General features: G+C 36.6%; 3 protein-coding genes across 3 annotated transcripts; all 3 read right to left on the reverse strand.

Annotated features, from left to right (window-relative positions):
- Positions 1–1,224: 1,224 nt before the first annotated feature.
- On the reverse strand, positions 1,225–5,051 carry slc35d3 (solute carrier family 35 member D3). The gene is made up of 2 exons (XM_073817164.1): positions 4,584–5,051; positions 1,225–2,210 (listed from the first exon to the last, which is right to left on the reverse strand). Exons 1-2 carry the CDS (start codon positions 5,017–5,019, stop codon positions 1,390–1,392), a joined length of 1,257 nt encoding a protein of 418 aa, XP_073673265.1. The 5' UTR covers positions 5,020–5,051; the 3' UTR covers positions 1,225–1,389.
- A 1,158-nt stretch (positions 5,052–6,209) lies between these two features.
- pex7 (peroxisomal biogenesis factor 7) lies at positions 6,210–33,647 on the reverse strand. Its single transcript, XM_073816968.1, has 10 exons — positions 33,323–33,647; positions 33,188–33,245; positions 31,663–31,813; positions 31,500–31,577; positions 31,190–31,298; positions 22,924–23,030; positions 21,405–21,518; positions 19,919–19,974; positions 13,449–13,548; positions 6,210–6,657 (listed from the first exon to the last, which is right to left on the reverse strand). The coding sequence occupies exons 1-10, from the start codon at positions 33,426–33,428 to the stop codon at positions 6,592–6,594; spliced, it is 945 nt and encodes a 314-aa protein (XP_073673069.1). The 5' UTR covers positions 33,429–33,647; the 3' UTR covers positions 6,210–6,591.
- Positions 33,648–35,611: 1,964 nt separating this feature from the next.
- hey2 (hes-related family bHLH transcription factor with YRPW motif 2) lies at positions 35,612–40,522 on the reverse strand. Its single transcript, XM_073816871.1, has 5 exons — positions 40,360–40,522; positions 39,367–39,445; positions 39,173–39,256; positions 38,946–39,027; positions 35,612–37,010 (listed from the first exon to the last, which is right to left on the reverse strand). Exons 1-5 carry the CDS (start codon positions 40,440–40,442, stop codon positions 36,346–36,348), a joined length of 993 nt encoding a protein of 330 aa, XP_073672972.1. The 5' UTR covers positions 40,443–40,522; the 3' UTR covers positions 35,612–36,345.
- Positions 40,523–72,089: the final 31,567 nt, after the last annotated feature.

The following is a 72,089-nucleotide window of genomic DNA, read 5'->3' on the forward strand; positions in this document are numbered from 1 at the left end:
TCGTGTCTCTCGATTTCATGCTCTCAACAGACAATATTCCACAACACAAATACATTATGGATGGCTCAAACCACATTTATCCTTGTTGCAAGTGATTCTGTTTTTAATATAGTCTAGGTTTTGTTTTCTCTACCTTGCAAAAGTTGGCTTATGAGAACAAGTGCATGTCACATAACCTGTCAATTCTGGCAAAATTGTAAGTTGGCAAAATACAAGAAAACCACCTTTTTTCCTGTAAGAGTGGGCCATTTGTAAATTTTATGGTGTTGGCTTCCCCATATGTCCAGCTATTCCTAGCTGTACAAAACAGCTTGTTATGCTGCTTGATATTGCAAATTGTGTCTTAACATATTATTTTAATGCATTATCTTAATTATGTACACACTGGTTTGTAGTGCAAACAGTTTTACAGTTTACTGCACGTTGCATTTTTTTCTTCCCTTTTAAGAGTTGCTTTAAACGTTTTCCACTCTTACCTATACATAATTATATGGTTAGTTGCATTTTGTCATTTGGATAAAATATTTTTCTTGCAACTTATTTCTTGGTCGTGATGCTCTAATTGTAAATCACTGATTGCTCACTTTCATCAAGCTAAAGCAGTTGGTGGGCATTATTAAAGATGATACACAAAGATCAGAATTTTGATGCAAAATAAATTTAAATTAATTCTGCATACTACATGCAAACGGGAAAATTCAATGGCTCCTATTCAAGATTTGCATTCGTAGACAAAACACAGAAAATATACAGGCACAGACACTGCGTGCATAGAAACATAATTAATCATTCAAAATAAAAACAATCCAGTTAGTTTAATGAAATAGTCCACCTAAAAATGAATATTCTGTCATCATTTACTCACCCTCATGTTGTTTCAAACTTCTTTTATTCTGTGAAACACACACACAAAATGATTTTTTGAAGAATGCTGGTAACCAAACAATTTTGGTTCACATTGACTTCCATTTTATGTCTTCATAATGGAAGTCAGTGGGAACTGAAACTGTTTGGTTCCTAACATTCTTCAAAATGTCATCTTTTATGCTCCACAGAACAGAGAAAGTCATACCGGTTTAGAAAGAATGATGACAGAATTGTCCTTTTTTAATGGACTCTCTAGTAAGATATTAGATTTTTTTCCTCAAAGTCATTTCAAACTGATCCTAAAATAAAAGAATTTTTATTTTAAGTCAATGAATTGGCACATCTGTTATGGGGGGTTCCTTAATATCATATATTCCCTCTAATGTACAAACAGACTAGACTTTTTTATAAAAAATAAATGTTTCTCATAAAACCATGTTCAGGCGAAAAAAGGCAAACATTGTTCACACCATCAGTTCAACAATACGTAACATGCACTTCTGTCAAGCAGAAAACCAATCATCAAGGACTTTGAACCTCCATGTTGTCAAGTAAAGTGTCTTTCTTAAAGAACTTTAAGGTGCGAATGGATCTCCAGACCCCTACGTAACTGTCGCTCAGAGATTGTCTCGTAGGATCATCTGATGGGATCCCCGGTCTTTCTAATTCTATGGACTCTGCCACTTTATTATCACGAATTGGATCCTGGTCAACCGACGCCGTCAGGCTGCCATTGGGAACGCTCTCCAGATCATTCGGAAGAGTTTCCGTATCTCCATTAGGCTTGGCTGGTTCCACATAAGGCTCTCCTGGAAGTTCTTCATCCTTAGCAGACTCGTCCATATCCTGGTAGGTTACCTTCTTTTTCATTTCGAAATACTTCACCACACAGTAGGTGATGGAGCCGACGGTGTTGACTACCACGCCTGCCACGAACAGTTTGGTTGGCATCACATCACTGAAGGCCAGCATGCCCACAGTGATGGTAGCTATACTCTTGACCACCCCCACGAAGCTGGTGGTGACGGCCGAGTTGATGTAGGTACAGTGCAGTGTGGTGAAATTCATCGCACAGCCGATGAGGATGCAGGTACAGAAGATGCCTGTGATATACGGGTTCTTCCAACCTTCATATGTCCACATGTCAATGGCGTCCATGCTTACAATGGAACAGATGAAGAGAACGGGAGAGGCCACCACTGCAATGGTGTACTGGGCCGTGAGCGGCCCATAATCACTGTCTGCACTCACTTTTTGGATGAGCACCAAGTAGGAGGCGTGGACGATCACAGCTAAAATGCCAGTCACGTAGCCAAAAGGGTCACCAGTTAGATCTCCAGCACCTGCATGAAAGCAGACAGACGCAGTGCAAAGTTAAACAGAGCCTGCACTAGGGCTGGACGATAAATCGAACGATATTGTGAGGCGCGTTTAGTCAATGAAGCCGTTACTTTGATTAGTAGTAAATCTCCATCACGTGCGTTCCGCTCAGGTTCCGCTGGAGCGGCAATTAATACACAGAGACGTAAATCTCTGACAAGCTACGCCAAATCTCGCTCAAAATCGCATTCGATTCGCATTCGATTTTGAGCGTGATTTGGCGTAGCTTGTCAGAGATTTACGTCTCTGTGTATTAATTGCCGCTCCAGCTGAACGCACGTGATGGAGATTTACTACTAATCAAAGTACCGGCTTCATTGACTAAACGCGCCTCACAATATCGTTCGATTTATCGTCCAGCCCTAGCCTGCGCCATACTTGATTTATGGTCATTATTAAATGAAACCCTGTATGAGAGGTGTGTTTTACAGTATGTAGACGTCACATAGTCCAGAATACCAGAAACAGCACAAGATTAAATATCATATCCACCTTTTTCTTCCCGTAAGAGTGGGCGCGGCCATTTGTAGACCTACATTTTATGGGTGTGGCTTCCGGTCTCATTGCGTCCAGCTATTTTTAGCTATACAAAACAAAGCAAATTGGTGTGTCTTAGCCTATTATTTTAATGTATTATCTTAATTATAAACACACTGGTTTGTAGTGAAAACTGTTTTACCGTTTACTGTACGTTGTTCTTCTTCTCCCTATTCTTTTCCCTATAGCGGATTATGAACCGGAAGTGTAACCCATAGGCCTACTTTCATGTTAAAGAAAAAGGTGGATATGGAGAAAAGTTTTTTTATTAGCTTAATTTGCTTTCATTTTCAGAAATAGTTCAAAACACATAATTAAAATACTGTTGCTGTTCTAATCATAGGAACATTAGTATAATATGTGACCATGGACCACAAAACATAAGGGTCAATTTTTTGAAATTGAGATTTATACATCATCTGAAAGCGGAATAAATAAGCTTTCCACCGATGTATGGTTTGTTAAGATAATATTTGTTTGAGATACAACTATTTGAAACTCTTGAATCTGAGGGTGCAAAAAAATCTAAATACTGAGAAAATTGCCTTAAAAGTTGTCCAAATGACGTTCTTAGCAATGCATATTACTAATCAAAAATTAAGTTTTGATATATTTACAGTATGAAATTTACAAAATATCATGGAACATGATCTTTACTTAATTTCTTAATGATTTTTGGCAAAAAGAAAAATGGACAATTCTGACCCATACATTGTATTTTTGGCTATTGCTACAAATATACTTGTGCTACTTAAGCTACTTGAGGTTTTGTGGTCCAGGGTCATATATATTTACCTGGACACTACTTGGAAAAATGAACGACAATTAGATATAGGAAAAAGAGGAAATTCTACAGCGTTATCAAACCGGGGCAAGTTGTCACAATGGCTGTATACTCGGTTTGGTCTAGCAGATTTTCTATGTTGGGTTTATCTAAGTTCAAAACCGTCCTAAATTAAAATGCTCTTTATGATTGTATCATCAAAACTACGTTTGAAAAACAAAAAAAATCGAAAATATTTGTGTAGCTGTTGGTTAAAATGACGAGTCAACAGTATAATGAAGTTTGTGAAATTTATGTCGTCATGTGGGTTTTACTTTACAAATGTATTATTTACAGTATTTGTTTTTAATGTCTGCTGTTTCATTAATTGTTTTATTTTTCGTGATTGTTTTACTGTTTACATTTGGCTGAAAACCTTTTCAATGACAGATTCCGGTGTGACAACATGCCCCATTGGTGGTAAACCGATCTTTTTTCCCCATGGGAATAGCATTGAAAATGTTCAAAGGTTTTTGAACAAGACTTTAACTTATAGAAATGTGACCCTCAAGCAGCACGGGTATAGCCAAAAATACATTGTAGGCCTATGGGTCAAAATGATCGATTTTATGCCAAAATTCATTAGGATAAGTAAAGATCATGTTCCATGAAGATATTTTGTTAATGTCCTACCGTAAATATATCAAAACTTAATTTTGATTGATAATAGCATTGCTAAGTACTTCATACGGACAACTTTAAAGGCTATTTTCTCAGTATTATGATTTTTTTGCACCCTCAGATTCCTGATTTTCAAATATTGTCCTATCCTAACAAACCATGCATCAATAGAAAGCTTAATTAATTTCAAATAATTGACCCTTATTACTGGTTTTGTGGTCCAGGGTCACAAATGTACTTTCAAAAAATAACCTACATTGAGAAATATTCACTGGAGTGAAAAGTGTGATTGCTAACTCAATATAAAGTAAAACTATTCAAAATATTATTTATAAATGACCCAAAATATTCTTACCAGCCAGTGCTGCTCCTCCAGTGGTGATGAGAACTGCTGTTATTACCCCAGCTGATGGGATCCCATTCTTCAGCACACACACTCCAATCCCCAACGTTACCAAGGGCAAGCATCGCTTGAACACAACATACATGGGTAAACTCAGTCCCCTGAGAGACCAGAGGGTTAATGTGGACTGCAAAGTTGACAAAATACAGACACTCGCAAAAACTTTGACTAACTGGAGGCTGAAGGGAGGTATATCTATTTTGCCCAGTCTCCTCAGCACCTCTAATGTGATAGCCGCAGTGCCGCTGGTCAGACACTGAATTAAAGTCAGATACGTGAAGCTATAGGTCGTGATGAGGAATTTTAACAAAATATTCAGCGATCCCGAAAAAAATCCATGCGCAACGGCCACCGAAATGCCCAGCATACGTCCTTTGCAAACTTCCATGTCTTTCCTCGTAGACTGTGGGGGTTCCCGGCGTCTCCGTATTACGCACTGAGCTCGGAGTCCACTGCTGAATATTCACGTCCACTCTCCTCTTGTGCGTGATTCACGCAACACAAGCGCTGGCGCTGAACGCTGCTGAATGAATGCGACACACGCCGCAGCTCGGACGGTCTCTTCCGTTGTACAGCGATTGAAATGAAGTCAACTGCAGCCAATCCATTTACTTTGATGTACTTCTATTTCTCCTCAGAGGTAGTTCAGTTAGCTATAAACAGTAAAAGATGTGCGTTTAGTCTGTAAACCAATAGTGCACATTTAAACCTCCAAATATAACTATCGATTATGCTTGTCATTTGTATCTCTATAGTCACAGTTCGCGTTGCAAAAGTTTGTGTTTACAATTTCAAAGGCTTTCTATCAGTTCTGGTGATTCAAGGTCTTTTGGCTCACGAAAACAAGCCACTGGGAAATCCTCGACAGCCACTAAATAATTTAGGCTATTTGAAAACATAATATATAGAACTCACCTTTTTGTATGCTAAAATTAAAAAAATAAAATAAATTAAAAATAAAATCCATTTATTTGATCCAAAGTGCAGCTAAAATTGTAAAATGTTTTTACTATTTAAAATAACGGTTTTCTATTTGAATATATTTTAAAAAGTTATTTATTATTAATTTTAGCATTATTACTCCAGTCTTCAGTGCCACATGATCCTTCAGAAATCATTCCAATATGCTGATTTGCTGTTCAAGAAACATTTTTTAAATTATTATTACCAATATTTAAAACAGTAAGCTTTTGTAACCATTCAAGTGTCAGTATTATGAAATAAATGATAGAAATGAATATTTTTATTTAACAAGAATGCTATAAATTGAAAAGTGATGATAAAAGACATTTATAACGTTACAAAAGATTTCTATTTCAGGTAAATGTTGTTCTTCTGAACCTTCTATTCATCAAATAAACCTGAAAATTCTACTCAGCTGTTTTCAACATAATAATAAATGTTTTTTGAGCAGCAAATCAGAATATTAGAATGATTTCTAATAGATTATGTGACTGGAGTAACGATGCTAAAAATTCTAAAAATTGAATTAAAGTATATTCTTTAAAAACATTAAAATCTTACTATTCACAAACTTTTGACTCAGGATTTGACTTAGAAAATAAGATTTAACACCAATTGAGAATGACAGATTGCATTAATTTATTAATATCAGTTCAACAAAACCAGTAAGGAACAACAACTTATACATACTACATAATCTTCCAGTGAACTTCAGACAATGATAAGGCACTCGCTGCTTAAGGTAAACTTACTTTTAGTTTGATTCTACACTATAATAACATCACACTCAGTTTTTACACTCAGTGACACCATGAGATTCCCCGTCTTCTGTACCACACTCCCGATGCAATGCTCCGGATGCGTCCCACGGGTTCCCCTTTAATAGCGTCATTAGGAATCCGCAGTGAAATCTTGGCAAACTCTGCACCTGTGATTGAAATGGAGCCGTGGCTCCCCTGTGCCTTGCGGCAACATCTTCTCACAGCGCACCATCCTCCTATAGGGCGGCCAGGCATGAAGGGGTGAAGACTTTTACAGTCTCATCCCAAGAGCAGTCCACAACCTGTGAAGAAGGCCACAGTCAGATGATAAATCTTTAGTTTTAAAGTCATTAATACATTTGTGTCAAGCAAGCTTAAAGAGATTTTATGAAGCTACGAGAATGCTTTTTGTGCACAAAAAAAAAAAAAGACTTTATTCAACAGTTCTTCTCATCCGAGTTAATGGACAATTTTGTTGATGTTCTTGGTACCTCTCTGGGCCTTGAAGGACTCTTGCTGTCTAGTGAGGGTCAGAAAACTCTAATTTTTTTCTCAAAAATATTAATTTGTGTTCCGAAGATGAACAAAGGTCTTACGGGTTTGGAAAATGACGTGAGGGTGAGTAATTAATGATAGAATTTAAATATTTGGATGAACTATCCCTTTAAACACTTTCTTTTTTAGCTCAGCTGGTTACAAGCACATCGATTTAAAAGGGTGATATTCACCACAAGTGTCAAGTCACAGAAAAAAAAGAATGAAAAAAGAATGAAAGAAATCCCCACTGGTTTTATTCCAGCACTGCTGAGAGAGCATCCTCGATATCGGAAAACAAAGAGATTTTTATGCATGTGCTGCTTTACTGAAATGCACAATAATGATGTTCAGCCAATGAATTGTTTATTTCTTTTGATGCTGCTTCAAAGACTTTTTAAGCATCCTTTTTGCCTATGCAAGGAATACAAGCGCACATTAAATTGCTAGCGTAAAATTTACATTTAACAAAGAACTTTTGTTGTTTTCATTATTTTACATTGTAAAAGCAATATCAAGACAACCCACATTCCGTTCCACACCTGTAAGACCTATGTTTATATCCAGAACACGATATTTTGATGAAATCTGAGACACAACTGACACATTCAAGGCCCAGGAAAATAAGGACATTGTTAAAATAGTCATTGTGACATCAGTGGTTCAACCTTAATTTTATGAAGATACAAAAATACTTTTTGTGCATAAAGAAAACAAAAATAACGACTCTATTCAACAATTTCTTCTCTGCGTCCTCTGCTTGTAACAAATTGTAAAACTGTTGAATAAAGTGGTTATTATTGTTTTCTTTACGCACAAAAGGTATTGTAGCTTCATAACATTACAGTTGAACCACTGATGTCACATGAACTATTTTAAAGGTAGTATATGTCCTTCCTACCTTTCAGTGCATTGCTGACTATGCAGGGTCAGAAAGCTCTTGGATTTCATAAAAAATATATGTTAATTTGTGTTTTGAAGATGAACAAATGTCTTATGGGTCTGGAATGACGTAAGGGTGAGTAATTAATTTTTATTTTGGGGTAAACTATCCCTTTAAACAATACAATTCTTTCATAATCACTTTCATAATTGACCCTGTTCAAAAGTTTACATACACTTGATTCTTAATACTGTGTTGCTACCTGAATGATCCACAGCTGTATTTTTAATTTTTTTTGGTTTAGTGATAGTTGTTCTTGAGTCCCTTGTTTGTCCATAACAGTTAAACTGCCCACTGTTCTTCAGAAAAATCCTGCAGGTCCCACAAATTCTTTGGTTTTCCAAAATTTTAGTTTTTCAACCCTTTCCAACAATGACTGTATGATGTTGCGATCAATCTTTTCACACTGAGGACAACTGAGGGACTCATGTACAACTATTACAGAAGGTTGAAACACTCACTGATGCTCCAGAAGTAAAAAGCAATGCATTAAGAGCCGGGGGTGAAAACTTTTGAACATTTTTCTTATTTTGCCTAAATATCATATTTTTCCATTAATTACTCCCCTTCAGAGGCTACAGAAGATACTTACATGTTTCCCAGAAGACAAAATAAGTCAAATTTACCCTGATCTTCAAATTCTAAATTTTCCACCCCCAGTCTCTTGATGCATAGTGTTTCCTTCTGGAGCATCAGTGAGCGTTTGAACCTTCTGTAATAGTGCCTTATGAGTCCCTCAGTTGTCCTCAGTGTGAAAAGATGGATCTCAAAATCATACAGCCATTGCTGAAAAGGGTTCAAATACACAAAAAGGCTGGAAAACCAAAGAATTTGTGGGACCTGAAGGACTTTTCTGAAGAACAGTGGGCAGTTTAGCTTATGAAGACAAACAAGGGACTCATGAAAAAATGTTAATTATTTTGGTAAAATAATTAACATTTTGCAGATTCTGAAAGGGGGATGTAAACTTTTGACCTCAACTGTATGTATGTATGTATATATATATATATATATATATATATATATATATATATATATATATACGTCTGTTCATGTCCATATTCCTAGTAACAGAACTTCAAAGGCAGTTTGTCCTAACGGACGAAACTCAACTCAATGTGAAAGTGATATAGTGATGGTCCCCTCCTCTTTATTGCAGTCCTTTTCTCCGTATCTCATTACTCCAAAGCGCTCCAGCAGAAAGCCTGTGACTCACCCATTGAGGGAGAAAAAGTCCTTCATTAATTACTTGACTGCAAAACGCACAACAGAAACTGAGTGCCAGAGAGCGGGCGACAGCGCAGAAAAAAAAACTGAAGCAGAGAGCAGGAGCGAGGAGTGAACGGGTGGTCAGCTGATAACACAAAAGGTTCAATATAACTGGAGGCAAGAGAGCAAGAATGTGATTTGGATCTCCTCTCTGCTCATCCGAGGAACAATATCTGTTAAGAAAACAGAACACATGTCCTCTTTTGAAGCGTCTAGTCAAAAAGTATAAAGGTATGATGTATCACCTGCTGTGGGTGTAGATGAAGTCGGAGCTGGGCTTTTTCCTCAACAACCGGTTACAGTATAATTACCACACTTGAAGGCTTCACTTTGTTCAAAGGCATAATGACTGTACAGATGTTCAGTATGTGTGCAAACCTGAGCGGAGGTGATCTATCAAAACCAAAAGTGAAGAAGAGCATTTTCATTGGGAATATGTGTTTTGAAACACTGACCTATAATCATACCCACTTAGACAATAAATGACACTGGTCGTGTTTGATTTCCCCTTTACTCTAAAAAGTGTATTTAACAATGGCTCGGGGTGAGTTGTGGGCTTGAATATTGGCCTTGACAGCTAGTACGAACAGCACAAGGTGTGTATGTGTGTTTGTGTGTACGGTTGGCAGCGAACAGAAAGACTGCGGTAGAAAAAGCACTTCACAGTTCTTGCCCTCGCCTTGCAGGAACAACCCACACCACCTGCAGCCTGCCAACAGCTGCACTTATGCCTCATGCGGAACTAACAATACGAGCGAATCCATAATTTTTCCAATCCTGCAATTTGGCTCTGACACACTGCAGTCCATTTTTGTGATTTTTTCTGGTTGCGCACTGTTAGTGTAAGAGACGCATCACGTCTTGTAAGAGACTTACAAGATAGTCTGAAATGGGCAAGACATCTAAGTGAGCTTAAAAGCTTCGCACATTTGCATTGAGATTGACAGGAGACTCTACATTATCAAAATGAAATGTGGAGGTAATGGCAAAGCCTTGAAAAAGTTGAATGGAGTTATTATACCCTGCAAACTATATAAATAACTTGAGCCATAAAAAAACAGGATGCTTTGACAATGCAAGAAGGAATCTAATGGGTTTGAAACTGAAGCTCAAACCAGTGAATAGTGATTAAACACTATTTTAAACTTTTGAACAGACTGAAGATGTGTACATTTTTCTTATTTTGCCTAAATATCATTTTTTTTTATCATTCAGTACTGCACTTTAGAAGCTACAGAACATACTTACATGTTTCCCAGAAGACAAAATAAGTTAAATTTACTCTGATCTTCAAATTCCAAAAGTTTTTACACCCCTTGCTTAATGCATTGTGTTTCCTTCCGAAGGATCAGTGAGCGTTTTAACCTTCTGTAATAGTTGCATATGTGTCCCTCAGTTGTCCTCAGTGAGAAAAGATGGATCGCAAAATCATACAGTCATTGTAGGAAAGGGTACAAATACACAAAAATGCTAAAAAAAACAAAGACTTTTTGGGACCTGAAGGATTTTTATAAAGAACAGCGGGCAGTTTAACGGTTTAGGAACAAGGGACTCATGAACAACTATCACTAAACAAAAAAACACAGCTTTGGATCATTCAGGTCACAACAGAGTATTAAAAATCAAGTGTATGTACACTTTTGAACAGGGTCATTTTATAAATTCAACTATTATTTTCTCTTTTGGACTATATGTAAACATCTTTTATGTGAAATATCTTATTCAGGTCAGTACTAAATAAAAAAACATGCATTTTGTACGCTCCCTTCTATTTTGGTAAAATAATTACCATTTTGCAGATTCTGCAAGGTGTATGTAAACTTTTGACTTTTAAACTGTATGGCTTGTAAGGTATTCAGAGTTAAATTTTGGAAAAATGGGACAGTGACGCAATAGAGCTGAGGAGGGTTTGCTGCAGACATTTCCTGTCAGCTCAGTGATTGTTCATTGACTGTTCTGACTTTTCTTCATCAGTGTGAGTGCTGGCGTCAGACAGGACCGGCTCCCCTGAGGACCGCGACCCACATCTCAATGAGCTGAGTGCTCTGGTACTGTACGTGACCGATTCCTTGTACATGCTCTACGAACAGGGCATGCCACCTCTCTGCAGATGACTGCTTTGTGCAACAGAGACATCAGAGGTAAAGCGAGGTCAACAGACCAGGCTGTACAGTGAGGGTTAACTGAAATTAATAGCTCCAGATGGAGTCATGGTGATATTGATTTAAGTTTTTTAATTATGAGCCACTGGTTCATCAGAGCAGATGGCATTAAATTGTAGCTATTACAAAAAAAAAAATAATAATCACAGAAGACTGTATGATGTACACTACCAGTAAAAAGTTTTTGAACAGTAAGATTTTTAATGTTTTTTTCTCTTCTTCTCACCAAGCCTGCATTTATTTGATCCAAAACTTAGCAAAAACAGTAAAATTTTGAAATATTTGAAATTACTGTTTTCTACTTGAACGTATTTTAAAATGTAATTTATTCCAAAGCTGAAATTTTTGCATCATTACTCCAGTCTCATGATCATCAGAAATCATTTTAATATTCTGATTTGCTGCTCAAAAAACATTTATTATTATTATTATTATTATTATGTTGAAAGCAGCTGAGTAGATTTCAGTTTCTTTAGTGAATAGGAAGTTCTAGTTTTAAATATGGATAATAATAACAGTAATTAAAATGTTTCTTGAACAGCAAATCAGCATATTAGAATGATTTCTGAAGCATCATGTGACACTGAAGACTGGAGTAATAATGCTGAAAAATTAGCTTTGATCACAGGAATAAATTAAATTTTTAAATATATTCAAACAGAAAGCAGTTATTTTAAATAGTAAAAATATTGCTGCTTTTGTTGTATTTTGGATCAAATAAATGTAGGCTTGTTGAGCAGAAGAGAATTTTTAAAAAACATTAAAAAACTTTTGGTAGTGTAGCATAGCACAATTATATCTCAGTGTTTTTTTTTTAGCATTTTGACAATATTTGATATGTAACTTTTATTTATGTGTTTACTTTGAAATTGATATTTTTTTAACTTAATTTTAAACAAACACATTGGATATCCAAGTACTAAAACTAAAAAAAACTTCAAAACAAAACAAAAAGAAAACAATAATAAATAAAAAAGCTAAACTTAACTCTAAATAAAATAATAAATGTATATTATCAGCAATATTTACCTTTATTTACCACATTTTTTTAATAAATCACTACAGGGTTATTATAGTTAACAAACACAAAAAACATAAAAATGATACTTAAAATAAAATAACAACTAACAGAAATAAAACAAAACATTAAAACATATTTCAGCTAATTACTAAGAAAACATTTCTTGATTTCATTTCTTAATTTCTTGAAATATAACTTGATGTAGGCCTACTGTATCAACCAAAACAAAACAAACAAAAAAACACTATATAGACATATTAAAAAACTAATAAAATAAGAATGACAAAGACACACAAAAAATGACTAAAACTGTAATTCAAATTAAAAATATAAAAATAAAAATATTAGTAATTTTAATTAATTTCATTAAATAATCAAATTAAAATAAATAAAAACTATTAGTACCTTGATGATGCTGACTGAAATTGTACAGTTTGAACTGATTTATTAGTCCAATTAAAAAATTTCTGTGAATCAGTTTAAACTGTCAGTTTCATTGAATCACTTGAAAACGCAAAGGAAACTTTTTATTTGTGTCATCGATTTTTATTTATTACAAAGTGCTATTTTTACTACTGAAGTTTACAGTCATCAGCTATTAAAACCTAAATACTCATACTTTGTGGAACCATTTGAATAACATCAGCTTTACTTAAAGTCTCCCTGAAATCAAAATTGAAGTTTTTTGGCTTTAAGTATGAATATGTTAGCCTTAAGGTCCTCTATAAGCTAGTGTGTTTCAAAACAATGACAAAATTCGCATTTAGAGACATGATAGCACTTTACTGAGCTCAACGGCTCTGGCCCAAGCTGCGATATAAATGAAACACTATTGGTTATTTTAAAATGGACGGGACTGCTTGATATGTCCCGTCTTGTCTTCCTTTTTCAGTTGAAATTACGTCAACACACAATACAGTATAACGCAGCTTGTTTCAAAGCACTTCAGTGGACCTTTAAATAAATTGCTGTGCTTTTCAAAGCTACTACATTGTTTTCTGCATCTCATTGAAAGGACAGCATGAAAGGAAGTGGGAGGATTTGGCGGAATGGTTCTGGAAGCTAAACTGCACAAGCTCTGACCACTAGGCCACTTTTTCAGATCTTTACATTCAGCTATAGTCAATAGATGTGACCCACATCAGTGTGTTTAGCTGAGATTACCTGGTTAGGGATGTGCAGGTTGAAATCCAGGCCGCACACGAACTCTGAGTGGTGCTCCAGCGTCTCCAGCAGCGGCTGGTTCTTGGAGTAATCCCAGAATCTGTGGACGCAGAGCAGCAGAAGGCAATCATGCTAATTGAATGGCCGTTTGTCTTCTCTGACGGGGCAGAGGCTCAAAGCCCTGACGCAGCCCTGGCTCACCAGGCCTCGGCTGATTCATTCAGCAAATGTAATTAAATCACCTCTACGAAAAAAAAAAAAAACTCCCTGTCTATAGAAAAAAAAACCATTAGGCAGGCATTAATACTAACATTGCCATAGAGCAGAAGTGAAGGATATTATTTAGAAGCACAGTGGGACGACAGCTGCTCAGGCTGTGGACGTCTTTAGAAAGAGATGCCGAAATAAATCTCCAACATGGCATTGATATGGTGGGTGCGTGTTAAAGGTTCAGAGAGCAGTAAAACAGGGTACCAAACATCACTCATCTAGTAAAAATTGCGCAAACCACAGTGTTTTAAGACATGTTTGTGCCAACTTACAAGATTCACACGACTTCACAACTATCAGTGCAGAAAATGAGAAAAACAGGCACAAAAACCAACCACGTAACTAATTTAAAATCAATATTGTGTCATGTTTTTTAAAATTGCAGATACTGAGAGAAAGTTTTAAAAGTTTTTGAACAGTAAGATTTTTTTTTGTTTTTAAAGAAGTCTCTTCTGCTCACCAAGCCTGCATTTATTTGATCCAAAATACAGCAAAAACAGTACAATTGTGAAATATTTTTACTGTTTAAAGTAACTGCTTTCTATTTCAATGTATGTTAAAATGTAATTTATTCCTGTGATCAAAGCTACATTTGTCAGCATCATTACTCCAGTCTTCAGTGTCACATGATCATTCAGAAATTATTCAAATATGCTGATTTGCTGTTCAAGAAACATTTTTATTATTATTACCAATATTTAAAACAGATCCAAAGATCAGCATTTATCTGAAATAAAAGCTTTTGTAACATTAAACACTATGCCATTCAAATGTTTGGAGTCAGTATAATTTTTATTTATTTTTTGTTGGTAAGGAAATTATAGAAATCAATCTTTTTATTTATCAAAGATGCTGTAAATTGATGATAAAGACATTTATAATATTACAAAAGATTTCAGATAAATGCTGTTCTTCTGAAATTTCTATTCATCAAAGAAACCTGAAAAAATACTTAGCTGATACTTAGCTAAGTATTTGCTAAATACTTAGCAAATCAGAATGTTAGAATGATTTCTGAAGGATCATGTGACTGGAGTAATGATGCTAAAAATTCTGCATTGAAATCACTGGAATAAATTACATTTAAAATATATTTAAATAGAAAATAGTTATTTTAAATTTTAAATTTTTGCTGTACTTTGGATCAAATAAATGCAGGTTTGGTGAGCAAAAGAGACTTCTTTAAAAACATTAAAAAACTTTTGACTGGTAGTGTAGTTATGTGAAATGTGTTTTATGAGATTACATACACACCCAGTAGCATTACTGATATCTGTCATACTTTATTTAAAGCAATTCAATCACCTAAACAAGCTGTCATCGTTGAAATAAAGAATAGAAAGATTAAAAAAAAAAAAAATCAATATCCCTGCCTAATTAGTTGTTAAGTAACACAAAGGACGACTTAAATTTCCTTCTGTACCGCACTCAGTACTATGTATGTGCCATCATAGCAAGAAAAGCCAGCTGTTATGTATGAAAGAGGAAACTTTATCTGCTGTAAACGAGACCTGACAGATCTGAAAGAGCGACTGCATACAGTGGGTTAAGTAAACAGCTAAGTGTGTGTGTGTGTGTGTGTGTGTGTTTGTGGTAGCAGGTGGTTCACATGTTCTTTTGAACTTAAATCCTTTTGTATTTAAATAAACAATTTTCTCTTTACCGCAGAGGGAACAAAAAAGATTCACGTTGATCCGTTCTTCCTGCAGAGATCATTTCTGGTAATTACCTGTCGGTCGGCATTATCGCAGTTTACTCTGAAGGTAAAACTCATTAGATAGTTCCTTAGTCTGTTCTGTCCTGTTCAAACAGCAAATTTCCTGTAATCAATAGAACTGATTTCAATAAAAGTAAAACCCGAACATACTAGTTCTAAAGCTAATTGGCTATAATTCATGCTAAATGAACTGACAGAATGACAACAAACAGAAATAAATATAAAATAGAGCTGAGAGAAGTGATTACAGCGGTTCAAGCTCTTTAAGGAATTTAAGCACATATGAAAAAAAAAATGTAGCAAGCCTATTTTTTTTGCAAATACAGGTACCATAGAAATATTATGTTTTGTAGGGTTTATGACTGTTATAGCGCCAGCTGTGGTCCGATCACTTTAAAACTTTGCATGCTTGTTTAGAACCACCTGTTGCTCACCAGGTTTCGTGAAGTTTTGAGCTTTCCTTTAGGCTTTATAGGATTTGGACCCCTTTTTCTAAAAAAACCCCCTGTTGTAGCTTCCTAAAGGATACATGGTAACACTTTACAATAAGGTTCATTAGTTAACATTAGTTAAAAACATTAGTTAACATGAATTAATAATGAACTGCACTTATACAGCATTTATTAATCTTTGTTAATGTTAATTTCAACATTTACTAATACATTATTAAAATCTTGTTAACATTAGTTAATGCAGTGTGAACTAACATGAACAAACAATGAACAACTGTATTTTTGTTAACTAACGTTAATGAAGATTAGTAAATACAGTAACAAATATATTGCTCATGGTTAGTTCATGTTAGTTAGTACATTAACTATTGTTTAATTAATGAACCTTATTATTTCAGCTTTTTTGATAATTAAAGACCTACAAAGTCCAGAGAATCAAATTGCAGTGTTTTTTTCCAGATTAAGCGAAAAACCTAGGACTAGTTTGCAAATGTAGGTTTTTTACATCTTAATCATTTAACAAACAATTTGATTGACAGCAGTGGTTCTAATGGCAGTAGGCAGAGGCAGTTTTTGTAGGCAGTGGTTCTAGTTATCTGGAATGAGCAGTTCTGTCATATGATATCAATATTGTGTGTATGTGCGAAAAACTGTGCAATACACAATCTTTTACACCCTTGTAAAACGTGATATTACCCCCCCCAGTAGCTGATTTCTCACAGACCTTTGGGGCATTGAGTCAAACGGGCCCACCGAGTTTCGTTCCAATTGGTCTAATAGGTGATCAAACTTCATCAGTTAATGGCGGCCATGTTTTTTTGAGATATGCAAATGTATTTATAGACACTTGTGGCACTTTGGACCAAGACCGTGCACATCGATTTTCAAGTTGACAGGACAAATGGTTGCATTTTTATGTTTTCTCTTATAATGCCATCAAGTGCCAAGCTCCTGAGTTTGGTGAAGATATCTCATTCCGTTCAGTTATAGGCATTTTACTAAAAATGGACCTGCCCCTTTTGAATGTTTTGGCATCCCTTTGCAAAGGTGAGTCGAAAGTTAGACTTTTCTTGATAATTATTGATATTTACTGTCCAGAGAATCTTTCTTCTTTGCACTGGTTTGGTTCCGATCGGTTCGCAAAAGTAGGTTTTGCAAAAAAATCCAAAATAACCGAAAATTTAGAAAACTGACGATTTAGCAGTTATGAACGTTTTTGTACTTTTGATCACTGTAGTGCCCCTGTCTGGCTGATTGGAGTGAGCCTAGGTGATGTTGTCAGCTGTCAGTTGTCAGTTTCAAGTCTCTACGACTTACGGTTTGGTCTGCATGATCAGTTTTATGTGGAGATTGCTGATCCGTGACCATTCTAACAATTACAATAGGGTTTCAGCGCTATGCGCGTGAATGCCTAAAAAGAACTTTAACAAGGATTACTAAGGTACAGTAATATTACTGGCTCCTTATGCATTTCTTAAGGGCTGTTCACACTGATTCTTTGTGTATAAAATGCACTACATGGGGGGCAGCCATGGCCTAATGGTGAGAGAGTTGGGCTTGTAACCCAAAGGTTGCCGGTGCGATTCCCACAGCGGCAGGAATTGAAGGTGGGGATTGTGAATAAACAGCGCTCTTTCCACCTTCAATACCATGACTGAAGTGCCCTTGAGCAAGGCACTGAACCCCCAGTTGCTTCCCGGACGCTGGAGCAATGGCTGCCCACTGCTCCGGTGTGTGTTCACAGTGTGTGTGTGTGTGTGCGTTTGCTCACTTCTCACTGCTGTGTGTGTGCACTTGGATGGGTTAAATGCAGAAGGCCAATTACAAGTATGGGTCACCTTGACAATACGTCACGACTTTCACTTACATTATCAACCTGATCTCATGACAAAAACGTACTTGTGGGAACTTTATCGCAAGACATGAAATCCGTAGCACCATGTACGTTTCGTGACATATTCGATGTGAAATGTCCACTGAATGGTGCTAAAAGAGTGTTTGTTTTTCCCCCGGAACAGATGAACGTATGTTTTATGCAATGTTGGTTTTGTATGTGTCACTGCAGTTCTGACTTGAAATGTCTGTAGAGTGGCGCTATAACTTTAAAGCTTTGTGACGTTTTAAAATAACGTACCATCTGCACTACACTTAAACCTACCCGATAGTATGAACAAAAACACAATCACAAGCATGCCTTTTTAGCTTGATTTTCAATCTCAGCTTATTCATCGTGAGTCATGTTTTTCCACGGGATTCATACCCAAGAATTCCGCATCCTAAGTCCAATTTTGTGCCGGATAAACTACAGAGCAAGCTTGTTATATCTAGAAAGTAAAACATATGGAGATGTAATTACAATATGTTTCTATTCACTTGCATAAAGTTGGACATGGCCACAGCTTTTGCTCAATGGTTACTGTTAGTTTATTTAAATAAAAATATAATATAAAAATATACACATTTGCTTACATTTATTACCACTACATTAGCTTTTTGGATGTGTGAACAATATAATACATGTGTATTTCTCGTTTTTCTAGGGATCTGGGTTCATCGTACTACACAAATTCACAGGGTTTATCCAAGTACTGATTGGCTGGCGCATTTAGTGACAAATGCCTCCAGGCTTAGATAAACAGATAACGTTTAAACGATAAGGTGACAAGCAGTGTGGGAAGGAAAATCAAACTCACCTCTAACAAGACCACTTGTGGCAACCGCTGCTCAATATCAGAGTCAATTCTCATTTTAAAAGCTTGTCAACCCTGATAAAGTACTAAAACCACCAAGGCAATGACCTGTTGTCACTCTTTAAGCACAACAACTATCCATCCCCATATCAATTATAACGGGGCTCCCATTTGACCTGTCTGGAGGTCTTTTAGTTTTAAAGAAAGTTTCCACGTTTAAAACAAATTAAGATTTATCGGCATTCTGTCAGTTACCACAGTCGCAGTGTTCCTTAGTATAAAAACTAAAAGTGTGTGGCAGTGTTTTACTAGTGAATACATGTTGAAGATTTGTTGAATAAAGTCATTATTCAAATATTCCCATAGCTTCATAACATTACGTTGAATTACTGATATATTATTCACTATTTTAACAATGTCCTTACTACCTTTCTGGACCTTAAATGTGGTGGTTGTGTTGCTGTATGCAGGGTCAGAAAGCTCTCAGATTTCTTAAAAAATATCTTAGTTTGTGTTCTGATTATGAATAAAGGTCTTACGGATTTGGAACGACATGAGGGTGAGTAATTAATGACAGAATATTCATTTTTGGGTAAACTATCTCTTTAATCATAATTAAAGGTTATTAAGACTTCTAGAGTTTATTCCATAAAATCTATGGAAAAACATTGTGGCTTCTTTAGCAAATGACAGCAACTAGGCAGCAAGCTTGGAAAAAATAAAGCCAAAAATTGTCTTTCGCTTTACTACTGTGATTTTTGCTGATATGTCCTTGACGGCCCTATTAAAGACACTCCCCCAGTGCAAAAATGAGCTCCACGCTCGATAAAAACACAACCATGCACTAACAGAATGCATTCACTGCAAAACGAAAAAAAAACCAGTCTACCCTGAAATGAGATCAATGGGTTTTACAACCCCACTTGATGGCAAAAGCATCAGTTCTTCTGGTAACGTGCCAGCAACACAGACTTTACCATTCATCCAAAGGTCACTAAGAAAGATCATCTGCCCTCAACATGGATGAGTACATTTGAACAACACAAGGAAAAATGTGGAAAAGGTCTTTAGAAATGTGAAATTATACTTCATATGTTTTTGATAGATGAATTGTTCCAGTAAAATTTTTTAACCCAATACAATTTATCATGCAACAGTAAGTTCCAGTCTGCTAACTTAACTGGACAATTTTTGATTAACTTCTTATTTATAAAGCAATTTAAAAGAAATAGCACACCTGTAATCGTGCTGTTGTGTGGATATTCAGAAGAACAGCACATAATTTGCTCTTTGATGATTAAATGTGAAACAGAAGCATCTGTGGTCAAAAATGTAGCTTACCTGACTGTGAAATCGTATGAGCAGGATGCTAGGACGGTCTTATAAAATGGGCAGAACTAGAAATGACAAACAAATAAAAGAGGGATTAATATACAGTGGCTGCTTGAAAAAAAAAAATCAATTGATGCACATGCTGACATCTTTATCAATAAACACTGCTTTAAATGAGACCTTGCATATAGGCTATATGTGACCCTGGACCACAAAACCAGTCATAAGGTTCAATGTTTTTAAATTTGAGATTTAAATGCTCAAATTTAATGCTAAATGCTAAATAAATAAGCTTTTCATTGATGTATAGTTTGTATGTATAGGATATGACAATATTTGGCTGAGATACAGCTATTTGAAAATCTGAAATCTGAGGGTGCAAAAAAAATCTAAATATTGAGAAAATTGCCTTTAAAGTTGTCCAACTGAAGTTCTTAGCAATGCATATTACTAATCAAAAATTACATTTTGATATATTTACAGTAGGAAATGGCATAAAAGAAAAATCAATAATTTTAACCCATACAATGTATTTTTTGGCTATTGCTACAAATATACCTATGCTACTTAAGATGGGTTTTGTGGTTCAGGGTCATAAATTTACACTGCAGATTACAGTATAAACAGCAACCAGTTTGAAAGTGTCTATATTTTCATTTATTTCCTGACTCTACAGAAAGAGTTTTTGTAGAACAGTAAATGAGAAAGACAATGAATGAACCTCTTCATCATTGATACAGTATAAGTTGACATAATAATCATATAACATAAATAAACAGTGTTCATTTCAAAGCTATCTGACATGATTACATTCAGGAACACACAATCTCATGCTTCACAGCCCTCCTGTATTCCCAGTGCAATAAACTGTTCATAGCTTCTTATTTCACACATTCTGTTTTTTCAACATTATCTGAAAGCTGAGAGCAAAACCATTAACTTAAAACATCTTGTGATTTCACCCTGACCTAGCTGGATTGGGTTTTATTCCCATATCTCCGTTTGGAGATACAAGGTTTCTCATGTAGCATAAAATCAGAGTATTATGTTTTGGACACAGGTTTGACGGTGGACTGGTCAAGTGCACTGATCTCTGTAATCTACATAATTGCTAAGTGTTTGGACATTCAAGCGCTAACATTTTCTCCAACTCAATTTAACAGATCACTAAAGATAATCTGTTTATATACGAAAATCCATAGCTGTCACATACAGTACAGAAGCACGCTGTGAGTTTCACACAGAAGGACGGTTCTGCATGCTTCATTAATGTTCAACAGACTTGTTAAGTTAATTTAAGTCAAAGCAATGAACAAACTAATGTGACATTGAATGGCAGCTGTAGAGTATTAACCCTTCATCCAACTCAATATTTCAAACTGTTGCATGATTTCACAATATGGCCCCTTTTACACATTGTTTGCCTGACATTTGAAACTTCATTAAGACTTTTAAACTAAATAACAAATATTAGTAGGCCATCCAACCACAATACCTTCACTCTGCGAATGGCATAGGAATGGCCCATTATTTGAGCGACAGGATGTCGGACATTTCGTAAATCCCACACTCGGAGACTGCAGTCCACGGCTCCAGTGACCAGAACATTCTGAGAACATAAGGAATAACAGTTAAATGTTTTGTCCACTGTTTATTTCAGAAGATGTTACTTAATTAAAATATATTTTACACTGATATTATTTTTTTTAAATAATATATGTAATAGTATGCTAGATTGTTGGTCACATGACTCTTGATGACATGGAACTTTGTTACAAGATGTTTAAAAGATGTTTACATATAGTCTACAAAAGAATATAATAGTTGAATTTATAAAAATGACCCTGTTCAAAAGTTTACATATGCTTAATTCTTAATACTGTGTTGCTACCTGAATGGTCCACAGCTGTGCTTTTTTTGTTTAGTGATAGTTGTTCATGAGTCCTTTGTTTATCCTGAACAGTTAAACTACCCGCTGTTCTTCAGAAAAATCCTTCCGGTCCCACAAATAGTTTTAACCCTTTCCAACAACAACTCTATTATTTTTGAGACCCATCTTTTCACACCGAGGACTCATATGCAACTATTACAAAAGGTTCAAATTCTCACTGATGACCTAGAAGGAAAAATTATGCACTAAGAGACAGGGGGTGAAAACTTTTGAACAGAATGAAGATGTGTATATATTTCTTATATTTCCTAAATATCATATTTTTTTTCATTTAGTACTGCCCTTCAGAAGCTACAAAAGAAGCTTACATGTTTCTCAGACGACAAAAAAAGTTAAATTTACCCTGATCTCTTAAAGGAACACTCCACTTTTTTTGAATTAGGCTCATTCTCCAACTCCCCCCGAGTTTTTACCGTTTTGAAATCCATTCAGCCGTTCTCCTGTTCTGGCGATATCACTTTTAGCATAGCTTAGCATAGATCATTGAATCCTATTAGACCAATAGCATCGCGTTCAAAAATGATCAACGAGTTTCCATATTTGTCCTATTTAAAACTTGACTCTTCTGTAGTTATATCATGTAGACCGGTGGAAAATGCAAAGCTTCAATTTTCTAGGTTGATAAGATTAGGAACTACACTTCCATTCCGGCGTAATAGTCAAGGAAGTTTGCTGCCGTAATATGGCCGAAGCAGGCGGAGTATTATCAGAAATGAGTTCCCAGCTAGTTTAGCATTTGCACATGTGCTGTGTGGTATTACTGCTCGGGTGAAGACTGACATGCCAAATTGTAGAATAAAGTCGTTCGCACAAAAAGTATTCTCATAGCTTCATAAAGTTGCGGTTGAACCACTAATGTCACATGGACTATTTTAACAATGTCTGTACTACCTTTCTGGGCCTTGAACATGTCAGTTGCGTTGCTGTATATGCAGGGTCAAAGGGTCAGAAAGCTCTCTGATTTCATCAAAAATATCTTAATTTGTCTTCGGAAGATGAACAAAGGTCTTACAGGTTTGGAAAAACATGCAGGTGAGTAATTAATGACAGAATGACAAAATACCTGGTCATATTTGCACCAATCAAAGCTGAGGATTTCAGCCTTGTGCGCTGGGACGGCCAGCCGGCACGATCCCGCCTTGACATCCCACACTCGCAGTGTCCCATCCCCTATAACAAAAGAGATAAGCTTCAAATCTCAAATGTCAGACTTTTAAATCTTCTAAAAAGCCAAAAAATTTCTCTTATAATTTCCGGGTCTGCACTCTCTGCAGAATCCTCTCATCCATAACAGTCATTTCAAGGGCCACTTGCACTCAGCATGAATGGACCCAGGGCTGTCGCTAGCCAGTCCTCTGCGCTGCACAGGCCACAGATTTCTACAGGGAATTTCTCTTGTCGTATCTCTTTTATACCTTCCATCTGACCTTCTTCTTGAAGCACAGCATTTCTACTCTGGAGTAAGCAGTAAATGGCCCAAACATTCACTTTTTAGTCAGAAGGTGCAACGTTAGCAGTATCCACAAACAGCAAATGACTCAGTCTTGGGGATTTTCTGTATGGTGCATAAGAATTAAGCACATAAATTTAGCACTAACAGCCTAGTTGAAAACTCTCATATGTTCCATATAAACTGCACATTCTTCTTTGAATAACCTAAAAATAAGATTGTAAAAAAAAAAAAGAAAAGAAAATTCTGTCATTATTTACTCACCCTCATGATGTTTCAAACCTGTGTGCATTTCTTTCTTCTGCTGAGCACTAAAAATATATATTTTGTAGAATATTGAGAACCAAACATTTTTTGTTCCCATTGATTTCTATTGTATTTTTGGTCCATACAATTCAAGTCAATTGGAACCAAAAATGTTTAATTACCAACATTCTTCTAAATATCTTCTTTTGTGTTCCACAGAAGAAAGATTTAGAACGACATGTGGATGAATAATTCATTTTTATCCCTTCAAAAGTGTGCTAAGTCAAGCATCATTATTACTATTGCGAACAGTAGTAATAGTAGTAGCCCCCCAAAGATGTTATGCATCTTATCTTGTACTAATTGTGGCATGGACATAAATGACACCTACAATAATAACAGACTAGCTATTTCCTGTGCATACAGACTAGTTCTGGAGTAAATATGCGGGTAAGATTTTAAAAAAAGTACAAATAAGATTAATTCAGAACATGAATCTCTGTTTCTCAATCCTAAAAACGGCATCAAAGTATGTGGCATTTATTGACGATCCAATAGATCGTTGTTTAAATGAATAGCCCTACTTTAGTTAATTACATCTCAGGAGGCTTGTGGCAATAACTATTGTAACCCTTATTGATTTGGTGATCTGCAACTGATGGAATAAATAAAAGCCACTCTGAAATGCGACCCGCAGAGAGTGACAATAAATTAAGCCTATCACATAAACACTTTCAAGTACTCTAGGAAGATTTAAAACAGTGTTTTTGTATCACAATATACTGCTGCATGGTTCCATTTTCTGCTAATATTGCAGCAGCAGAAAAAAGGGAGTGCATCTCAAATATGGGCCCTAAAAACAAATTTAAGCTTCTTATTGTAATAAAATGATATGCCTCCATCATTTTATGTATCGATTTGATTATTTTACCCTTGTCACAGATGCAGACTAAAATATGAAAATCCACCATAAAAATACATAAAAGTACATTTTTAAATTATCATAATCCTAATAAAGTAAACCTTGTCGCCATTTATTGTGTGAACATAATTTATACAAATCCAAAGCCACACCACTCCATCTGTTGAGAATTTGTCAGAAATCATTGCACAAAGGGACTTAATGCGTAGGAGGCAGCTTGTAGATTTAAGAAAAAATTGTTTGACAGTTTTGAGGAAGATTATTTATGTCAATACTTCAATGAGCTGAAGTTTAATAATTACTTTGATATGTGGCCCGCTCTAGGCACTTCTATTTTAATTATTGCGGAACAGATCTCTTACAGAGATTGTTGGCATGTAAGCGTCTTGCATTAAAGATTTCCTGGCATCCCGGCCAGAGAAGCAAGGGCTCCTGCTATCACTGCATAGAGCATTGAGCGAGGAGGAGGTAAAATCTCTGATACGGGAGGTGCTGAAATTGTCTCTTCAAAGCACAGAGGACTCGTTGACTACATTATCAGATAAAAAAAATAGAACATCTAAGTGAGATTATTTATATATATATATAGTGCCTTGCGAAAGTATTCATCCCCCTTGATTTTTTTTCATGTTGTGCTGCCTGTTTTAAATTAGTTTTTTTTTCCCACAATCAATCTACACTCCATGCACCATAATGACAAAGGAAAAACAGAATTCTATTATTCTTTCCCTTAAAGGGATAGTTCGACCATTTAAGACATGAAGTTGTATGCAATCCTTATCAGCACTATAGTGTATACACACTGACCCACACTGTGTTCTGGCCGCTGGAAGTTTTTCAAGAAAGTAGTCACGGTTAGTTTCCGGGGCCTCAAAACTGTGCGTTTTTATGTAAAAAAAAAATATACGCGTTTCAAAGCTTGATTAATTTACATCACAAAAAACACTCCTGACAAAAATCATACCTCAGTTTTAATCGGCACTATTTTCTTTCCGTTTCTATCAATCCGCGCTGCTGTCAGTTCGCACGTTCCGATCAGCTGTTCCATAGTGTTTACACACTCGAATGACGTAAAAAGTAGAAAATGAACAATGGTGCGAACTTGTAAATTCCCAGGTTGTGACCACAAGAATGTTCCGGGATCGCCGTTCAGATTCCATCGTTTTCCTGTTTCTGATATAGTTATGAGACAGCTTTGGCTGGTTGCCATCGGCTAAAATATCCAGTATCAAGGATTTTCGTGTGTGCAGTGCTCACTTCAGCGAAGACGATTACATCCCCAACCAAGGAGGGAAAATCTAAAAACGGATTTTAAAGAGTTCTGCTGTACCAGTACCACGGGTAAGCTCTATTTACTAACTTTATGTCGCATACGACAGGTTTATTTTGAAGCTAACGTCAGTTTTTAGGCTACACTGAGAATATTCTAACCGGGGCAATGATAGCATCAACAATAATCGACTGTCTATGTGGTGAGAAAATCGGCAAATGTCATTACTAAAGAATTTAATTGAATCTATATAACACAACAAAATATGATGCTTTGCTATATTTGTTATTGTCTGTAACTATGCGGAACGTGTGTAGGTATCATCGTGTTTATAAGTGTGCTTGAAGTCACATACAGGTAGGTCTAAACCAGGTATCTCCAACTCCGGTCATCGTGAGCTACATTCCTGCAGCTCGATGTTTTCCTATGACAGGACACCTTCTGTACAAGCCTGCTAATTACCCGTTGATTTGAGTCAGGTGTGTTGCATCAGAGAAAAACTAAAACCAGCAAGACAGTATCCCTTTGGCGTTGTGATAAAATTACTTTCATCATCGACCGTCTGTTTCGTCTGACATTGTGCTAAAATTGGTTTCATCATCAGAAGTTTCGTAGTCAGACATGTTGTCAGCGAGTCGCGCTATCAACAGCTGATCGGAACGTGCGAACTGACAGCAGCGCGGATTGATGGAAACGGAAAGAAAATAGTGCCGATTAAAACTTAGGTATGATTTTTGTCAGGAGTGTTTTTTGTGATGTAAATTAATCAAGCTTTGAAACGCATATATTTTTTTTACATAAAAACGCACAGTTTTGAGGCCCCGGAAACTAACCGTGACTACTTTCTTGAAAAACTTCCAGCGGCCAGAACTCTGACCAGGGAGGTGAACACAGTGTGGGTCAGTGTGTATACACTATAGTGCTGATAAGGATTGCATACAACTTCATGTCTTAAATGGTCAAACTATCCCTTTAACTCTGTACTTAGCTGAAGAACCTTTACAGCCTCAAGTCTTTTTGGGGGTGACACAACAAAGTTTGCACATCAACATTTTGGCAATTATCTGCCATTCTTCACCTCACCTCTTCACCTCTCAAGCTATGACAGCTTGAATGTGGTCTGGCAGACATTTTCAGGTTTCTCCAGAAATATTTAATTGGGTTTAAGCCCATGCTCTGGCTGGACCACTTACAGACATTCACACTCTTGCTGTGTGTTTAGGGTCATTGCCCTGTTGGAAGGTGAACCTTCTGGCCAGTTTGATGTTCTGAATGATCTGAACTGGGTTTTCATTAAGGCTATCTCAATATTTTGGTGCACTGAGCTTTTGTTCTACTCTGATTAGTCCTTCAGTCCCTGCCACTGAAAAACAACCCCACAGCATGAGGCTGCTACCACCACACTTTACTTTTGGGATGGTACTCTGCAGGTGATGAGCAGTGCCTAGTTTCCTTCAAACATGATGCTTGGAATTGAGGTTCATCAAACAAGAGAATCTTGTTTCTCACAGTCTGAGGGTCTTTTAGATACTTTTTTTGCAAATTCTAAGTTTGTTTTCATGTGCCTTTACTGAGGAGAGGATTGAGTCTTGCCACATCAACATAAAGTCCAGATTGGTGGGGTGTTGCAATGATGTGTTTCCTTCTGTAAGTTTCTCCCATCTGCATATAGAGTGACCATCAGGTTCCTGGTCACCACTCTAGCCAAGGCTTGAAGTGTAGTAACATCAACAAGCAATATGAATGCTCCTGAGATAAATGTCAACTGTCCCAGATAAGTTTATGAATACAGTACTTATGCAATGGAATCGTTTATGTTTTTTATTTTTAATAAATTTGCAAAAATGTAAAATGTTTTTTTGCTTTGCCATTATGGTGCATGGAGTGTAGATTGATGTGGGGAAAAAAAGTTGTTTAAAGCAGTTTAACATACTGTAGCAACATAAAATGTGAAAAAAAAAAATGAATTACTGGATATAGGATATTAAGAGATTAAGAGAGTTGATTCTTTTCAATGTTTCTAACCATAATTATTATATTAAAATTTACATTTCTATACAATGAAATATACCATTATATAACGCAGCATGAACTTGAAAATTCTGTGTATTTTATGTCTCACCGAAGACAAGCTTTGGCGATTTAATTATTTTAAATGATTCATTAGGGTCTAAATGAAATTTCTGCAAAATACTTTGGTTAAAATTTCTCAATTTTACCTTGTCAAATACAGCTGTGCTCACAGTGACCTGTTTTGGTGCATGCCTCTTTAAATCATAATGAACAACTGCTCACCGCACCCCTTTCTTCAGTTTTTTTGGTTTATTCTGTGCCGCATTACCATAAAAAACAAAACTAATCCTCAGTGGCTCTGATGTCGAGAGAAAATAAAGACTCTCATGTTCACTTTTACATTTAACTACAAAACACCTGCATCACTTACAAGAAGTTGTCGCTACAGCTGCTCGAGCACAGAGAAAATGGAGGACTAGCTGAGGGCGGAAATATGCTAATAAATAGACAGTCCTTTAGCAGTTAGGGGCGGGACCGGAGCAGTATTATGTTTTATTGCTCAGAAAATCAAAACAGCTTGATTATTGAGACTGTTTGAGTTATTTGGGGATTTAAAAAAAAAGGACTGAAGTAAACAAACACCTAAAAAATGAATTCTTAATCCGAAGTCCCCTTTAAGTCAAGTCGGCTGATGTCAGTGTCCATGCATAGACTGGTCAGCCTTGAGAAATATTTTTCCACTAAACTGCAGTTTGCTATTTGTATGTGGAAAAGACATGAAAGAGGTCATATATAAACATTAAGCTTGCAGAAAGTCACAACCAAAACCGTGCTTTAAAGCTGTGGAAAATTGGCACATATATGGAAAGCAAAAACCTGATGCTGGCTTTATGCTGTATGCTTCTATAAGAGGTTTCTGTGATGAGAAAAGCCAGCATATCTATAACTTAAACATCTTTGCTGAGGTAGCATTTCATGGAAACCACTTTTCCCATGATCACATTCAGTGTTTGCCACGGTGCTGGGATTTAGTATTGATTTTCAGACACATTTCATTACACACTTGGTGTCAACATTTAATAGCAAAAGAAAAGGGTCTTCCATAAGCAGAGGAGCGTGTTATTCTTACCGCAGCTCCTGAGGAGGGCCGAAATTAATAAAATGGAACATGGATGAGTGTCCTGTACGTGATCTCTCAAGGAACCATAGATGGGCTATGCATATGCATTCAGGGTCTGATGCACTATTAGGAGCGCTTGACTCCTTGTCACTGTTCATGCATAAAATGCATTATAAAGAGATGCAATTCTCCTTCGGTGCTATACTGAAGAAAGAAAGTCATTAGGGTTTCGTTGATATGAGGTTAAATGATGGCACAATTTTTATTTCTGGGTGAACTATTCGTTTAAGCACAGGGAGTTAACATCAGCAGTAAGTGGTTTCTGCAGGTCCAATGTGCTGCTGATAAGATCACAGCAGAGCTGTTTGGAGCTGATGAACTCTGGGCTCTGATGGCAAAGCCTGCCTGGTGTTTAGAGCTATAATGTGGTCACCAAACCCTGCTCGTGAGACCCTTGTGAGTCTTTCTTACACAAGTACAAACACACAGATCACTGTGTAAACTCTGAGTACAACTTAAAAAATACCCAATGTTATACAATCATGATTATGCAGAAATTTCTACTATGAATCTACTTTTGAAAAGTTTCCCAGGGCAAAATCTATCAGTACAAAGGCTACTCAGTCAATTAAAAATTGGATTTAATTACAACAGAAAGCAGATTACGTATTCATATTAATCACAAATAATCACACCTATTAATACTTTTTTGTTGTTGTTGAGAAAAGGGGATTTTATGTGTCAGAGGGCGGGTTAACTGTGTTCATTCTTGTGCTATTTTCTTTATAATTAAATGTACTAAATTAACACATTGAATTAAAATCTCCAATCAAAACTAAAAGAAAAATGTTTAACTACAAGGCATCTGTTTGCTCCAAAGGATGGCAATAGCTCACTGCTGACCTCATGGGGTGAATGATTGTATTGATATGCTAAATGATATGACAACTAGTTCAAATTAAAATGTAATACAATTTCAAATGTCTTTTTTACTAGTTATATTGAGGGGGATGACACTGTAAAATAGCCAAAAATACATTATATGAGTCAAAATGATTGATTTTGTTTAAATGCCAAAAATCATTAGGATATTAAGTAAAGATCATATTCTATGAAGTCATTTTGTAAATTTCCTACCATAAATATTTCAAAACTTAATGTTTGATTAGTAATATGCATTGCTTAGAACTTGGACAACTTTAAAGGCGATTTTCTCAATATTTAGATTGTTTTGCACCCTTAGATTCCAGATGTATCTCTGCCAAATATTATCCTATCTTAACAAACCATACATCAATGGAAAGCTTATTTATTCAGCTTTCAAGATAATGTATAAATCTCAATTTTATAAAATTGACCCTTATGACTGGTTTTGTGATCCAGGCTCACATATACAAATAAACAATTTACTAACAGTTTGTGTTAGGATATAGCCCATTTTTCAACAAGATCATTATAATGAACTAAGCCCAATTTTTGTGTGATTTGAAACAAAATAAATGTTAACTGAAATGCAATAAAATTTAAAATCCCTTCAAAGTGATTTTATGTTAGCTTTTCTTTAGTTTAATTAAATGTACTAAGATAACAAAAACTAAAATAAAATGTATACAACTATCCAGACATAAAAAAATAACACAAATGACCAAATCATACAACAAAAGTACTATAATTAAAATGGAAAATCCAAACAAAAAAAACGTATAAAAATTATAAGAGTACCTTACAATTCCATTTTCCCCTCTTTTCCTCAGAATTACATATTCAGTTTACATTACCAGTCATTACAAGTCAAGATTTTTTATGTTTTTGAAAGAAGTCTCTTCTGCTCAACAAGCCTGCATTTATTTGATCCAAAGTACAGCAAAAAACTATATATTTTATATATATTTTTATTACTTAAAATATATTCAAAAAGAAAACAGTTATTTTAAATAGTAAAAATATTTCAAAATTGTAATTTTTGTTGTACTTTGGGTCAAACAAATGCAGGCTTGGTGAGCAGAAGAGACTTCTTTAAAAACTTTTGACTGCTAGTGTAATTTAAACTGGTACTATCCAAAGCAACTTCAATTCAATTCAAATACTCAAATATTTTATCAGTACACGCGTTTCTTAGGAATCAAACCCTTGTCCTTGTTTGGTTTACCACATGCTATGCATATGCATGTCTGGTCACCCTGAGATCATTTATTATTTGTGATCTACTCTAATATCTGCATCACAACAGAAAGTATCAGAAATAAAGCAGATATTCTCTCAAACTTCATGGGAAAACAGATAAAGCTCATACAGATCATTCTCATACCTGAGGCTGAAGCAAAGCATGCTGGGATATGAGGAGACCAGATGGTGCTGTAGATGACACCCTCATGACCCTGCAGGGAACTCACTAGCTGACATAGCTCTGGATCCCACTGTGTGGAAAACAGGACAAGCATGAAACTCATTTCACTCCAACAGTAACAACATTAACAGTAACAGTATGTATCCAAACAAAACTTGATTATAAGATTAGTTGCATTATATTATTTATATAATATACTAAAACTAAAATAGACCTCTTTTTTTTTTTAAATGTCTGCATATATTCACCTTCTAAAACAAAATCTACTTACCACTTTGGCCGTGTGATCCCATGATCCTGATACCAGCAGGTTCTCCCCCCGTGTCTGACTCCAGTCTACTGAATACACCTATAAGGCCAGAAGATATGAAATGATAAATGCAGGAAGCTTTAACATGTACTGTTTTTGAAGTTGTGCGAGAGTGTGAACTCACCTCTTGTGTGTGCCCTTTCAGCACCTGCAGAAGACCTTGCGGGTTGGCCGTGTCCCAGATCTGCAAAGATCCATCACCTCCTCCCGTCACCAGCACATGTTCATTGTTCTCGCTCCACGTCACATCGAAGAGCCCATCATTCCAGTCAAAACTGCTCATGAGACAAAAAGAAACTCTACTTAATGATCAGTCACATCTCCACTTCTCACTGACTCCCCATACCTGCATCTACGGTGGCCTTAAAAATGTATAATTTCATGACAATTAAGAAAATTTCCCCTATATTCTACATTACATTCCCTATTACTTCTTGCAAAATAAAATAAAAGACAAATACAGTTGAAGTCAAAAGTTTACATACACCTTGCACCAAAATAAAAGGGATGCTACAAAATGCATGTTATTTTTTGTTTTGTACTGACCTGAATATTTCACATAAAAGACGTTTATATATAGTCCATAAGAGAAAATAATAGCTGAATTTATAAAAATTACCCCGTTCAAAAGTTATTGTTACATTTGATTCTTAAAACTGTGTTCTTACCTGAATGATCCACAGCTGTGTTTTTTTGTTTAGTGATAGTTGTTATAAGTCCCTTATTTGTCCTGAACAGTTAAACTACCCGCTGTTCTTCAGAAAAATCCTTTAGGCCTCACAAGTTCTTTGTTTTTCAGGTTTAAATACATTTTTGTGCATTTAAACCTATTTCAACAATGACTGTAAGATTTTGAGATTCATCCTTCCACACTAAGGACAACTGAGGGCCTCATATGGAACTATTACAGAAGGTTCACACGCTTTCATCACTGATCACTGATGCTTCAAAGGGAAAAACAATGCATTAAGAGCCAGGGTTGTAAACTTTTGAACAGAATGAGGATGTTTTGCCTAAATATCACATTTTTCATTTAGTACTGGCCTTCAGGAGCAACAGAAGATAGTTAGATGTTCCCCATAAGACAAAATAAGTTACATTTACCCTGATCTTGGTTTCCTGGTTTTCACCCCCCTGGCTCTTAATGTATAATTTTTCCTTCTGAAGCATAAGTGAGCGTTTAAACATTCTGTAATAGTTCTCAGTTTACAGTCATTGTTGGACAGGTTTCAAATACCCAAAAATGCTGAAAAAACAAAGAATTTGTGGGACCTGAAGGATTTTTCTGAAGAACAGTGGCCAGTTTAACTGTTCAGGACAAACAAGAGACTCATGAACAACTATAACGAACGAAAAAAACAAAAACAAAAAAAAAAACACAGCTGTGGATCATTCAGGTAACAACACATTATTAAGAATCAACTGTATGTAAACTTTTGAACAGGCTAATTTTGATACATTCAATAACTACTAAATATAAAATAACATGCATTTTATATATCATAACGAATACACACACACACACACACACACACACATATATATATATATATATATATATATATATATATTCGTTCATGTCGTCGACCCTGACATATACTGTACTTACTTAGCTACTCTATTTAATTAACTGAAAGAAAATAAATTACCTCCTCACAAGTGACATATCTGCCTCTCTCTGCTCCAGCACAAGAAGTGTCCCACACCCTAAAACACACAAGAGTTTTTATTGGCATTCATGTCCGTTTTATTGATGCATGTCCATGCAATATTCCAAATATTACCTGCTATTCCATAATACTGCGACGACGCACAGGCGATAGTTGAAGGCAGAAAAGGTGAAACCTCCACTGCATATCCATGACGCCCTGGAGATTTAAACGACTTCATACTTTCTAATAACTCGGTCCAGAAATAACGCCTAGGTCATTGCACTACTGACTCATAAGTCCATCAAAATTTATTAACGATAAATAACCGCTAAACATTTGTCGACAGCGGCGAAAGCTTAATACATTTCAACAATCAATACAACGGTACATTAAGAAAGCAACGTGTTTGACACGTAAAAACACATCTAAAGCAAAACATGTGTATACCAGTTGTTTACTTCCGTGTTTTGACAGTGTGAAAAAAAGCAAAGCTATGATTGGTCAGATGAGATGACGTTAATCCTACGTAGTTTTGATATAATATTATGATAAAATATATATCATGTTATATTTTATTTTGTGTTCTGTGTGGTTTTCTAAAATGAAAACTAGAGGATAACATATTCCGAAAATGCCAATTGTGCGTAGTCTGTAAAAAACGAGTGACTGAATGAAAACAAGCTGCAGCTTAAAACGATCTTGCACCAGATGGCAGTATTTCTCTGGTAAAGACCTTTCTGTTGTCATTTCAGACTTCATAACTCACAATTTAAAACGTTTTGACGTTGTACTGCCATCAAGATAAAACATAAAGGGGAAAATATCCTCTTAAATATTTTTTTATGTTAATAATGGTGCGTAATTCCCATACAAAACATAGTGTAGTTGTACCATGGTGGTAAAATGATGGAAATCTATCTGGATTTGCTGTTATCACATTTTTAAAACTGAGGAAGAACAGTTTATAATCCTAAAGTGAAGTGAGTCTAAAGTGATCTTACCATATATTTATTAAAACTAAATTTTTGATTAGTAATATGCATTGCTAAGAACTTTATTTGGTTTATTTATTGATTTTGATGAATAAATCTCAGTTTCAAAAAATTGACTCTTATGGTTTTGTGGTCTAGGGTCACAGATATCTTAAAATTCACATTCATGTGCTCAATACATCGTCTTTAGTATATTAAATATTACAGATACCAAACAGTTAAGAATTCAAAATGACTATGTCTGTGCCCTAGAGCCTAGAATATGATCTATGTGAGCTATGACCATATCTGCTGCTTTTATCTTCCTGTCTGAAGTATGAAACAAATCTTGTAGTAGCTAAACCATTTTCATGTGTGGAAACTAATGAAGCTGACAGGCTTACTGACCACGTTCACACCGCTGACTCTTTGCCTGTGTGATGTTTTGGGGAGATCATGTGCGCCCTTGATATATGACGGCCACTTCAAAGGCAGGGGCCCGGCGTGAGAACCAGCCGCTCTAAAGCAGATAACCGGCGGATTTATGGCCCCGCACTTTTCCCATGATTGCTGGTGGGTAGCAGGCGCTGTTTGCCTTAATCCCCATTCACTTGGAAATGCTGATACTTTTTCTCTTAAGGAATTTAATGGTGTGACAGTGATTTACTAATGTAAATCTGTCTAACAGACCCTGGCATAAAGGGAGTGGATTAGGCCGGCATAAAGACCCATCTTGGGGAGGAGTGACTGGTGTTGTTGTGCTTTCATGTGGCGCACACTACTGCAGTCCGACCGCCGGTTTGTTCACGCCCGCCAGAATAGCTACATAAGTTTTGACTTGAGCTGTCCCTGAGGGACCAAGGGGGACCTTGAGGGACCTTGTCTTTGAATAACAGTAAACATCAAATGAGAACTGCTTAAATGTTATTAAGAAATGGTTGCAATGTAAACAAATTTGGCATTGAGAGATTTTATAAACAAAAGTGAGTAAGTTTAAATTTATAATTTTGACTAATAAAACACCTAAAACATATTTATGTTACCTAAATTTGACGGTGATAACTGAGGTAACTGCAGCGTCAAATCTGGCATTGAGAGATTTTATAGCTGGAGATTGTGTAACGATGTTGAATGGTGGTGTGTGTTTTTATTCAATAAATGTGTTTGTAGCTTGCTTTAAAGTTTGTCGACAGATTTATAATTGTTGAAGTGGCACTCATAATTGCAGTTGTTTGTTTCACTTCATTGGCTTCTTTTGCGTTATTAGAAAAACACATAAAAGAACGCAAATATTTTTTTCCACCATACAATTTCAAGAACTCAAATTATGCTATGGGAAAACAATTACTTTCTCTCATAACATTCCACGATCTGTTGTGGTGAAAGCAAACGGAATGATGGTTTTATGGCATGTCTCAGAATGAACAAAAAAAAAAACACCCAGTTTCTTCAGGGACATCTGTTTTTTTTCTTTTTTGCATAGAAAAAGGTTACATCTTACAGAGCGTGGTAGGGTTATTAAAAAGGTATCAAAGTTACAGTAGTAGAAAATCTCACATATGAGTATTAGTGAATGTTATTTTAAAAAATTCAGTAGGCCTATTGTGTAAAGCGGAGAAGATCCCGTCTTCTCCCAAAAACAGTAGTGATTGAAGTGCATCATACCAACTCGTCTAATTTCAATATAAACTCTAGTTACAATCTTACACATATACAGATTTACAAACTGGATTGTTAAATCATAGATTACAAAACTGATTCACACCTCACTTTAGTGATTATCTGCAAAACCTTTGGTTTGTTTTTGAACAAGCTGTTCCATTTCACTCTAAAGCTACTGTTTGTGTGTGTTTGTGAAATCACATATGCTTTTTCTATGAAGAAATATCTCAAAATGCAGCATTTTAGCAGTGTTTATGCAGGCACTGTCACACAGTACAGCCCTTTACATGAAGTTCAAACAGTAACTGATTTTTTCTTCATCCTTATGGGTTTCCACGCAGCTTGAAGTGTAAAGTCTTTCTTTCCCTTCCAGAAAGTTGGCTTATGTTTGCTGTTGCATATGTGCACAAGTGTAGAGAAAAAACCCCAGGGTGCTGACCAAAGCAGGCACAATAGTTGTTTTCTTTCCTTTATGTACAAAGTATGGAAGACGTCCAGATGCAACAAGAGCAAATCCAACACTTAAAACGCTCCCACTTCAGTCCCCCATGGTCGATATGGTTTGCTGCTGCTTCCGCTGCTTCCACTCTGTTGGGATGTGGTGGATGTGGAAACGGAAGAGCTCACAGAAGAAGAAGCCACCGACGATGCCGTTATGCTGGGGCTGAAGAGCGGGAATCCTCCGGGAAACGTTAGAGGGAAGGTTTGCGCTGCTGCAGCGGCAGCCGCCGCGTGAACGGTTGCCGATATCGAAAGCAGCGAGGTGGACAGCGGCGGTACGCAAGGAGCGACGCTGCCTGTAGAGGGCGCTCTGAGCGCGGAGTCACTGTGGGTGAAGGAGGAGGTCAGCAGGGCTGCACCCCTCTGAGGGACCTCAGACAGCCTGCTAGAGGAACTCTCTGAGGACGGAAGTCCGGTTTGTTGCAGGAACGCCGCCGGGATGGGATGCAAAGCAGCGGCCCAGTGATGTGGGTGGAGGGCCTGCTGGTGATGGGCCATTGATGTGGTCATGGCGGCCGCTTCCCTCTGCGAGGCGCAGCTGCTGAGGTGAGAAACCAAGCGGACGCGGAGGGGGTCGCTTGAGTCCAAACCTTCAACGGAGCTCAAATACCTCGCCACTTCAGTTAGACACTCCCGAAAGCCGATGCTCATGAAGTCCATGGCCAGAGAATGAGCATCAAAATATCCTGAAAGAGTGAGAGAAAACAATTAAAAAGTGAGAACTGGTCCACCAACTGAGCCTGGTTTCTCCCAATTTTTTTCCATTTCCATCAACTAATGTAGTTTGGGTTTAAAAGGCACTTAAAGGGATAGTTCACTCAGAAATGATAATTCTGTCATTAATTACTCACCCTCATGTTGTTCCAAACCCGTAAGACCTTCGTTCATCTTCGGAACACAAATTAAGATACTTTTGATGAGTTCTGAGAACTATCTGATCCTGCATAGATAGCAACACAACTGAAATGTTGTGGTAGAGCTCAAAAAGTATTCTCGTAGCTTCATAACATTACAGTTGAAGCACTGATGCCACATGGACTATTTTAACAATGTCCTTACTACCTTTCTGATCCTTGAATGTGTCAGTTGTGTTGCTGTCTATGTAGGGTCAGAAAGCTCTCGGATTTCATCAAAATATCTTCATTTGTGCTCCTAAGATGAACGAAGGCCTTACAGGTTTGGAACGGCATGAGGTTGAGTAATTAATGACAGAATTTTCATTTTTGTGTTATCTGTCCCTTTAAGATTCAGTAATACTGCATTACTGATTTGACTGATTTGACATTTGAATCAACATTAAACTGACTTGAGCTGAGTAATAACATTATTGCCTTCTGTAGAGCTGCTTTATAGCTGAATCGATTTTATTCGTAATTCGTAATCGTAATTGACAAATTTTGCAGTGTTGATACTGTTATTGAACTGCATTAAATCAACATTTAAAAGAATGGTTCACTTCCAGAACAAAAATTTACAGATAATGTACTCACCCCCTTTTCATCCAAGATGTTTACATCTTTTTTCAGTCGTAAAGAAATGTTTTTTGAGGAAAACATTTCAAGATTTCTTTCCATATAGTGGACTTCTATCGTGCCCCAGAGTGTTTAAATGTAGCTTCAAAAGGCTCTAAACAAAGAAGGGTCTTATTTAGTGAAACGATTGGTTATTTTCCAAAACTTTTTTTTACAATTCATATACTTTTTAACCTTAAACACTTTTCTTGTCTAGCTCTGTGTGAACTCTATGTTTTTCGACATACCCTAAATGTTATGAACCGGAATATACAGAGTTCATGCTGAGAGCTAGACAAGAAGAGCGTTTAAGGTTAAAAGGTATATAAATTGTCAATTTTTTTTTAGAAATAACCGATCGTTTCGCTAGATAAGACCCTTCTTCCTCTGCTGGGATCATTTAGAGCCCTTTGAAGCTGCATTTAAACTGCATTTTGGAAGTTCAAACTCAGGGGCACCATAGAAGTCCACTATATGGAAAGGAATACTGAAATGTTTCCCTCTAAATAATAACATAATTTCTTTATGACTTAAGAAAGAAAGACATGAATATATTGAGTGAGCACATTATCTGTAAACTTTTGTTCTGGAAGTGAACTACTCTTTTAACCAAACTCATTTCAAGTCGAATCTATCATATACAGTATTTGATCAAGTTTGCATCACTGATTATGTTATGTTCCTACTTATTACCATGAAGCTGCTTTGAAACAATCCAAGCGCTAAATGAATAAAGGTGACTTGACTTGAAGCTTTAATCACATCGAGTCAAATGCAACCCCACTGTGCTCGAGAGGCTAAACCTAAGCAGACTGGGATTGTGACCTGACCTGTTTGTATGTTTGTTTTGTCTCCCCAGTGCTTTGGTTTTAACACTCATTGGAAAGCCCTAACAAACCCCCAACTGTGCAGCCTGTGAATGTGGCCCCACTCCCCTCCCATGGATTTATGAAAGCAAACACAATCCCAGGGTCAAGTGCTTCTTTTGTCCTGCCGGCACTTTCCCACGAGTTCAATCCTACCATTAACATTGATTTCCACTTTAATCTGGTCAAAAGGAAACTCTGTACTCAAATTTCACTAAACGGGAGCCAATAACAAGCACACTACCTTTTCCTCCTGTGGCCTGGAGCATCTTCAAGTGATCCACTGTCATCTGCAATATTTCCGCCTTCTCTAACTTGGCAGATCCCTTGGGAGAAGCAATAGGATATGCCAGGGGTTTTTAATATGATAGCTTTAACAACATCCTCTTCCATTTACTTTAATTTATTATAATAATAATTATTATTATTAGAACTAATAATTTGAGGGCTGAAGCAGAAATATGAACTCACCTGTTTCTCAAAAGCTGTCGGCACCAGACGACGCAACTCTGATAAACTATTATTTATTCTGTCCCTTCGTCTTTTCTCGATGATCTGCAATAAATAAAATAATTAATAGAGTGCAATGAATCAGTGCAACGTATCAGTGTTTTAAATAAATTACTTCAAAACTGTTATCAAATATAAAATAAATAAGAAATTACCCCTCTCCGCTTCTTTCTGGCCATGACTTGTGATGTTGTGGTAGGTGAGCCACATCTTATAAATGAACCGTTGCTTTGGCTTTGGAGGTAAAAGCAGATGAAAACTTATTAGAGAGTTACCAAAAAATGTTTTTTCTAATTCAGTCATATTAAATTATGTTTTTAATATAGTCAACTAACTATGTCCAGTTAATGTAGATGTTACCACATTAAAACATATTTTAGGTTATCTAAAATGCTTGACAGTGATAATTATTAACACTTCATTATAAGTTATTAACAAACAAAATTACTTGATATAATGCTTAAAAGATCAGTAATAGCTGTAGCCTATACTCAAATAGTTAGAAATGTCTGTAACATTTTACTTTAATGTTGATCAACATCTAAGCATTACAGTAAAAGAACGTAACATGCAATTACAAATTGCAAATAAACATTTAACATATTAAATATCAGTCATATCAAATATTAATAAAAGATTAGATTATTAGATCGTTACAAATTGCAAATGAAATTTCGACTCCATCTAATCCATAAAAATTATTGTTGGTACAATCTAATGTAGTCAGTTTGATTTAGTCATATTAAATGATAATATATTATTAAATAGGTTACATTTATTAATGTACATTCATTATACATGAAAAATCTGTTACATTTATCTGATACATGAATCAGTGACAATTCTAACTATCGACCTGTTGAGCATTACATAATAATACATAGTATTAGCCTACCAGAGATTTTATAATTTCTAAAATTAACCATCAAAAACATCAACTGCATTATTATAGCATATTTTATAAATTAAAAGACCTAACATATTTATAAAACGCTTTTAAATAATTAATGAAATTAGTTTGTGCATTTTCATATATTATGTATTTAATATAATGCTCAAAAGGAGCATATACGATCTTAAGATGCCATCTAAAAGTGAATCCTGAGTTACAGAACAACAAACAAGCTGTGGTTCCCAGGCATGCTTACCCAGAGTAGTTATTCTCGCTGCCCACATCAATAGTTTCATCCATGTCGCTGTCGGACGTGCTATCCTCACAAGGCCGCTTCATGATGCAGTGCGCACAGGTACAGTCACCAAAGCCTCTGAGCGTCTTTCCCACGAACCGCTGGAGCCTCAGTCTCACATTCACGCCCACGTCCTGCTTTGGGAACACCCACCGAAAAAAAGAAAACACGCCCCGAGCCACCGAATGGAGGTCTCAAACTTCATTCCCCTGATAATTGACTCTGCCCAGCTTCAGCACTCGCGTTCTGCACCCGAGGGCCCCAGAAGCGTGAGAAACACTTTACACAAGAAAGGCGACGGTGTTTCAGAGCCTGACAGAGCTTGGACAGTGTGCATGATAAGCAGGAAATCTAGGTAAAGGGTTTCTGGCAAGTAGGCTAAGATGAGGATGCAGTGTAGTTTGCCAAAATGTGGTCAGGACATTCAGTGTGCGAATTAATTAATGACTTTATAGAAGAAATCCTGACAGGACTCAGGAGTTTTTTGAAGTTCATATCGCGGATGTCAAATCGGTTTGGCGCTCATTGGCTAACCTTTCAAATATCTAACGATTTATGTTATTATTATTATTATTATTATTTTGTTTAGATCTATATTAACGTGAAAGTAAGAAAAGACTGAGAGATCGAGCTGGTTTTACGTCAGGTGATTTCTGTTCGCCATATTGTAGTAACGCTCATTGCTAACCGAATTTACTTTAATGAATATTGTCTGAAAACGTTTTAAAGCCTATGTATACTTACACGTTAGGTAAAATGGATTTATACATAATCTGAAACTTGAATAAATAAGATTTCCATTAATATATGGTTTGTTAAGATAGGACAATATTTGGCTGAGATACAGCTATTTGAAAATCTGGAATCTGAGGGTGCAAAAAAAATCAAAATATTGAGAAAATCGCCTTTGAAGTTGTCCAAATGAAGTTCTTAGCAATGCATATTACTAATCAAAAATTAAGTTTTGATATATTTACAGTAGGAAATTTACAAAATATCTTTATGGAACATGATCTCTACTTAATATCCTAATGATTTTTGGAATTAAAGAAAAATTGATAATTTTGACCCATATTGCTACAAATATACGCGTGCTACTTACAACTGGTTTTGTGGTCCAAGTTCATAGATGTTGTCTGAAAATGGTTTTAAAGCATATAATTATGTTAAACAACAAACAAACTAAAAACTATTTACCTTAAAAAAGCATGTATTTATTAAGGCAGTACTTTAATGGTGAAACATTGTTTAAAAAGTGTTTTATAATTAATTGGAAAATTATACTTTATGTCATATATACATTGCACATACTAAAACTCTTAAAATATTTAAATAAACACTGATTATATCAAGATTATAGAAGTATTTCAAAGTTGTTAGGGAATATCTGCGTGCACGCAGACGGACACACTTTCACACATGGGCTTCTCATCTATTTGGAGGCTCCAGCTGTAGTGAATTTCCTGGGTTAAACAGTGAAGACGGCACATTGTTTGGGCTCACAAAACCCCCCCTTTGTCATGTGCCTTCCCCCTGGTGGAGCGTAGCACAGTCTCCCAGGCAGACCGCCAGTGTGATGACTCGTTCCCACAGCTCTGAGCCTTGCGCTGAAACCCAATCACCATGTGAGAGACGGCCAGGAACACAGGGAGGGCCGGCAGGGCCGCTGCCACTGGGAGGTTACCGCGAGTCGAGCGTCACCCCCACCGCTGCTGCCGTAGCTCGTAACCCTATTCTTCATATTGTTTGTTTGTTGTATGTATTTAATATAATGCATAACATAGTATAAAACCTTAGAAATATTAAGCTGGCAAAGTGGAAGAGGGCAGATTATGACCTTTCACGTGTTCATTTTTGCACCTTATGTCATTTGAACTTTATTTTTTTTGTTCATTTTATTTATTTTTTTTAATGTAAACTGTTAAATATATTACTGTAACATTCATTTACTTAAAGAATTATTATATATACTCAAAAATAATTTCATTTAAAATTGCATTTAACAATAAAATGGTGCTTTTATGCCATAACTAATAATAATTAATACTTAATTATACTTAAATATATAAAATATATTTGCATTTCACAGTAACATGCTAATTTTGTCATAGCAAGAATTTCTAAGAACCATCAATAAAAATAAAATAAAAAACTATATATACACTATACCAGTCAAAAGTTTTTGAACAGTAAGATTTTGTTTTTTAAAGAATTCTCTTCTGCTCACCAAGTCTGCATTTATTTGATCAAAAATACAGAAAAAGCAGTAATATTGTGAAATATTTTTTTAATTTAAAATAACCGCTTTCTATTTGAATATATTTTAAATATGTATTTTTTTTCCTGTGATCAAAGCATTTCAGCATTACTACTCCAGTCGTCAGTGTCACATGATCCTTCAGAAATCATTTTAAAATGCTGATTTGCTGTGCAAGAAACATTTATTATTATTATTATGAATATTTAAAACTGTTTATTTTTTCAGGATTCTTTGATATTAGAAAGATTCAAAGATCAGCATTTATCTGAAATAAAAAGCTTTTGTAACATTATACACTATACAATTCAAAAGCTTGGAGTCAGTAATTTTCTTATAAAGAAATTATAGAAAAAATACTTTTATTTACCAAGGACTCTTTAAATTGATCAAAAGTGATGATAAAGACATTATAATATTACAAAGGATTTCTATTTCAGATAAATGCTGTTCTTCTGAACTTTTTATTCATGAAAAATTCTAATATATTCTAATCTAACATAATAATGTTTTTGAGCAGCAAATCAGAATATTAAAATGATTTCTGAAGGATCATTTGACAGGAGTAATGATGCTAAAAATTCAGCTTTGAAATCACAGAGTAAATGAGATTTTTAAAATATATTCAAATAGAAAGCAGTTGTTTTAAATAGTACAAATATTTCAAAATATTACTGTTTTTGCTGTACTTTGGATCAAATAAATGTAGGCTTGGTGAGCGGAAAAGACTTCTTTAATAAACATTAAAAATCTTAACTGTTCAAAAACTTTTGACTGGTAGTTTATATGTAATTATAAATATATTTTTAATAGTAGTATAAAGTCATTCTTGTATTCAAGAAAGTTTTTAAATTATAGTTTGAAATTAATGCTGCATTCCATAATACAATATCAAGCCAAGTGGCATTTAAAGAAAGATAGTAGAAAAAAAAATAATAATAAAATGATAAAATAGATATACAGTACTGTTCAGATATTTAGACATTTTCAGGCTTTCAAACCAAGTGTTTAGTTGTGATGAACTACACCTGTGGCTATCCTAGTATGAACTTGAGTGGAACTGACTGACTGCATTTACTTAAAATGAACTTGAGACCGGTTGGCTAAAAGCAAATGTACGGCTTTGATATTTTGCTATCTAAAAACAAAACAAAACTGATGCAATAGAAATTTGTAAATGTGATAACTTTGATTTCCTAATATAGTGACCAATATAAAGACGCAAACCTCTACTGCTGACGGGTTCCTGCATCACCCATTGCCTTTAACACCCTGTACCAGATCCAGTCTTCACCACAGATAGCTCCAATCAAGCTGTCAACAGCCTCTCATAGCCCAGGGCAGGCTGCAGCTCTCCCAGGTGTGACCTAAAGTATATAAGGGCTAATTAAAGCAGTCTGTCCGGCTTCACAGACCCGGACTTTCCCTCGTTTTCCCCTGTTGATGGATATGCCCACTCAAGAATTTTCAAAGTTCTTCTTAGGATAAATAAAGACAGTATAGTGAAAATATTGATGGGAGAGCAAACAAACACAAAGCCCTAAAGGTTTGCATTGCTCTATTTATTGAATATGAAAAATACAATGGAAATTCAAAATAAATGCTGGTTATTGTTCTACACAGATTCAAAAAATACACTACCAGTCAAAAAATGTTATTGTCTCTTCTGCTTACCTAACATGCATTTATTTGATCCAACATACAGCTAAAACAGTAAAAAAAAAAAAAAAAAAAAAAATATATATATATATTTATATATATATATATATATATATATGTGTATATATATATATATATATATATATATATATATGTGTATTTGAATATATTTTAAAATGTAATTTATTCCTGATTTCAAAGCTGATTTTATAGTGTCATTACTCCAGTCACATGATCCTACATAAATCATTCTAATATTCTTATTTGCAGCTCAAAAAATATTTATTGTTATTATTATTATTATTATTATATAATTTCTATAATTTCATTCCCCCTCCAAAAAACAATAAAAAACAATAATAATTATACTGACCCCAAGCTTTTGAATGGTAATGTGTATAATGTTACAAAAGCTTTTAATTTCAGAAAAATGCTGACATTTGGATCTTTCTATTCATCAAAGAATCCTGAAAAAAAAGTTACTCAACTGTTTTAAATATTGATAATAATAATAATAATAATAATAATGATGATTCTTAAACAGCAAAACAGCATATTAGAATCATTTCTGAAGAATCGTGTGACACTGAAGACTGGAGTAATGATGCTGAAAATTTAGCTTTGATCACAGGAATAAATTACATTTTAAAATATATTCAATTAGAAACCTTTTTTTAATGTTTTTGCTGTACTTCAAACAAATGCATTAAAATCTTACTGTCCAAAACGTTTGACTGGTAGTGTATTATTAAAACAAATAACAACATAAAACACAAACAGACAATTGCATGGTATATTAGATATTAATACAGTCAAAGGTTGGGAATAATTAAGATTTTTTTTTATTGTTTTTGAAAGAAGTCTTTTATGCTTTTAAGGCTGCATTTGTTTGATCAAAATACAGTAAAAAAAGTAAATATTGTGAAATATTACATTTTATAATAACTTTTAGCATATTAAAATGATTTCTGAAGTGACAATGAATACTGGAGCAATGGCTCCTGAAAATTCAGCTTTGCATCACAGGAATAAATTACTATAAGAAAATATATTAAAATAAAAATATATATATTTTAATTTATTTTAAAGGTCCCATATTGTACACATTTCTGGAGGTTTATTTTAGTTGTTGATGTCCTTAAGAATATATATTTGCGGTATAAGTGCCAAAATCCATCTCAATATATTTTTACAGCTCCTTTTTTAGGAGCTCTGTCAAAAACAGGTCGATTTTGGCCCATCTAATTAATATTCATGAGCCTCTCTTCTGATTGGCCTGTTGTTTTCTGAGTGACGCACAGCCAGGCCAATCACAGGTAACTACGGTCATGTATCGTTGTAGCCGAACCCAGAGCCATAGAGAGAGCCTAGCCTGCTGATACTCAACAGGATATTTCAGAATGATCATTAATGTTTTTTCTTTTTCAAACACCGAATGCAGTAAGCTACATAACTGTTGCTTTAGTAAAGCCCCTTTCACAATGCGCGCTGATTCTGGAAAATTACGGGAACGAGCGCTGTGTGAACAAAAGCCAGAACCATAAAGGCAGTGTTGTAGTGATGATGCACGTTACCCTGCGACTCTTCACGACAAAAAATACGTGCAAAGTGGAATGAAGCGGCGATCGGGCAGAGCCAGCTCCTCACTATCAGCGCTGAAGCACAGTTCGTTCAGGTTAGTTTCAGTTTAGTGAAATTACAACGTCACATGTCTTTACGGGTTGTGTGTAAAGCACACACAGATTCCGGAAAACAACTGTGAATGAACCAAATCAAACAACTCCGGAACAAATCATGGGACACATTATCCGTGTATTTACCGGATCGCTGAGTGAAAGAGGCTGAAGTTGACGTGCCAGTGGTCTCTTATATTCACGTTGTTCTGAAGCCTGTGCAATGATGTAGTTTCGACATCTATCGACTGAACAGGGTTTTCTTGACTTGTTTTCGTGTTGTTGTTGCTTAGCAATGTTATGGACACGATATTGTCTGGGTTTGACAAAAGGAGGGTGGGACGTGATTGGTGCTCGGGGTGGTGACTGAAGGCGGTGACTGAGTAGATCGGACGTCACATCTGTACGGAAGTCACAGCGGCTTGTGAAAATGAACAGCTACTTTAAGCAGGCTGTGTGCAGTTTACTGTGGATTGACTGTTTTGAAACTCATATGGTAGTTACATAGCCCCTAGACCTCAGTTATCATGAAAAAAGCCAGGAAATTTCGATTTTGACAATATGGGACCTTTAATATATAATGTTAAATGTAAAATATTTCACAACTGTACTGTATTTTTCATCAATTTCTTTCAAAAATCTTTAAAAAAAAAATGTTTTTGACCGGTAGTGTATATTGTGAAATGCAGCTTTCACTCCTATTCTGTTTGTTTTTGCATTTCATCCTTGGCTGATAGAAAACAAGTGCCACTGATATCAGTCTGGGGCAGGACTACAAAACAAAAACCGGAACATGGCCTCCGCCGAGTCTGCCGACGACCAGCGTGGAGCTATGAGCTCGTCAGTGTCACCTCTGAGACTTCTCATAGCATGCGGCGAAAGTGGGTCCAACCCTTAGTGCGAGTGCTTGTGGATGTTTGTGTGTGTTTCTTCTATTTCCAGGCAGGAGGAAGGATTCCTTTCATCCCAAACATGCTTGCTTGGAGAAGGCGGGCGGCCCTGCCCCTGGGCCCGGCGAGAGGGGCCCAGCCCTGATGTGCCATGCTATCAGTGGTTCCCAAGGCTGGCCAGCCTGGGAAAAGCTGGGTGGACCTATTCCAAAATCAGCATTACATGCATTATTGTTCTTACCCTCCCTGAGTCCCAAGTACACAATGAAAACAACAGCAACAGCCACAATCTCAAGCCTTTCTCTGAACACAAGGCTGCCTTTAGTCACTTGCAAACTGCCTTTTTAAAACCAAGTTAACTGCTTCATGGCAACAGACACTGTTGCCTGGGCACCAGCTTCCTCAGCCCGGACTCTTCCTTGAGAGTACGCTGAACTGTTTTAGATTCAGGGCAAAGAAACATTAAGTAAACTGGTTAGGAAAACATTGGCATTTATTGCTCTTTAGGAAACCTGAGAACCAGGATTCACTGCTTTCACCTGTCTAAAGTCTGGACTGAACGTCACAAATGCTAACAACCTTACGCTGGTTTAAACTGGTTTTTAAGCAGTTCTTACACAACATCTACAACAAAAGACATATGGAAGTTACTGAGATCATAATCTAGCTCCATCATCATTTCATGCTATTTCAGTTACTCAGGGGATGTTCTTGTAATTAGTGAATGAAGTCAGAATGAATGAAAAGTGTTTGCTAATCAAAAATAAACCGGTTATCTACTGATAACTTTCATTTTCTTCATGATCAAACACCAACCATGATTTAAGATCATGATAAATTTCCTTTGATGACTTTCTGGATTTGAGCACGGGGAGGTTTCATTTCAGCGCAAAACCTGAAACAATTAACTCCTGAGTAAATAATCTACTTCTTTCTCATTGTTATCCAATCTGTCCGAGACAAACGGGCATCTGTTTATTTTTCCTGTCAGTGGAAGAGCGAACAGCTACAAACGGACGATATCCTAGGATTGTGGACTTTTGACTCCGAAGTCATATTATAGGTGCTTTATTAGTGTTTAAGGTCACAGAGAGACAAGCAAGTGCATCCTATATCAGGAAGCCTTGTGCGTCTCTGGAGTGAAATATTTGGCTTTTAGTCGGAGCGCCGGCCGTGAGTCGGAAATCCTGGGAAGCGAGTTCATGGCAGACAGGCTCCAGGCGTCGTATGGGCCAACGTTGAAGAGAATGGGTCAGAATAATAGGGCCCTTCCTGCCATTCTCAGATTCGGGGCAGTATTTCTGTCACGGCTTTCCATCGAACTGTGTCCGGCATTTGGCTTCAGCAACCGTCAACCCACATGCTATGCTCAGAAATACACTAATCTGCTCTGCGAGTGGCAATTGGCTCGACACAAAGTGCCTGTCAGAATTATGTCAGATCATTTTGCATGGTTATCAAGGGAGCGTACATTCATGTAAACATGTTTATCAGTCATTTTAAACTGTGCTGTGGTGTATGGTTAGGGTTTGAAATACAAAAATGGCATATATGGGTCAAGAACACACACAGACAGGTGCCCCTTCTCTACTTCCTGTCTTATGACCTGAGCTTCCTGTCAGGATACATGAGTTTGAGGAAGCCGTGGGTTTCCCTCCTGCATTCAGCTCTCATTGTTCAAACCTCGTTACACAATTGTTAAGCATACCTTTTATTCACTGTGGCACCTACGTTATTTACACAATAGCTTTCTTTCCACTATCGGAACTCGTGGATTTTCATGCAATGTCAGCTCTTCGGACAAAGTTCTAGAGCTAAATAGTAAAACAAATGAACACTTTGCGTGTTTTTAGTTTTCGTACCTTCTAAGCATTTGGTCCAAATGCTCAAACATGTAAAGTCAGCACTGAGATGGTTTTGTTTGAATCCAACCTACGGAAAAAGAACAATTTTCAGTTTAGTTCAGTTCAACGCATTTATTATTGATAATGTTCATTTGTCAATATGTATTTTGGCAAAATTTTTATTCATTCAAATCTGGATTTGGAAAATTCTGAATTGAAAATCACCCCATCTATCCATCTACAGTTAAGGTCAAATGTTTACATCCCCCTTTCAGAATCTGCAAAATGTGAATTATTTTACTAAAACAAGAGGGATCACACAAAATGCATGTTATTGTTTATTTAGTACTGACCTGAATGAAATATTCACATATTCACATATTCACATAAATGATATGTTTACATATAGACCACAAGAGAAAATAATGGTTGAATTTATAAAAATGACCCCGTTCAAAAGTTTACATCCCCTTGATTCTTTAAAATGTGTTGTTATCTGAATGATCCACAGTGTTTTTTTGTTTAGTGATAGTAGTTTTTGAGTCTCTTGTTTGTCCTGAACAGTTAAGCTGCCTGCTGTTCTTCAGAAAAATCCATCAGGTCCCACAAATTCTTTGGTTTTCCAGCATTTTTGTGTATTTGAACTCTTTCCAACAATGACTGTGTGATTTTGAGATCCATCTTTTGACACTGAGGACAACTCATATGCCACTATTACAGGTTCAAACACTCACTGATGCTCCAGAACAAAACATCATGCATTAATTGCCGGGATTTGGAATTTTTTTTAAATTTGAAGATCAGGGTAAATTAAACTTATTTTGTCTTCTGGGAAACATGTAACTATTTTCTGTTGCCTCTGAAGGGCAGTACTAAATGAAAAAATATGACATTTAGGAAATATAAATATTTTTTACACATCTCCATTCTATTCAAAAGTCCCCCCCACCCCCAGCTTAAAATCTCAAAATCTCAAAATCTCAAAATCATACAGTCATTGTTGAAATACACAAAAATGCTGGAAAACCAAAGAATTTGTGGGACCTGAAGGATTTTTCTGAAGAACAGCAGGTAGTTTAACTGTTCAGGACAAACAAGGGACTCATGAACAACTATCACTAAACAAAAACACAGAGCTGTGGATCATTCAGGTAACAACAAAGTATTAAGAATCAAGGTGATGTAAACTTTTGCAATTAAATACCAAATTTCTGTATTTGAATTTAAATGGCATTCTAAATTAAATTCTGAACATAATACAACCCAGATTAAATATTCATATGCAATAAAACACATTACCATTTCTCTCATTGCAGTAATTATCTAAAAAAAGTCAACATATTCCTGTCATTAAAGTAATTTGAGAGAAGAAGACACTTAAATAATGCATTGATGTTGCTGTTTAACACTACAAATTGTAACTCTTTAATCTAATTGCATAAGCAGTCTGGCTCTACTCCCATTTCAGTGGCTTCTGGCTCATTCTGCTTGCAGGGAAGCAGCTGCCCTGGACGCCCCCAGTCTGAGCAGACTCCAAAGGAAAATGTGTTAAAGTAATTAACAGACAAGAAAGAGGAAGTCATCAGATGCACATTAAGTGACCTGACCACTGTGAAATCACTACTCTAGACGGCAGGAAATAACCACAGTCCGAGAAAAAGATATGCTTTCACACGTGGCACCAGTCAGTGAAGGCCAACAAGATAATCTTCTCTTCAACACCAAAAACAAACAGAAGAAAGGAAGGGTGTCCTCTTGGGACACCTGTGCTAATCATTACTGGTTTGTCAGTTATATGTATACATTTATTATTAAATAATATGTACACTACCAGTCAAAGGTTTCTGAACAGTACAATTTTTAATGTTTTTAAGGAAGATTTCTGAAGGATCATCTGACAGGAGTAATGATGCTGAAAACTCAGCTTTGAAATCACAGGAATAAATTACATTTTAAAATATATTCAAATAGAAAGCAGTTATTTTAAATAGTAAAAATATTTCAAAATTGTACTGTTTTTGCTTTATTTGGATTAAATAAATGCAGGCTTGGGGAAAAAAAAATGTAAAAGCTTACTGTTCAAAAACTTTTGACTGGTATTGTACATAATATATATTTTACCAAAATAGATATATGATCCTCCTGAATCACATATTAGCATTGTTAACATCTTTGTTTTTCAAAACTGTACTGTGGAAAACACCTAAAAAAATTAATAACACTGTGAACACAATCTTGCCTCCAGGCAGTAGCCACAGACATTAACCGATCTTCCCTTGACTTTTAAGACGGGGCTTTCTCCTCATGCTTGGTTCGGGTATCACCGGCCCTGAGGAAGCACAAGGTTAGAGAGAGATCCAGGAAAGCGTTTTCTGCTAATCTCTACCAGGGTAAGACCCCACAGAGCCACAACATTGATATGGTGTGTCACTGCCTGGTGATAAACAATGCTGCATATTGTTGTTTTGGGCTGCACCCTCTGGTTCTTTATCAGCAAGCATCCTTCCACTCCCCGTGATTGTGAAATGGCAATGGGTGTGCTACAGAATGATAGACTTATATAAGTGGCAAAGAAGTTAATCATGGTTAAGAGGAATTTAATACACTTTGAGCGTGTCTCAGATTTCGGTAACAGGAAAATCTGGGAACCTTAGCTCAGATATGGTTTGACTATCTGAATAGTATAGTATACTCTACAGTGTAAACACTTCTTTAGATTGATAGACATAAAGTGACCAATCACAGTTTGTTTTGATGTGACGTTTAGGGTGGGTTTATTTATTCTGACTTTTTTTTCTCAGAATTGTGATATAAACTCACCACTGCGAGTTATAAACTCAGAATTGCGAGATATAAACATACAAATCTGAGAAATAAAGTCTAATGACTTAAAAATAAATGACTTTTTTTTTCAGAATTGAGATATAAACGGACAATTGCACATTTTAAAGTCAGAATTGCATGAAATAAACTCACAACTGCAAGAAATAAGTGTCAATCGAGGGTTTGTATCCGCAATTTAGACTTTCTCGCAATTCTGACTTCTTTCTTAGAATTGAGTGATATAAACTCAACTGCAAGAAATAAAGTCAAAATTGCGAGATTGCAAGTCACAATTCTGACTTTTTTCTTTTTTCTGAATTGCACATTTTAAAGTCAGAATTACGTGATATAAACTCTGCGAGAAATAAAAGTCAGAATTGCATGATATAAACTCACAACTGCTTTTTTAAGTCAGAATTGCGAGATATAGTCACAATTCTGACTTTTTTCTCATAAATCAGAATTTCGAGATTTAGACTTTTTCTTACAAGTCTGTTTTTTTTCAGAATTACATGATATAAACTCACAATTGTACGTTATATTGTGAGAAATAGTCAGAATTCTGACTTTTTTCTCAGAATTGAAATATATAAACTCACATTTGCAAGTTATAAAGTCAGAATTGCATGATACAAACTCAGCAATTTTTACTTTTTTTCAGAATTGTGATATAAACTCAATTACGAGTTGAATTGTGAGATATAAATATGCAATTCTGAGAAAATGAGGTCAGAATTGCGTGATACGAGAAATTACGAGAAATAAAGAATTGCGAGTTTGTATCTCGCCATTTTGACAGTTTTCCTTGCAATTCTGACTTTATTTTCTCAAAATTTAGAGATAAAAACTTGCAATTGCGAGTCAAAAAGTTAAATTTTGAGGGGAAAAATGATTCACAATTGCGTGTTGTAAAGTCAGAATTGCAAGATATAAACTCGCAATTCTGAGAAAAAAGACACAATTGCGAGATATAATTCAAAATTCTGAGAAAAAAGTCTTTATTTTCAAGACTTTATTCTCAGAATTGAGTTTGTCTCGGAATTGCAAGTTTATATCTCACAATTCTGAGACAAAAAGTCAAAATTATGAGATGTAAACTCGCAATTATGAGAAAAAAAGTCAAAATTGTGAGTTTATATATTGAAATTCTAAATTTATTTCTCAGAACTGAGTTTGTCTTTGAATTGCAAGTTTATATCGTGCAACTCTGAGAAAAAATGTCAGAATTGCAAGTTTATATCTCAATTCTGACTTTATAACTCGCAATTGTGAATTTATATCTCACAATTCTGAGACAAAAAGTCAAAATTATGAGATGTAAACTTGCAATTGTGAGAAAAAAAAGTCAAAATTGTGAGATAAAAAGTCGCAAATACCTTTTTTTTTTATTCAGTGGCGAAAATGGGCTTCCATTGAAAGCTCTCTGATTTAATCAAAAATACCTTAATTTGTCTTCCAATGATAAACGAAGGTCTTACTGTTTTATAACAACATGATGGCGAGTAATTAATGACAGAATTTTTATTTTTGGGTGAACTTTCCCTTTAAGGACAAGAGCTTTAATTTGTGCTTGATTTAAAAAAAAAAATCTATAAGCAAAATCAAAATATTAATTATTTCTAATGACTGGTAAGGCAGAGATGAAAGACAAGGGGACTAAAACCTTGTCTACGGTGGGAACGAGTTTCAAGTACAAGATTCCAGAATTTCAGACTAATTTTGAACAAGCCTAAATCTGTGTATGGTTTATTTTAGGTCCGCCTGGCTGGCCCTCCGTCGTTGTTTGGAAGTCCAGACACTTTGACTTATCAGTGCGTGCAGTTGAAAAGCACTAGCGCACATGCTTGACCCCAGGCCCTCTGGTCTTACTGCTATCACCCGAGACAGCACTGTTGAATCTGGAGGAGAATGTGACAACAGCAGGCTCAGCTCGTCTTATCAGGCTGAGCGAGGGCCACCAGCTGACCATACCCAGATCAGCAACACGTCTGCTAATTTCTTCATACACCCTGCAGGGGAAAACCTGGACTGAAGGTCCGAGCCTGGAAAATACCTGTCATCAGAAGAGCTGCGATCAGCTGCAGGAATCTTGCTACATTCACACCAGGAGAAACAGGGAGAGGTGTCCACGACAGCTCCCAGACACTGTCTTTCCCACTGGCAGAAAACACACAAGGACTTGTATCACTGTGTATCAAAGCAGAAAAGAGCTCTTGGGTAGGATAGACAGTCTATGAAAGTTCAGTAAAATTTGCTATCCATACAGAAATAACAGACATACAATATTTTTTATATAACTATTAGCCACAACTTGAAAATAAATTTTTTTAATCATTATTTATCTACCCCCATCATTGTTTCCCAAAGTTTTTCAGCTTTGGGGGTCTGGTGCCGGGTGCTTTTTTCCCCCGGTACTTTAGACTACTTTCTGTGTAATAATGAAAACATTTATTTTAGTGAAAAAATAAGTCCATTTTGAACAATAGGGCCCTACAGTCTTTTTCTCTTTTCTTTCAGAAATTCTTGTGTTTTAATTATTATTATAATCAAATGAAGGCATTAAACATTTATTAATTTTCAATCAAATTTATTTTTTTTGGAAAACAAACAAGGGTTTACAAATTAATACATGGAAGAAAAATTGTGTGAATATTTAGTTTAAAAAGTTTTAATAATAATTTTTTTTTACAATTAAGTGGTTAATCTTGTTGTAATATTTATTTTTTATAATTTAATAGTTTTTTTTTTTAAATTTACCAGAAATATAAATATATAAACACCTACATCATACTGTACAAAATTAATACAAGACATAGTTCTGTTACATGTTAAACCGTAATTTTATTTTGACAGGTTGCCGTGAAGTTTTTGTGTGTATACAGTATGATATGCTAGTTTTCTCAAACGAAACGGTAAAATTTACCTGAAGTGACACTCACAGCAGCTTTGGAGATTGAGTTTATCTGTTCATGTGAGACGCAACGGCCGAAAATTACAGAGAGCGTCACCAGTGTTGCCAAGTCCGCGGTTTTCCCGCGGAATTGGGCTACTTTAAAGGGATGGTTCGGAGTAGAATTGACTTCATTGCTATGCACTCCGAAGCCCATCTAAGTTTTTTTTACCTTAGTCGAACATTTATGGAGATATTAGAGTTTTTCGAATTGCTTGTTACAGGAGTGAATGGTACATGTGATGTATCTCGTAAATTGCACCACTAAACGTGCAAGTAATCTTACCAAACTTGTACAGTAGTGTAAATAGGTCATGTACTCACAAAACGCTGCAACAGAACATTTGTAAGTCCACCATGAGTGTTTTAAAAACACGTTTTACCGGAGAACTACTAGTCTCAAAAACTACAAGTCGACGTCACTTCCCTGGTTTGAAAAAAGCACGTAAAAGTCCTCCTACTGTGTGCATGTCAACTTGTAGGAGGACTTTTACGTGCTTTTTTCAAACCAGGGAAGTGACGTCGACGTGTCGCCATTTGTAGTTTTTGAGACTAGTAGGGATTGGCTAAAACGTGTTTTTAAAACACTCATGGTGGACTTACAAATGTGCTGATGCAGCGTTTTGTGAGTACATAACCTATTTACATTACTGTACAAGTTTGGTAAGATTACTTGCACGTTTAGTGGTGCAATTTACGAGATACATCACATGTACCATTCACTCCTGTAACAAGCAATTCGAAAAACTCTAATATCTCCATAAATGTTTGACTAAGGTAAAAAAAACTTCGGATGGGGTATTTACATGGGCTTCGGAGTGCATAGCAATGAAGTCAATTCTACTCCGAACCATCCCTTTAACACTGTTACCGTGTGTGGTTTTTCATGTCCATGCGTTGAAACGACCCCAATAACGTTATATTTATCCCCTGGAATGCGAACTGTACCGGGGAACCCCTCCAAAAAACATGTATTTTACGCCCAGGGACGTGATTTTTACTGGGGGACCCCCCTCAAAATGCCATTGAGCTAGTTTTGAGTACCAGTTGGGTCGGATTTTATTGTGAAAACCTGGCAACCCTGAGCATCACGCATGCTTCAGTATAGTAAACAAAAACGCGTCTCTGCCATTCATACATTCAGAGGCAAACGGGACATAGGGTTCATATTAAACCGTCCTTCTGCGTTTCAGTATTCACAGACACTAGTACATATAATGATTTATTAATCCAAAAATCAAAAAAAGCCGTTGTGTAAATAAGATAAATAAGAACCAGGTATAGACCTGTTCTATAGGAAAGGTAACCTTAAATGATACTATTGTGATCTGGCGCTAAACAGAAAATAAAATTAAATAAAGTGAACTTGACCTTCAAGGGGGGCAGGGGGTGCCGTTGAAGGGGCGGGCCGCCCCCTAAAATAATAGCAGGGGAAACACGCTATGTTGTTTTCTTCTGTAATTTAGAACACAAAAAAGATTTCAAATAAGAAGAATGCATCTTATTTAAGGGCCTAAGCTGGTTCTGGTGTAAATATTGTGTGGGTTTGTTGTTTGCTTCCATGTGCACTATATTTTGTAAATACTCATAGCATAGTCTATACGTAAAATAAAAGGCTTAATAAATAACAGATATATGGCTAAAACGATGGCTGATATAGTGGTCACCCATACAGAAACCCATTTTAACACTGACAATAATATATGTTTCTTGTGCACCAAATCAGCATAGATTTCTGAAGGATTATATGACACTGAAGACTGAAGTAAAAGCTGCTGAAAATTCAGCTTTGCATTACAGGAATAAATTACATTGAAAAAATATTAAACTAGAAATAGAGTTATTTATAATAATATTGTATTACAGTTTTACTGTATTTTTAATCAAATAAATGCTGCCTTGGTGAGCATAAGACTAATATGCATGCATGACAGCTTCGTCAAGTTCATGAGGTGTTTGTTTGAAATTCTTTCGCAATTCAGTTAGTTCGTTGTTTATTCTGCCCGTGTCTCCTTGATTGGTGTTGCACTGCAATGTTTTTATGTATTAAACATAAGTCTTATGTCTACATTTGCTAAATACGTTTTTTCTTGGTTGAAACAACTGAATTCATGTACAAATTTGACTCCTGCGCATTAATCCATGGTCAGAGATCTGGCCAGTTATAGTGCCAATAAGTTAGAACTTAAAATGTTAAGTTCATTGACTAAAATTGGGCTCCTTTGAATTTCAATAACATTAAACTGATTTTAAAAATCAAGCTGACTCTAGTATAACTTACAATAAAAAGTTGAAATTGCTTAAATAATTTTTATGAGTTAAAGTAACTTTAAAACAAGTTGTCATGGCTTTTTCATCGTATCATTTTTTACAGTGCATGAATTTAGAGAACTAAACTATCCTTAAATTAAGAGGCTTAACTTGACTATCTGCCACACACCACTAGGTTGTGATGTAAATACTGTGTGGGTTTGCGAGGGTTGACTGTTTGCTTATATGTGCACTGTATACTGTTTAGTGAATACACACAGTTCTATGAGTACTTTATTATTGCTATCTATTTATGCTTTTTAGTTGCTGGTGAATAGAAGTAAATATTAGTGTAAACGCAGTACACGCTGCAGATGAGTCAAGTGTTACAAGTATATACCTCATAAAAGAAATACAGAGAGACGTTTTAAGACTAAATTTAGAACATTATAACTGTATGAAATAGATCACTGCTAGACTATGCAACATCTGCCAAATACTGTATGTTTGCTGAACAAAACATCTCTAGGTACTAATATTTGTCAAAAACAGCTCCAGCAAATAGACTGAACTGTATTCTGTAATGTGAATAAAGACACTAAACTCTTATTCATCAAAGCCGTTTTGGATGGAAGTGGGGTATGTTACTGTACAGAATGGCAACAGCTGTGGCTTTCATTGTTTGTAGCCACGCTCTCTTTCTTCCTGTAATATAGTGGTCAGGCTACATTACAGGTCAAGCTACTCTGGCCAGCCTGAATTTACTGCGGCAGAGGTTGACTTTGGGTCAGAGATCAGAGAGCTGGTTTTCAGAGAGGGTCAGTAAGAGTAACTGGTCGGCGCTGACAGGCTGCTGGCAAAGACCATGCTGAGGAATGATCAATAGCAGCTTCATTTACTATTCAAGAGGGATGCATTAAATTGATCAAAAAAGGAGCATAACTGTATTCAACATTGATAGTAAGAGAAATGTTTTCTTGAGCACCAAATCAGCATACACTCAAAAAAATAATTCGGTCTAAAAATAAACTTTATGTAATTCAATTAAATGCTAATTTTCCATGTATTTGGATTACATAGTTTTAATATAAACATATTAATAAACTTAATGTGATTCATATGCATCAGTGATACGTGAATGAAACAGGTAAGGTTTATGTAATTATTCCCAGTGTTAAACAAGCACTGCTCAGTGTTCATGTGTTTCCACACTACAGAGTGTTCAAGTAGCATTGACACAGTGTTGGAGTTAATGAGATCATTATGTGATGATTGATCATTAATGATGAACACCTGCTGAATCATCAATGGAAAGAGAAACACAAGAACTACAGCTGACTTCAACCACAGCCTTAGAGGAAATCAACTCAAATAAAACAATACATTAAACCTCTCAAGATCTGATTCAACAACTCCACAAACAGATTGACCAGCTTCACTCATTACTAACCAGATTGTCTTCTGTCAGACTTCTAGAGAAGCTCTTATTGAGAACTAACAGACGTGTAGATGTTTTGTTTCATGTGAAATCACCATCAATGAGAGCAGGGTTTCCTTTGGTTGGGCTCTTGACCCGTCACATGCTAGGTTTAATGTTGTGCTGATAGCTTTTGTTGTACTTAAATCAAACATGTTGAGCTTGGCCAACAAAGTGTAAAAAAAAAAAGTAGGGGGATCTGTTCGTGTGTTAATTTCTTTTGTAGTTTATTTGTTGCTTAGATGGATGTTGTGTTACTTTAATATTAGGCCTACTTACAGCTTTACATTTATGTGTTGTATAAATCATATTAGCTGAATCATTTTATCATACTTTGTTTGCTAAAGGTTTTCATCTGTTTATCTCTAAAGACCACAGACATAATGAATCAGCATATGAATCTCAACAATGGTGATAATCAACAAAATGTTCAGATACATCTCTGAACATCTTAAAACAAGCTATTAAAAAGTCTCAACAAAAAAGGAAGCATAAAAACAATTATTAAGAGTAAAATAAAAATAATCTGACAATTCCACTGCATTGTTTATTCATGTTGCAATGCATGCTGGGATACATGGGAGGGTCTTTTACCAAACTTGTACCCAGCATGCATTGCAACATGACACATATTGTTGACCGTCACCATTGTTGAGATTCATATACAGATTCTTGATGTTTTTGGATTTGAAGGTGATACAGATGAAAACTTTTTGAGCACAAAATGAAATACAAAGTATCTAATCTTCGTGACTTATGAAAAACAGTTACTTATGAAGCTATAGAGACTGCTATAACAACACAATACCCATCAAATCAGGACTTTGAAAGAATCTGGAGGATTGATTAACTTTATTTCTTCTTTGACTTTGGTGGCCAAGCTTCATGTGTTTTATATTTACACAATTAAAGCTACCACCACTGACCCCAGCATGTGACGGGTCAAGATCCCAACCAAAGGAAACCCTGCTCTCATTGATGGTGATTTCACATGAAACAAAACATCTACACATTTGTTAGTTCTCAATAAGAGCTTCTCTAGAAGTCTGACAGAAGTCAATCTGGTTAGTAATGAGTGAAGCTGGTCAATCTGTTTGTGGAGTTGTTGAATCAGATCTTGAGAGGTTTAATGTATTGTTTTATTTGAGTTGATTTCCTCTAAGGCTGTGGCTGAAGTCAGCTGTAGTTCTTGTGTTTCTCTTTCCATTGATGATTCAGCAGGTGTTCATCATTGGTGATCAATCATCACATAATGATCTCATTAACTCCAACACTGTGTCAATGCTACTTTAACACTCTGTAGTGTGGAAACACATGAACACTGAGCAGTGCTTGTTTAACACTGGGAATAATTACATAAACCTTACCTGTTTCATTCACGTATCACTGATGCATATGAATCACATTAAGTTTATTAATATGTTTATATTAAAACTATGTAATCCAAATACATGGAAAATTAGCATTTAATTGAATTACATAAAGTTTATTTTTAGACTGAATTATTTTTTTGAGTGTAGAATGATTTCTGAAGAATCACATGACACTGAAAACTGGAGCAATGGCTGCTGAAAATTCAACTCTGCCATCACAGAAATATTTTAAAATATATTCACATAGCAAATGGTTATTGTAAATTGTAATATACTTTAAATGTATAAATAAATGTGCTTCACAATGCCTTTTGAATAACCTTTTTTGTTTAAATGGTTCCATAATGAACCTTTACCATCTGAAAAACCTTTCTGTTAAACAAATGGTTCTTTGTGGCGAAAGAAGGTTCTTCAGATTATAAAAAAGTAGGAAAGAGATGGTTCTTTTAAGTATCTTTGACTAAATGGTTCTTTGTGGAACCAAAAATGGAACCTTTTAAAGCACCTTTATTTTTAAGAGTGTATTGCACCGGCTGAAAGTCCAAATTCCAGTTTCAATGCAGCTTCAAAGGGCGCTACGTGATCCCAGCCGAAGAATAAGGGTCTTATCTAGCCAAACGATAGGCTATTTTCTAAAAAAAAAAAAAAAAAAAAAGTAGGACGTGAACTAATCCTTTAAGTCTCCTAAAGCCATACACTCTTGAAAATAAAGGTGCTTTAAAGGGTTCTTCAAGCGATGCCATAGAAGAACCATTTTTGGTCCCACAAAGAACCATTCAATCTTTAAAGAACCATTATTTTCTTACCTTTTTATAATCTGAAGAACCTTCTTTCGCCACGAAGAACCTTTTGTGAAACGGAAAGATTCTTCAGATGTTAAAGGTTCTTCATGGAACCATTTAGACAAAAAAGGTTTTTCTATGGCATCGTGAAGCACCCTTATTTTTAAGAGTGTACAATATCTTTGTGTGTAATTTTAGTAATTATTCTTTCACTTATTTACCTAATACACAGTAAAATCATGATTTTGATGCCCGTGTGAACTATTCCTCGAAATGTTTGAAGGAAGTTTAGGGAATCCCCGCAACCCTTAACACTTCTTTGTGAATCTGATAAGATAAATGACCGAGACAACAAGGGGAAGCAACCTCTTGACACGCTCTCACTGTCTGAGCTGGTTATATAGTAAAGGTCTCTCTCTCTTTCAGCTTGAGTGTTTACTTCAGATTATAGTAGATGCTTCCAGACCTCTGAGAACTCACATCCTGACGGACAAGCTGATACGTCCTGTTGCACTCAAACATTCATTTGGCTCCATCTAAAACTCCTAAAACCCTTCAGAAGCTAAACTAGCTGGATATCAAGGTTGTAAAACACGTAACAGACGGCTAATCTTTACGGAAATTACCGTGATAATTAAAGCTTGTGGTGTTTTGCATGACAGGTGCTGGTCAGGTCTTTCATGTGTGAATTATAGACTATAAAACAAGACATGAGAGAGTTTGTGTGATGTCACACCAATGGTACGAGGAACATCTGATTTAAAGAATTTAAATGAACATTAATGATAATTTTGTTATTTGAAATCCTGAATAAACATAAAATTTGATGTAATATTTCATATAAATAACATACAATTTCATGATTAAAAAATGCTGAAACTTCAAGTGCAGCAAAAACTCATTACATACCAAAGTTGTCTGTAATGTCTTCCTGTTCCATTAGTTGATCTCACTGGTGCCCAAGAAATACATTATCCTGATTGTTTTGCAATCTTGTCTGCCAAGTTAGAAGATAAACTGCAGATTGAAAAAAAAGGCACTGTGAATGAAACAACAACCACGACCAGGGAGCTTGTCATGATTAGTTTACTTAACTAAATGTGCATTCAGTACATTTTTCAATATATTTATATATAAACATCTGTTTTTCTCATGGTAAATATCAATAAAACGAATATTCTTAGATTCAATCTTAAATTTTTGTGTCTTGATGGTGGTCAGCATATGTGTTTAGCATAAAAGTGGTCTAATGTATTTACGCAGGAATCACATTCATTAGAAACAATGTATGACAGACTCAAATATAATTAATTTATGCTCAGGATTTTTTAATCATCCAAAAATCACTTAAAGGAGTAGTTCACTTTCAGAACAAAAATGTACAGATAATGTACTCACCCCCTTGTCATCCAAGATGTTCATGTCTTTCTTTCTTCAGTCGTAAGAAAATTATGTTTTTTGAGTGAAACATTTCAGGATTTCTCTCCATTTAGTAGACTTCTATGGTGCCCCCGAGTTTTAACTTCCAAAACGCAGCTTGAAAGGGCTCTAAACGATCACAGCCAAAGAAAGAAGGGTCTTATCTAGCAAAACGATGGGTTATTTTCTAAAAAAAAACAAACAATTTATATACTTTCTAACCTCAAATGCTTGTCTTGTCTAGCTCTGTGTGTCCTCTGTGTAGAGATTAAAAAGTATATAAATTGTTAATGTTTTTAGAAAATAACCGATCATTTTGCTAGATAAGACCCTTCTTCCTCAGCTGGGATCATTTAGAGCCCTTTGAAGCTGCATATAAACTACATTTTGGAAGTTCAAACTCGGGGGCACCATAGAAGTCCATTATATGGAGAGAAATTCTGAAATGTTTTCCTCAAAAAACATAATTTCTATACGACTGAAGAAAAAAAGACATGAACGACATGAAAGACATGTAAGGGGGGTACATTATCTGTAAATTTTTGCTCTGAAAGTGAACTACTCCTTTAATGCCCATTTAATGGAACATTGAAATATTGTTTGCCAACACATCGCTGAGGAATTGGCATGAAAAGTCCCTCAGCGTAGGACAGCGTACAGTGCTCTCTGACCCTGTGTGGTGGTCTTGGAGACATAGGGGGTCAAAGAAAAGTCTAGATGTGGCTCTGAAGTTGAAAGTCTATGGGGTGTCTGAGCAGGCCTGTTTGATGTAGCTCACCATGGCCGCTGCTGCTGCTGCACGCCTGTGAAGATGTTTTTTGTGTGACGACAGCTGGAGACTCAATCGGCCTCTCTCTCTCTCAGAGAAATCTGCACCACCCGAATGAATGAGGAAATAGCGTTATGAGGGTCTTGACCCAGAGCTGGAGAACTCTGTGGGTTTGAGATGGTGACAGATAATGAGCACGGATTTTCTAAGGATAAAAAGGATATATAAGGATATATACACTGATGTTCAAAAGTTTGTGATCTATAAGACTTGTAACATTTTTTTCTCTCATGCTCATTAAGGCTGCATTTATTATGAGATTTATTATTTAGCCAGTACTTCAGTCTTGACCCTTCAGAAATCATTCTAATATGCTGATTTATTATCAATGTTGGCAACAGTTGTGCTGCCAAAAAAATATTTGGAATCTGTGACACTTTTTTCAGGATTCTTTGGTGAATAAAAAGTTAAAAAGAACAGCATTTCCCCCTCAGTCGAGTCACTCCGACGTTACATGGGAACTCGCCTGAGAGTCCAATCACCTCTGAGCCTTATACAACAGGCCAATGAAAATTGGCGAGTGGAATTTGCATGCCAAGCCACTCCCCCGTACATACGGGTATATAAGATGGCGGCTGCAACACACTCATTCAGCTTTTTGCTTTCAGAGCCATTCATGCTCGAGCCTCCTAACTACAACCACCACTACTACTACTACAAGAGTTCTTCGGAGTTCATTCTCTCTCCCTGCTGGTGTGCAGCCAAACCACTAAAAGAGTGTTCTAAAAGAGACCGTTTGGCAGCCACCAGCGATTCTCCTGCGGGCTGCCGTTCTAACGGCATTCAAGCCGCCTGCTTTCCAGCGAGCAAGCCCCGTCGAGTGCACAGCCGCCCCGCGGCTTCTCCCTGGGCAGACTGGGAGCTATAAGAGTAAATTTCTCACAGCCGATTCAGACGTTCTTTTTAGAATGCCTTTTCGGCCGTGCGCTTCAGGATGCGGTAGTTTCCTCTCCTCTGCGGACGGACATGAGCTCTGCCTCACGTGTCTAGGGTTTGAACACGCTGAGGCAGCGCTCATGGATGGTTCATGCCTTCCTCCCGCGGTAAGTCGTTAAGCCGTCAATGCTTTTCGGCCACCGCGGCGAGATAAGAGTTACCGTGCAGAACGCACCACCGGCTGAGAAAGCCCTGCGGTCTTCTGCATCACAGCGTGACCCCGTCGAGTTCCCGCAGCAGTACGCTTCCCCGCCTAGCGGGCTGAGCGTCTCCTTCGGTGCTCCTGCAGACGATGAGATGTCTATCGCAGCATCAGAGGGAGAGTCGGAGGGGGGCATATGGCAGCTGCAGCCGCGGTGACGCCGCTCGGCTTGCTTCATATGAGACCGCTTCAGCACTGGTTACATGACCGAGTCCTGAGACGGGCATGGCACCGTGGCACACTCCGGATTGGCGTTTCCCAGACCCTGTCTTCCTTCGGGCCGGAGTGCCCCTGGGACAGGTGTCCAGGCACATCGTGGTTTACACGGATACCTCCGCCACGGGTTGGGGTGCTGTATGCAATGGGCAGGCAGCTTCGGGCTCCTGGACAGGACCTCGACTGCAGTGGCATATCAATTGCCTCGAGTTGTTGGCGGTGCTTCTGGCCCTTCATCGCTTCCGATCGACGTTGCGCCAGAAGCACGTGCTTGTTCACACCGACAGCACTGCGTCTGTGGCTTACATCAATCGCCAGGGCGGTCTCCGCTCTCCTCGCATGTCACAACTCGCCCGCCGTCTGCTCCTCTGGAGTCAAACGTGGCTAAAATCGCTACGTGCCATTCACATTCCGGGGGAACTCAACCGTGCAGCCCGATCAGCTCTCACGGCAGTCCACCCTCCCTGGAGAATGGCGACTCCACCCCGAGACAGTCCAGCTGATTTGGAGTCATTTCGGCGAGGCCCAGATAGATCTGTTTGCCTCCCCCGAATCCTCCCACTGCCAGCAGTATTTTTCCCTCAGCAGGGATGCTCTGGCTCACAGCTGGCCTCCGGGGCTCAAGTACGCCTTTCCCCCAGTGAGCCTCCTTGCACAGACCCTGTGCAAGATCAGGGAGGACGAGGAGCAGGTTCTCCTGGTTGCGCCCTACTGGCCCACCCGGACCTGGTTCCCAGAACTCTTTTCCCTCGCGGCAGCCCCTCCCTGGAAAATCCCCTTGAGGAAAGACCTTCTTTCTCAGGGGATGGGCACAATTTGGCACCCGCGTCCCGACCTTTGGAACCTGCACGTCTGGCTCCTGGACGGGACGCGTCAGACCTCGCCGGCCTTCCTCAGGCCGTGATAGACACGATCACCCAGTCCCGAGCCCCCTCTACGAGGCAGGCTTACGCACTGAGGTGGGGTCTGTTCGGCGACTGGTGCTCCTCTCGAGGAGAGGACCCTCAGAAATGCTCGATTGCAGCCGTGCTTTCCTTCCTGCAGAAGTTGGAGCGCAGGCTGTCCCCTTCAACTCTCAAAGTCTATGTTGCCGCTATTGCCGCACATCACGACGCAGTGGATGGATCATCCTTAGGTAAGCACCCGCTGGTCGTTAGGTTCCTTACCGCAAGGAGGCTTAATCCTCCCAGACCGCGCCTCGTACCCTCTTGGGATCTCTCCGTCGCCCTCCAGGGCCTGCGGGGAGCCCCCTTTGAGCCTCTCGTGTCACTTGAGCTCAAATTCCTGTCTCTCAAGACAGCGCTCCTGACGGCTCTGGCCTCCATCAAGAGGGTAGGGGACCTTCAAGCTTTTTCTGTCGACGAATTGTGCCTAGAGTTCGGGCCCGGCGATTCTCACGTTATCCTGAGACCCCAGCCCGGTTATGTGCCCAAGGTTCCCACCACGCCTTTCCACGATCAGGTGGTGAACCTGCAAGCTCTACCCGTGGAGGAGGCAGACCCAGCTTCTGCGCTGCTGTGTCCAGTCCGTGCCTTGCGTATCTACGTAGACCGCACTCGGCACTTCAGACGCACTGAGCAACTCTTTGTCTGCTTCGGAGGTCAGCAGAAAGGGAATGTTGTCTCCAAACAGACGTTGGCTCATTGGGTGGTAGATGCCATCTCCCTGTCTTACTTGTACCAGGGACAGCCGTGCCCCTTAGGTGTGCATGCCCACTCCACTCGGAGTGTTGCGTCCCCCTATGCTTTGGCGCACGGCGCCTCTCTAGCGGACATCTGTAGAGCTGCCGGCTGGGCAACACCTAACACCTTCGCCAGGTTTTACAACCTCCGCGTAGAGGCCGTCTCCTCCCGTGTCTTAACATAGACATCAGGTGAGTGGGAGGACGGCTGGTGTCGGCTTGCTGCGCCATTCCCACGTGGATCCGTGCGCTATTTCCCAGATTGTTCCCTCCGGCGAACCCTGGGTCCTCCATGCCCCGCAGTCAGGGCTAGATGCGGAGTAGTTTCTGACTGTGTTCCTGCCTGGGTCTCCTTCGCCCCGCAGGTAGTGGCTTTTTTTATTTATTCCAGCGAAGAAGATCGCTGTTTCCCTTGTATATCCCTAGCCTTATGGATATATTAAATTTTCTCTATTTCCACATGTGTAAGAAAAATTGTATGTGCTCCGCCCCCCCAACCCGTGCTTCAGTTCTTCTGGCATCCCTGTGGGGCCCCCTTATTGGCCCCCAGGGCGTTGGGAAGGTTACGTTACATATCTGCCTGCTGGCACGTCCGCCTGCTGGCACGTGGGTCTGTGCGTAACGCGGCATCAGGGCCGTGGCCTGTTCCAGAGGGTCTGTTCCCATCTAACGTCGGAGTGACTCGACTGAGGGGGAACGTCTGGGTTACGTAGGTAACCCTCATTCCCTGAAGGAGGGAACGGAGACGTCACATCCCCTGCCACGGCCCCGGCGTCGCGCTGACACCGGCTCGATCCGGCTCTTCAGCAAATACCTGAATGAGTGTGTTGCAGCCGCCATCTTATATACCCGTATGTACGGGGGAGTGGCTTGGCATGCAAATTCCACTCGCCAATTTTCATTGGCCTGTTGTATAAGGCTCAGAGGTGATTAGACTCTCAGGCAAGTTCCCATGTAACGTCTCCGTTCCCTCCTTCAGGGAACGAGGGTTACCTACGTAACCTAGACGTTATTCAAAATAGAAACCAATATAAGTCTCATTTTATCAATTTAACACATTCTTTGTGAATAAAAGTATTAATTTCCTTCAAAAAAAAAAAGAAGAAAAAATTACTGACCCTAAACTTTTGAATGGTAGTGTATATTGTTAGAAATTATTTATATTTTAAAACTTTTTTTTTACTTTTTATTTATCAAAGAATCCTGAAAAAAAGTATCAGCATATCAGGATGATTTCTGAAGGAATATGTGACACTGAATATTGGTGTAATAATGCTTAAAATTCAGCTTTGTTCACAGGAATAAATTAGCTTTTAATGTATATTAAAATATAAAAACATTATTTTACATTGTAATAATATAAATATTTAATAAAAATCAATAAAAAATTAAAGATCAACTTTTGAATGGCAGACACATTTTCAGTTTCATGCACTTCTGGGAATTACAGCCATAATCTCAGCATAGCTAACAATTATCCAAAATTGTTTTTTTAATAATAATAATTTATATAAATGCTCGTTCATTCATTCATGGGGAAATTTGTTAACTTTTGGTTTTAGTGCTGGAAGTTTTTTTTTTTTCATATTTCTATAATATAATATAATATAATATAATATAATATAATATAATATAATATAATATAATATAATATAATAAAATACAATATAATATAATAATATACTTTTTATAGTTAAAAATATATTTTATAGTATATTATTAACATATTATATAAAGGAAAAATAAAAAATAGGCAAACATAATTATTTTCATATTGAAATCACTGACATTTTAAAAACAGCTGACAAAATAATAGCCTAATAACAATAATAACAATATTTTTATAATAATTATAATAAGCATTATTATTATTATATACACCTAATTTAACATTTTCATAATTTCATATCTATTTTTATAGTCATAATATATTTATATAGAATTATTATTTAATTTCTGTAAAAAAAGCATCTACCTTACAGTTTTAAAAGTTTGAAAGCGGTCTATGCGAATGCATCTTTTTTAAGTCTATGCAGCTTCTGTGCCACAATTGTCAATACGGCATTAGTCTAGCCAAAATCTCACTCTTTTGTAACTATGGAAACAAGGACACGCTCCGAGAGGTCTGAAAGACCGGGCTGCTGCTGTTGCGGTGACCGCGGCTGCAGCGGTCGGTGGTGGTGTCGAAGCTGGTGGAGGGAGCGAGGCAGAGGGGGTTTATCGTCGCTCTGTTGGGAAAATAACAGCCCCAAGGTAGACCGCGGCAAACAGGAAGGGTGTGGACAGGATCCGAGCGCAGCTGCTGCCGCTGAGCAGCGTCTGTTCCCTCAGACTTTGATGTGTGGGCACACCGCGCTCTGTGCCACGAGATAAACACTCTGGGAGCGAGGAATTGTTTGTGTTACGCATAGCTCCGTAATGACATGAAGCCTGTGAGAAAGTCAGCTGCCGCCGACAGCCCCGCGGGAAGCACGTGTGTAGACCGTAGACCCTGAGCTAATTGATGAGTGATGTCACTGATGAGTCATCGCCGGCTCCTTTATGACCTAAATAATATGAACATATCATATTGAACCGTGTTTCTTGCATTGACTGTATAGTGATCAAAGATAGGAAAGAAGATCGAATCAAAATATAATTATAATTATCCTCTGAAGCTACATTTTTTCCCCTGCTAATGGCACTTTGATAAGCTTTGATTTAAAAATTTAAAAAGGTAATTGCAATTTTTTTTATCTTACAAATTAGACCTTTTTTCTCAGAAGTCTAAGAAAATTTTAAAATTACAACATTCTGAGAATTTTGAGATATGAAAACAGAGCTGGCAATTCTTTGAAGAAAAGTCTTATATAGTGTTTTTTCATGAGGTGTCATCAATCGGCCATATTAGCGGCACTGAACGTAAACAGTGCCACTGAACTGCACAAAACTCGCATATTTTGTAGATTATTTCTGCTGAAAATGGTCAATTATTGTCATGTTTTGGGCTGTACTAATCGGTCAGACTGGGAAAAACATTTGAAGTACTATAGACTGCCAAAAGTTATAACAAATCAAGGAGAAGAGTGCAAAAAAACTGTCTGAAGAACTGAACTGAATTAGGATTTCCAGGACAAGAATCTTGACAACATTTGTGTTTGTTCTTATCATTTCCGGTCAGGTAGGTGAAATATTAGGCTAATATCTTAATTAATACTGCCTGTACATATCTTTACCATCTGTTAACTTTAGTTTGTCAAAATATTGTCAAAATATATTGGTTTATATTAGCAGAACAACGTATTCAGTACATTAACCATACAATCCATGCTGTTGTTTACATCTGAGTATCACCAATATGGCTGTGCATCCGGGTAACCGACCAAATCGTGACACAAGTGCAAACCCTCTATAAAGTCTCAATTGCAATATGTAAACTCATAATTCAAAGAAAAAAGGCTGAATTGTGAGATATAAACTTGTCCTCTCAAGTGTTTTTTTTTCTGCTAGTGTCACTTAGGTATAGAAGCTTTGATTAAAAAAAAAAAGAAAGAAAAAGGTAATTGTGTTACGCATTGTTTGCATTATGAGGAATTGTTTGTGTTACGCATACCTCCATAATGACATGCCTGTGAAGGTCATCTGTCGCCAAGCGCCTAACAGCCTTGGAGGAAGTCAGTTTATCTCACAGTTCTAAGAAAAAAGTCTGAATTGCGAAATATAATTTATAGAACTGTTACAAAAATGGTTTCATTTTATTTTAAGGTTTCCATGTTACAGTGTTATTATACATTTAAAATACATGAAATTGCTGAAAATAAGGGGTTGCAAGTGCCAATTCATGTTGACTTTAAAGGAAAAGTTCACTTCCAGAATAAACATTTCCTGATCATTTACTCACTCCCATGTGATCCATGATGTTCATGTCTTTTTGTCTTCAGTCGCAAAGAAATTAATGTTTTTGAGGAAAACGTTGCAGGATTTTTCTCCAAATATTGGACTTCAATGGGGGTCAATGAGTTGAAGGTCCAATTTGCAGTTTCAATGCAGCTTCAAAGGGCTCTACACAATCAGTCAAGGAAAAAGGGTCTTATCTTGCGAAACGATCGATCATTTTGTAAAAAAAATAAAAATGTATATACTTTTAACCACAAATGCTCATCGTGCACTGGCTCTGTGATGCACGTCTTCACAGAATCAAATTAGAAAGGTCACGCGTAGTTATTTCTTCGTCTGTGTACTTCAGTTCAAAAAGGTAGGGTATAGGGTGAAAAACTTAATCTCATTTTCTCAACGTCAAAATTGTCCAACATCGTATTTGACCCTTTTTTTTTGTAAACGCCATTTGACTTTCTTTGCACGTTTGCTTTTTAAACATTGGGTCGGTACTTCCACTTACGTCATGCGTGACCTTTCCAACTTGATTATGTAATGCGTGAAGCTAGTGCAAGACGAGAATTTGTGGTTAAAGCGTATATAATTTTATTATTTTTTTTTACCCTTGTTCCTAAACTGAGATTGTGTAGAGCGCTTTAAGATGCATTGAAACTGAAATTTAGACCTTCAACCCATTGGCCACCATTGAAGTCCACTATATGGAGAGAAATCCTGGAATATTTTTAAACAAAACTTTAAAAACAAAAACACAGAAAGACTTGGATTACATCTTGGATCTTGGATTACATGGGGGTAAATTATCAGGAAATTTTTAATCTGGAAGTGAACTTTTTTTAAGCATTTGGGTAATTTGATTATTTCCTATTTTTGTTTTAATATGAATTGTATTCTGAGCTCTGTTTAAACACTAACTGTGTGCAAATCCATTCCGCAGAGTTTTCAAAATCACCACAGAAAACGCCAGAAGATTCCCATCTGGGCCCGCTTGTAAATGTTAAAAAAAGCTGATACATAATATAAACTTTTACATTTGTATGAGATGGGGCAATGTCGTTTAACTTCATACAGTATTTTCAAGACTTTCCTGTAAGGAGCTGGTGTTGGAAAGCATCCCTCTTGTCCTCTCCAACACTCCATAAAACATTACGTTCACCTTGGGAATACTGGATGTGGAGAAAGACTTGTGGCATTGACTGGGAGGGAGGCGGACATTCTTCAAGGGTCTAAATAAAGTCTGTGAAACACTCTTTCGTATGGGCCCTGACTCATGAAGCATCAACAGAGGGCAGAGTGTGTGTGGCCTTATGTCAACGCTTAGCATTTGAAACACACAGTCCGCCTGACAGAAGTGACTGGTCAAAGCACTGCATGATCATATGGAAATGAGAATATGAGTCGGCCTGTAGTTCTGCATGCTGCATGTTAAGTGCTCTCTTCCAGATGGAGGGTTGCCGTTTGTTTGGCTTCATCCCTCATTGGTCATCAATGGTCAGTTGGACCACTGGTTTACTGAATAGGCCCTTGGGGCATTAAAATGCAATTAGGATGAATCAGTTTGCTCAGTGAGTCTTAAGTACTTTCCACGTTTATTTTAGTGCCACTTTGCACAAATAGGGCACAAAATAGAACCTTTAATTGCACTGTAAAAAAATTGATATGACCAATAAGTTATGACAACGTGTGTTTTTACATTATTTCAACTCATCAATATAGGTTGAGCAATTTTGAACCTTATTTATAAGTTGTACAAGGTTCAAATTATTTTTAAGCCAGTTTAATTTAAGTTGAAATAACTTAAACAGCTAAGTTGACTCTACTTAGAAATTTAAGACAACAGCTTATTTTTTTGCTCATTGCAAGTTTCTGAAACTTTTAAAAAGTGTTGATTATCAATTTCATGAGGTCAAACTAAATATTACGAGCTGTTTTAATTGTTATTCATTTTACGAGGTTTATTTTTATTTTTGCATCCTGATTTGTGTGACTGTATAATTTTAATTTAACTTAAATCTTATTATTAATAATATACAATTTATATAATTTATAAATATTATATATAATTTATACATGTTAATTAAAATCAGTTAACAAATGTACATTTTTTTAAATAAATGTATTTATTAACTTAATTATCAATATGTATATACACATGTAAATTAAAACCAATTAATAAATGTTAAATAATTTTGTAATAACTTTAATTATTAACTTAATTATTAATATTATACATAAAATAAAATAATAAAATACACACAGAAATATATATTAAATAAATAAATATATATTTATAATTTAATTTAATTTAATTAATTTTAATTATCAACTTAAGTATTAATATTAATAATATACATTTAGAAATATTTAGAAATATTATATATATAATTTATTAAATGTAATCAATTAAAACATTAAAGATAATTTTGTATATATTTGTGTGTGTATATATATATATATATATATATATATATTAAAATCAATCAATACATAAATAATTATGCACTTTTAGATCTAATTATCTACTTAATTATCAAAAATAATAGTATACATTTAAAAA

This window comes from Garra rufa, chromosome 13, assembly GCF_049309525.1.
Source record: "Garra rufa chromosome 13, GarRuf1.0, whole genome shotgun sequence".
Taxonomy (NCBI): domain Eukaryota; kingdom Metazoa; phylum Chordata; class Actinopteri; order Cypriniformes; family Cyprinidae; genus Garra; species Garra rufa.

Coding starts and splice junctions, on each gene's coding strand:
- pex7 (XM_073816968.1), bottom strand. CDS start 33,428: ATGAAGTCGTTTAAATCTCCAGGGCGTCATGGATATGCAGTGGAGGTT. Junction 31,814..33,187: donor GATATGTCACTTGTGAGGAG/GTAATTTATTTT, acceptor TCTCATGAGCAG/TTTTGACTGGAATGATGGGC. Junction 6,658..13,448: donor ACCTGCACATCCCTAACCAG/GTAATCTCAGCT, acceptor CCTTCTTCACAG/GTTGTGGACTGCTCTTGGGA.
- slc35d3 (XM_073817164.1), bottom strand. CDS start 5,019: ATGGAAGTTTGCAAAGGACGTATGCTGGGCATTTCGGTGGCCGTTGCG. Junction 2,211..4,583: donor TGGAGGAGCAGCACTGGCTG/GTAAGAATATTT, acceptor GCTTTCATGCAG/GTGCTGGAGATCTAACTGGT.
- hey2 (XM_073816871.1), bottom strand. CDS start 40,442: ATGAAGCGGCCTTGTGAGGATAGCACGTCCGACAGCGACATGGATGAA. Junction 39,446..40,359: donor AGCGAGAATAACTACTCTGG/GTAAGCATGCCT, acceptor TTACCTCCAAAG/CCAAAGCAACGGTTCATTTA. Junction 37,011..38,945: donor CCAGGCCACAGGAGGAAAAG/GTAGTGTGCTTG, acceptor TCACTCTTTCAG/GATATTTTGATGCTCATTCT.